A 72,089-nucleotide genomic window follows, 5' to 3' on the forward strand; every position below is an offset into this window, starting at 1 on the left:
GGAATCTCTCACAGGATATACTTAAGTATGAACGTCTCTCGGAGTTTTGCTACACTTGCGGGAAGCTAGGTCATATTCAGCAAGCTTGCCCCACTTATGTTAGAAACAACAATGGTTCCTTATACGGGCCATGGATGAGAGCACCCTCAGCAAACAATCGTCGAGGGAATCATTTTGATATCCCACGGAATGAATATGAATTGCCGCCTATGTACGCAAGCAAAGCTCACCAGCAAATGGAGCGAGCTGTCAACCTAACCTCCATGCATGATAGTGGAACTTCGAAGGACATTGCTTACCAGGCAAAAGGAAAAGGAAACATGTTCTCTGCCTCAAACAGCTATTGGACTGGTGAAAGGGAAGACGATGCTCTTGGTTGCCATGCACAAGAAGGAATAGTTCCACTCATAGCAAGTCAGCAGCTGATGCAAAGTCAAACTTTAAACAGTAAGTTTCCCTATGCTGAAAGCTTGTCGTTTATAGGGGATAAACATACAGAAGCATTAAATGCAGAACAAGACATACATACTCTGGAATTAAATGCAGCCTACAGCTTATCCTCTGCTTTCGGCAGTGAAACCCAACAGTTCCACGTATTGAGTCCAGCGATGACTCCATCTCTGCCACGTTCACCATCTGTTTTAATGCAGTACACATTTGTCCCCATGAGTATATCCCGGAAATGGAAGACAATCAATCATCCAATATATCTCAGAAGGGACAAAAGCCGTCAGTCTTCAAAAGAATTCTTAAGCAGTTCGATGATCTACATGGGCCCATTTATGCATCAAGCCCAGCGATATCTTTACTTGTCAGCCCAATGGGCAAAGCATGTCTAGCCCTGAAGACATCGGAGTCTGAGACTCCCATCTATTTAGATAAGCCTTTCAAGCCTGTTCCCAAAAAGCCCACTAAGGCCTTATGGCCGATTGCTATGCTCCATCCTCTGGAGTTCCATCTCCAGCTTTCACTAGCCTCTCGACAGGAGCCAATAGACCTAACTTATGCATCTCAATCCTCAACAACAAATTTGAAGCAAGAAGGTAAGAAGAGAGCGCTGGAATTTCCTGATAGTGATGTCCCTCCAAAGAAGCGAGCAAATCTTGTAATCAATGATTCAACAAAGACAACAGTTGCTGTTAATGATGCTATTACAGTTCAACCCAGGGAAGATCTGATTTCAGAAGAAGATCTATTGCTCAATGCATATATTCAGAAGATTAAGAAGGAGAACAAGGAAAAAAAGGGGAAGAAACATACAAGCAATCTGGGAAGATTTCATCCATACTCACGGAGCAATGTCTTCAGCACAGGCGGTAACCTCTGTCAACCTTCCTCAACTTTTCTTACTCCAAATATCGAATTGGCCAAGGAGGCAGGGCCTTACCTGCCCCAAGATGATATATGAGGATATTCTCATGGAATTGCAGAGGTCTGGCCTGACCTGCTGCAAAATGAAGCTTGAGGGCCCATATTAGGTCTTACCAACCTGATGTGGTCTTTTTATCGGAGACTTTTTTGCAGGACAACAATACCACTGGTGTTGTAAATACTTTAGGCTTTTATTTATTTATTTATTTATTTATCTATAAGTGTGCCTTGTATAGGGAAAAAGGGTGGTCTTTTGTTAATGTGGCGTCCTGGTGTGGATATGGAGCCAATCTTTGTTTCTAGTAATGTTATTGTTGTAATCGTGTACTCTAATCCTATATAAATATGTCATGGCTACTGTTATTAGTCTACTGTCCTGTGCAATATTCACAGAAGTTAAACTTTTGGAATTTACTTTCTTCAGTAGTCAGTAGCTACTCGGGTCCTATATTGGGTCTAGGAGATTTTAATTCTATCTTGACCCAACAAGAGAAGTTGGGAGGAAGGCCATTTGTTTCTTCATCTTCACCCTCTGGACTTCAGAATTTTATGAATCTCAATGGGTTTGCAGATTTAGGCTATTGTGGTCCTAAATTCACATGGTCTAATAATAGGCAGGGCAAAAGTAGAATTAAGGAGAGATTGGACCGTGCCATTTCAAATTCACATTGGACTATGCTCAATCCTGATTCCAGGCTTTTCCATCTTCCCATCCATAACTCTGATAACTCGCCTATTTTACTATTTACTCAAGGAAAGACCAAAATCAAAAGACCTTTTAAGTTTGAGGAGTTCTGGTCTAGAGATGAATCTTGTGCCTTAGTGATTAAGGAAACTTGGTCTGTTGCAGTATATGGTACCCCTTTTTTCATACTAACTCAAAAGCTCAAAACAGTGAAAAAAGCTATTAAGGATTGGAATGTTAAGCACTTTGGTCACATCCAAACCAGCATAAAGAATCTCACTGACCTGCTTAGTCAAGTACAACAGCAAGATGTTCAATTGCAAGATCTTCCTAATAATTCCTTTCCTCACGAGGGATCTATCAAAGACTACCTTAATGAATATCTTAGAAGAGAGGAACTACTTTGGAAACAAAAATCAAGAATTCAATGGTAGACAACAACTGACTTGAACACTAGATTTTTTTCACATGTCGACTACTATTAAACGAAGGAAAAATGAGATCAATTGTTTGAAGAATGACTCCAACCATTCCAATCCTCTGAATATTCAGTCCATGTTTCTTAACCATTTCCATAAAATATTTCAGTCTTCTAACCCAACTTTTCCTGAAAACCTGGATAACCTCTTCCCAGCAATTATAACTGACCACAAAAATGAACTCTTTTGTCAAATTCCATCTGAAGAGGAAATTATACAAACCATCAAACAAATACCTTCTTCAAAGGCTCCTGGTCCAGATGGGTTCACTGGGTTTTTCTATAAAACATATTGGGAAATTGTCAATACTGACTTGATTCAAGCCATAAAAAGTTTCTTCATACATGGCAAGTTGCTCAAAGAGATGAATCACACACATATTGTTCTCATTCCCAAGAATAGCTCTCCTAGCACAGTTCATCAATACAGACCCATTAGCCTTTCGAATGTAAGTTATAAAATCATAGCCAAACTTCTGGCTAATAGGCTAAAGGGGGTTATGCACAAGTTCATCTCTCCAAACCAGTTAGCATTTCTCCCAGGAAAAGTAATTCAAGAAAATATCATTCTTGCTCAAGAAGTGTTCCATGTTTTGAGGAAATAACAAGGTAGACAAGGTCTTATGGCAATCAAAATAGATATGGAAAAAGCATTCGATTTTATGGAATGGAATTTCATTCTCAATATCTTCAAATGTCTTCGCTTCAATAGTACTTGGATTCATTGGATCAAGGAGTGCATCACTACAATCTCATATTCGGTAGTCATCAATGGAAGCCCCCATGATTTTTTTCATCCTTCAAGAGGCCTCAGGCAAGGGGACCCTCTCTCCCCCTTTCTCTTTATACTAGGTTCAAAAGCTCTCTCTAGGTTGATACTAAGGCAGGAACAAACTGAGTCTATTAAAGGTGTTAGTATCTGCAGGAATGGACCTTCTCTCTCACATTTGCCAACTGTAACACTGCTTCAGCCTTTGCAAGAACCCTTAATACCTATTCTCAGTGGTCGGGGCAAAAACTCAATAACTCCAAGTCCTCCATTCAGTTCAACAACAATAATAGACAAGAAATCAAAAGAGATATCAGGAATATTCTTCAGTTCAAAATCTCTTCCTCTAAGATTAAATATCTAGGAGTTCCTCTCAACTCTGGCAGCCCAATGAAATCACATCTTAGTGATATCTTGGATAAAATTCAAGAAAAACTTGCAGGATGGAAATCAAAACTCCTTTCTCAAGCTGGGAGAACCACTCTTATCAGAGCTGTAGCAAGCACAATACCTTCTTATACTATGGCTATAACTTTGATACCTGTAAACATGGAAAAAAAAATTGATCGTGTATTGATGAGGTTTTGGTGGGGATTTGAAACTCACAAGAAACACAAATATACTCTCAAGGCGTGGTCTTCTATTTGCCTGCCCAAATCTATGGGTGGCTTAGGAATCAGGCTCACATCCCACTTCAATAAAGCTCTTCTTGGCAAATTAGTCTGGTATCTTATCAACAATGAAGCTAGTGCCTCAAAAACTGCAATTTTGAAAAAATATATGACAAACAGTGACTGGGCGAGTGTTAAGCCCAAAGACTCAGATTCAAAATTTTGGAAATGCCTGATAAAGCAAAAGGATTTTATCTTGTCAAGTGTCATCATTCAGATTAATAATGGCACTGCTACTCATGTGTGGTCTGACCCTTGGCTCCCTTGTCTACATCCTCCATTCCCTACACCACAAAGTCAAGGTACACATCAATATCCAAATCTTAGAGTAGCTGAGTTAACACTTGAAAACCCTAGAAGATGGAACACAATCCTATTGAACTCTCTATTTTCACCTGCAACAATTGCAGCAATACAAAGCATTCACCTTTCTCAATATCAATTCCATAATATCATGGATTTGCCCAAATGAAAACATCACTCTTCAGGTAATTACAGTGTAAAGTCTGCTTATGCAGCTTTAGTTCTCAGCACAAGTACAAGCATACCTGATGTCCTATGGAAGAAATTGTGGGCTGTTAAATTGCAGGATCGTTTGAAACTTTTCCTATGGAAAGTTTATAATGAAATCCTTCCCACTAAACTTTCTCTCAGTCAGTATCTTCCACTAATAGAAGATCAGGTGCTTTGTCCTCTTTGTCACATGGAGAATGAAAATCTAGATCACATTTTTCTCAATTGTACTTTCTCTAGAATTTTGTGGAGAAATGCCCCATGGCCACTTAATATAACTTGTTTCAAGCAAGTTGGAATCAGGAATTGGATCAATATTGTCATAAACCCATCAGAAAAATTACAGATCCCTACTTCTGAAGCTCATAACTTTAAGCTTTTCTCTACATTAGCTATGGATAACTTATGGTTTATAAGGAATCAGATCATACACAACAGTGCAAACTATACAATTCATTACTTCATAACAAAAATGCAGGATCTATATAGAGAACATGACAAGGCCTAGGAGCTGAAGTGCATAGAATCACATCATAGTTGGAGTCCCCCTGAAGCTGCAGATACCTTTTCCATCACTTTGATGTGGCAGTTAGACATGATAGAAGCACTTCATTAGCAGTATGCAGAAATAGTCAGGGCATATTACAATTTGTTGTAGCACATTACAATTGGAGTGCTGATCCAAACATTGGAGAAGCAATGGTTGCCTTCATAGGTGTCCAAGAAGCATATAAGGAAGATTACTAAAGTTATTCTTCAAGGAGACTTTCTAAATACAATCCAGTCTATCAATAATCCACACAAGGCCATCAATTGGGAAATAGAGGGAATAGCTCGAGACACTTGGTTTCTGTTTCAAGACTTCCAAGCATGGCAAGCAAAAAAAATACAATCTCAGAATCGATGCGCGCATTCCATTGCGCAATGGGCTCATTCCAACTTAGAGTTTGGAAATAACACTCATCAAAATACCCACCTATTTGCTGGAATTTCCAAGTGGCAAAGACCCATCGATTGTAACTTATTAGTTTTCAGTTTTTGTGATTTATGCTTATGTGTTGTAATAATCTAGTTTGCTTTTGTGCTGTAAGAACATTTTAAGTTTTTGGAATGAATCCTCTACTTGCTGAGAAAAAAAAAAAAAACGTAAAACAATATAGAAATGCCCCTTTTTTTTCTCTACTAATCACATTCCATACCAAAACTCATTTCATATATATCTATTTTTTTCCTTCCAATCAGGTGCCATATGCAACAGGCATAACACCTTAACTATTATATACATATGTATACACACTTGGCATCTCGGTTTGCTTTCCACAAAAGCACCACTGCAACAACACCTAGCAACCACCTCCCTCAAGCATGACTAGGTGCAACCAAAACCAAGGGTCCAAGAATAACCATGATCACATGGAGCAACCCAATGTGCAGAAGCTCTTCCACTTCTAGCAACCCCAATCTACAAGAAAACCACCCAAAGTGAGCGATCCTGTGCATGATAGCCCCCACATTGCACATCACTCTTTCCCATCGGAAGCCACCGTAGTGCGTTGTAGTCTCCACCATGAAGCACTCCATCGTGACTCATTCCCTTCTATTGCTACCTAGAGCCACCACATCCCTCTACTGCTCCAAATTGCATGCTTATCTATGCCAACAACAACCACACGGAGGCAGTCGACGCAAGAGACAACCACCATGCACAAAGGAAGCGGGCTAGCAACCATCGTGAGTTTCAGCTCAGCCACCTAAAGACTGCCGGTCATCCAACCTCCACAAAAACTGAGGTCCGAGCACTCCCCATCAGCCTTGGTAAGCCCACGGCTGCCGAACTCACTCTCCCCCTCTGCTCCTTTGCTTTTTGGTTTGACATCACCCATCTCTCTCTCTCTCTCTCTCTCTCTCACACACACACACACACACACACGCTGCTCTTCCACCGTATTAACCTAAACCATACGGATGCATGCATGAAAAAGAATGAGCAGCAGTAATCCACATCAACAGCACTAGAAGCTTCATGAATTGTGTACATTCTATTATAACTACTTTTCATTCTTTCATTTTGTCTTTTAGTAATTACGTTTTGTACAAAGTCCCTATATAAGTTGTCAAAGATATTATGCAAGGTATTGAGGCATGATGAAATGAATACAAAGAAACCTATTTTATTTCTTTCTGATATGGTATCAAAGCTGCTAGACTAGCAGTGTCTCTGATTCTTCTTCCACCTTTTCACCATGGCCACAGAACCAGTGAATTCCATTACAACCCCCCCTCCCCAACTTCCATTTCCTCCTCCTTTTCACATATAGTAACCATTAAACTCAACTCTGAAAACTACTTGCTTTAGTGAGTTCAAATTTCAGCTTATTTAAGAGAGCAGGACCTCTTCTCTTATGTTGATGGATCATGGAACTCATGTTCCTCCACCACAAATGCTTCCCATTGAAGCTGATTCTGTCGCCAAAACCAATCTGGCATATCTCTCTTGGCAACGAATAAATCAATTTATTTTGAGTATTCTCTTCTCTTCACTTACTAAATCTATCATTGGCCATGTTATTTCAGCAGGCACCTCACGAGAATTATGGCTTGGACTTGAGTATATGTTCAACTCGCACTCTCAAGCCAAGGAGTTTCCAATTTGCTTTCAACTTACCAACCTCATGTCCCCTCGTTCACCCATTATCACTCGCTCTCAGACAGATTCATCTCGACCTTGACTTCAAACCGATAGAACAGTCCCTTATCCTCTTCGATGCTACTTTCTTTCCATGGCTACGGTACCAGATGAGCCATCTTCTTTTACCTTAGCCTCTAAGTTCCCAAAATGGCGCACTGCCATGACCCAAAAATCTGAAGCTCTTATCAAAACCAATACCTGGTGATGAGAATGCAAAGTGTCATTTTTTTCTCCCTTAATGTTTAGTCTTTTATACTTATTTGGTGTCTAAATGTACTCATTATTCTTATATTTTCATTTAGGAAGCAAACAGAGTCGTTTAGTGCAAAATGAAGTTAATTGGGCAGTTCTGGACAGTTTCGACACTTTTTCATAATCTGGGCATAACTCTCTCATCTGAGCTCCGATTGAAATTATTTAAGATGCTATGGAACCCCAAGACAAAGATCTACAACTTTCATGTTTTGAGTTTTGAAAGATACCGGCTTAATAAAGGTCTAAATAGGCTTGAAGTTGACGCACCTGCACTATTAACGTTTCAGAATGTTCGGCCTTATCGTGCAATTCAAATAGGCTATTTAATTGCAGATGTTTTGGAGATCTGGTGCATGAAAGTTATAGCTGGAAAACACCACTTTCCTAGTTATATTAGGACTTTATTTTATTTTTAATATTTCCCTTAATTAAGTCAGATTTAGATATGGTTATTTGAGGATAATGTTTAGAATATTTTAGGAGATTTGGGAGGATTCTAAAAAGGGGGCATGGACGTGTAAAAGGAAAAAATCATCATACTAGGGCATCTCTCTCCCTTCTTCTCTAACTTTTCCTTCCAGTTTTCATGATGGCTTTGTGTGGCTAAACTTTCATAATTAGTCAAAGGAAACGGAAACTTCGGAATCAATAAAACTGTGATATCTGATTTGGTTTTAGTGTTCAATTTATGCTTTGAGTATCGAATATTTTTCTATACCTATTTTCATGATTGTCTCGTTTAATTACTAGGAGGCCTACTAGTTTATTATTCGTTGCAATCTATTGCTAGATTAGATATCAAATCCGTAATTGTTTGATCCCTCTAATTTGTGAAGCAACTAAGATTTGATGATTTGCTGTGTCAGAAATTATTAGATCTTATGAAGAACGATGGACGAAATTAAATGCAACCGCTTGTGCTTGTGTTGTTTAGCTTCATCGATTTCTCTAATTCTTAAGATGGCTACTAGATTAAACCTTTAGCGCTTATCTTGGGTTGTTTAGTAGTTAGGGTTAATTAGATCCTTTGTTTTCTAATTAATTGCAACTAAAGAGAGAGAGAGGAAAATAATTCCAACGGTGAATATTCAAAATATGAATTAATATATATTTGCATCGATGATCAGTTGTAAAATTCCGATGGTGGATGTTGACTTAGACCAAGATTTGTTCTTTTGATTGATTTCGATACTTTAATTTGAATTGTTTCTTAGTTGTTCTTCTTAAAATTATTTTCCTTATACTAAAACCCCCCCAATCCTTGTTCACGTAGCATAAAACTAGGCTAAATACTCTCTGTGGGAACGATCCTTACTTGCACTACTACATGTATTTTTAGGAGTATAAGTTTTATTTTGGTTGTCTGCGACAGCACACCACCTGGACTCTTGTTTCACCTTCTTCTGTTCCTAATCTTGTTGGCTGCAGGTGGGTCTTTTGGACCAAGTTACTTCTTAATGACTCCATCGAACAGCGAAAAGCAAGGTTCGTCACCAAGGGCTTCCACCAATAGCCCGGTGTAGACTACATCGAGATGTTCAGCCCCGTCATCAAACCATCCACAATCCGATTAGTCCTATCTATCGCAATTGCTTGAGGATGGTGTCTTCAGCAGATTGACATTCAAAATGCCTTCCTTCATGGAAATCTCACAGAGATAGTTTTTATGCAACAACCACAATGATTTGTTGATCCACATAGGCCTGACTTTGTGTGCAAACTCAATAAGGCCATTTATGAACTCAAGCAAGCTCCACGTGCTTACTTCTCTAAACTCAGTTCTTGGCTTCTCAATTATGGGTTATTGGCTTCAAAAGGTGATCCATCCTTATTCATTCTCCATAGAGGTGACCTCTGCATTTTTATTCTAGTGTGCGTCGATGATATGGTAATCACCTCATCTTCCTCTGCTGCAGTTGATAGTCTCCTTATTGCTCTTGGTCAGATGTTTCCAGTTACTGATTTTGGTCCTTTATCTTACTTTTGTGGGTTGGAACTTGATTATCTTCATGATGGCCTACTCATTTCACAAAGAAAATACATTTATGATCTCTTAAGAAAAACTAATATGCTTGGTGCGAATCCAATTTCATCACCCATGTCTGTCTCTACCAAACTCTCCAAATTTGATTCACCATCCTTTGAGAATGTCACATTGTTTATAAGTGTTGTAGGTAGCATATAGTATCTTTCTTTAACTAGACTCGATGTCTCCTTTGCCATCAATAAGGTTTGTCAATTCATGCATGAACCTAAACTTAGTCATCGGACAACAGTTAAAAGAATCATTCGTTACCTTAAATCCACTATTAATCATGAATTGTTCTTTACCTACGAATTTGGTTTCACATTCCATGTTTACTCGAATATAGACTGGGCTGGTTGCCTAGATGATAGACGCTCTACATGTAGTTTTTGTATTTTTCTGGGTCATCATCTGATCTCTTGGAACTCACGAAAACAACACATTGTAGATTAGTCCAACACTGAGGTTGAATACAAGGCTTTAGCCAATACCACAGCTGAGCTTATATAGCTGCAAACCTTGATAAGGGAACTTGGTTTCTCACTTTCACAGCCATGTGATAATTTAGGTACAATATATTTGACTGCAAATCCTGTGTATCACTCATGCACCAAACATATGGATGTTGACTTCTACTTTGTCAGGGACAAAGTTGTTGCTAAGATTCTTCAAGTTTCTTTTTGCAGTAGTAAAAACCAATTAGCTGATGTCTTTACCAAACTGTTAGTGGCAGATAGATTTTTTACTCTTAGATCGAGTCTCACTGTGCTTGACACCCCGTTAGACTCGAGGGGGCGTATTAACCTAAACCATATGGATGCACACATGAAAAAGAATGAGCAGTAGTAATCCACATCAGCAGCACTAGAAGCTTAGGAATTTTTTACATTCTGTTATAACTACTTTTTATTCCTTCCTTTTGTCTTTTGGTCATTACGTCTTGTACAAAGATCCTATATAAGTTTTCAAAGATATCATATAATGTATTGAGGCATAATGAAATGAATACAGAGAAAAACACTTTTATTTCTTCCTGATACACCGCACTCGCCACCGTTGATCTCAATTCAGCTACCCACGTTGCCCCTGTCTTCTCCCGCACGGTGAGCCCCAAAATCCCCTTTGTCATATGACTCTTGATTTCTCCAAAAAATCTTTTGCTCCTTTAAATTGAAGATGGGCCTTCGGGCCTTATGCTATTTCACGTGGGCCTTCTTTTTTGGTGGGGCTTATTCCTAAGTCAGCTTACTCTCTTTAAGTGGGCTGAGATGGATGTAAATTTGGACTTGCGTTTGAGTTGGCTTTTATGTTTAAGGATTATTAAGTTAAGACATGTATTTAACATTGGGTTGGGTTATATTTTCAGAAAGCTATTATATTATGCTTTGTAAGGCCTTGATTTTAATTGAATACATATTTTAGCCCATAGATTTATTTTATATAAAATATTTAAGAGATTTAAAATATATTACTAAGTATTAAATTATGATTATCTTATGGTAATCGTTTGTAAGGATTTTAATGTCGAGTATTATTAAATCTTTTTTATTAAGTTAATATTCCACTATTATTTTATAGATTAGATAAATATATTCCTTACTAAAATATATTTGAAAGATTAGATATGATATTTGCATTGAAATAATTATATGATATTAGAAGTTATTAATTTTAGTATATAACTGAATATTTTATTAGATTAAATTTCATAGTATTGTATTTAGTTGAGTAGAATATTACGATACTTTTTTCTAGAAATGTTAGTAATGTACCTCACATGTCATGACATATGCAAACATGTAATTCATTATAGCACACGATCACATTACTCTTTCGCATCATGTTCAAATTTAACATTTTACAATTATTTTTATTATTATGTATGTCATGCATCTCACGTCGTATAAGATACCTAAGTTTTCTTAAGTCCAAGTGCAAGATAAGATTAGATCAGTTTAATCAGATGTCCATGTAGAAGCATGACACCAATGCATATTCAGGGCGTATGTGCAAGCCACAGATTCAAGTGTGGTCTACCGTAGTATGCCAGAATACTACTTAGAAGTTTCCCTTGTAGGCACAGGATGTGGGACCAGTGCACAACCTTGCATACATGGTTAAGTGTGTTGGCCAGTTAGATGAATTAGATCAGTAAGATAAATCAAAATAAGTCATGCATAACATAAGCATGGACAATCATATCTCACACATGAAAATTTTTATGAAAATCTTTACATTTATTTTGTTTAAATTGTGATGTGTTTCTTACTGAGTTTTGGATCATTTTAGTTTTATTTATGTTTTTAACCACCTAGGTGAGGATGACGATGATTACAAGCAGACGAGACAGGCTTAGAAGGAGTAGACTAGTGAACTTCAATGAATTCTATTTTATGACTGTCTTTTTCATTTTAGTTGGTTTGGAAAACTATGATTATATTTTTGTTTTATTATTTAAGCCTCTTGCCTGGCTATATTTACATGAGCATGTGACATCCCTAATCTACAGGAAGGAGGTGTTACATGGAGACTTCTAGTTTTATAGATCCTCAATATTCTCATCATGTTTGCATACTTCACAAGGTAGTTTATAACCTCAAACAGGTCCCACGAGCATGGTCTCACAGATTGAGGCAAGCTCATATTGCCCTTGGTTTTGGGGAATCTCGAGTTTATTATTTTCTGGTTTCTTTTCACCACTCCAATATCCATCTTTTGGTCTTGGTGCATACCTATGATATAATAGTCACAAAGTCTCATCTCTCTTTGGTCCCCATATTCTCATTGCTCAGTTGAGAAAGGACTTTGCTTTAAGGGATCTTGGACCCCCTAACACTTCTTAGGAATCAAAGTGCATCGAGACAACAATGACTTACATCTTTCTTAGTCTAAGTACTTTGCAATGTTCTTCACAAGGCCAAAATGGCAGGAGCCAAACCTTGTCCTACACATCTATCTTCTAGTACTAAGTTATCTCGCTTGAGTGGTAACCTTTTAGACGACCACCACGTATAGACAAATTGTAGGCTCCTTATAGTATTGTGTTCTTGCTTGACCAGAAAAAGCCTTTACAATGAATCAATTGTGCCAATTTATTCACTTCCCAAAACAAGGCTCATTGGTTAGCTGTAAAGAGAGTGCTTTGCTATCTCAAAGGTACTCTTCATCATGACCTACACTTTGGCAAGAGTTTTATGAACTTAAATGCATTTTGTCACTTAGGTTGGGCTTGTTTTATTGATGAAGATAGATCTACGACATGTTACGGTATCTTTCTTAGTCCATGTTTTTTTTCATGGTGTGCCAAAAAACAGTCCATTATGTCCAAGTCTTAACACAAAATTTGAGTATAGAGCAATGACCTTTGCCACATCTGAGTTGTTTTGGACTCGAATGCTCCTTAAGGAACTTCACATTCAGGTTACTGAATGTCAGGTTACTGAATGTCCCATTATTTGTTGTGACAACTTAGGAGCCTTGGCTCTAGCAGCTAATTCTATCTTCCATACTAGAACCAAGCATGGGGAGGTTGATTGCGAATATAATTAACAAAGATACTCAATTCAAATTGATCTCCACTCATGCATAGCTGGCTGACATATTTACAAAGCTCAGATCTAAGTTTCATGTCACTGAATTGTCCTTCAGCTTGATGGGGATGCTAGCATAACATCATAGCTACAGTCCTCATTAGTGATTCAATGTCATATCAGCAATCAACTACCTCAATTACTGATAGTGTTGATAAGCACAAAGGACAAAACAATGGTTACATACTCAGTGGAAGGCCATATTAATAAGACTGCAATATGGGATAAAAACTCAGGTTGGATATAATTATCTTGAGCTATCAAATGATTTAATTTACTATAACTTATCTATTAGTTAGTCAACATCATCACAGATTTAACGATGTAACAATTTTTTTTTTTTAAAAAGAACTAAATATTTGGGTTTGAGTCTCCTAAGTAACTTGGAAGCTTGTCACTAGATTGCAAGATTTTGATTTCTTTGTTTTTAGCATTTTTAATTACTTTAAAAAGAGATTTAATGATATAATAAGGAATAGTATGTGTGAGGGGATTTTTTCTGACCCATGGAATTTCCTAAGCCCTACTAATGGGGATGAAACTCACTAGAAGACACAATATGAGAGATAGAGTGAGGGATAAGAAGAGACTAAGGTATCTAAGTGTTAGGAGGTATGAGAAAGTAATGTCAGGAGAGGAAAATAGGAGAAGTGACATAAAGCATTTTCCAACATTAAGAAGTCCATCCCATGTGCCCATAATACTAAAAAAGAATTCCATCCCATGATATCACTTCCAAGTAGTGTTTTAAGAAAGTGGCACCTAACTAATTGAGAGATGAGAGTAGGAAATTTTGATTAGCATCCCACTCACATATTGCATAGCAAGAGCTCGAAATCTCAATTGCATAGTAATTCCTTAGAATCCCAAAATTTGACTTGATCAAATAATTATCTGATACATAAAAGATGAAATGATTGTATGTATTAAAGGAATTAGTTATGAAAATAAATAAGAAATTAGAGTACAAAGCATGTTAGGTGAGTGAACATTTTTGTAGATTTTGAGAATTCTTGTGAAAAAAAAGTTAAAAATGCCTTGTAAAAGTAGATAAGTAGAATGAGGATTTGCTTGGATAAAAAATCTTTGTATTAAATCTTGGCCTTGGTTATCTTTCGGGGCAGAGTGAAAGAAAATAAGAGATTCTCTCACATGAAAAATGATCTAAGTACGATTTTAAAAAAAATTAAACAAGAAGTAGTATAAGGTGAGAGTTCTATATACAATTTTATAGAGTTGCAATAAAGGTAACTTAGTTGCCTAACTTTTTAAGGCTTCATTAGTTTTCGCAGATGAGATGAAATGAGATAAATTGAGATTAAAATTGAAAGTTGAATAAAATATTGTTAGAATATATTTTTTAATATTATTTTTATTTTTAAATTTAAAAAAGTTAAATTATTTATTTAATTTTGTGTGAGAATTTGAAAAAGTAATAATGAGATGCGATGAGATAAAAAATTTTATGAAAGTGAGCGAGATGTTTTTTTTATAGCAAATGGACAAATATAAGTTTTTTTTAATGTTTATAAGATGTTTGAACTGAATTAATTTTTGTTTTTGTTTTTTGAAAAATTTTGGAATCCAAAGCCTGCAAATGAGTTTGGTTGGTGAGAAGGACAAAAAAAAAAAAAACAAAAAATAAAAAAAAAATAGCAATAATTGATAAATAATTGTTGACAAAATCCAACCACTTTAAATTTTGTTAACTTTTAATAATTATTGCCATCAACAAAAAGGCGCGCATCGCCGATTCGAACCTCCTTAATTAGCCTTTGTTTGTCCCCTCTCGTCAACGCTCAACGATGCCAAAGGCTCTCAGAAGAGTCCGAGTGCATTTCTCTTTGGCATCACGTCACTCATCTCCCAATGCTATCTTCTTTGCTTTTATTTTTCTTCTGTGTGGTTTAGATTAGAGAGTATTTTATCTCATTTTATTTTATTATTATAATTTTATTAAATTTTTATAAAAAATATAATAAATAATTTATCTTTTTTTAAATTTTAAAACAATAATAATATTAAAAAATAATATTTTAATAATATTTTATTTAACTTTCATCTAAAACCATCTCATTTTATCTTACTATCCAGCCTGTACCTTAGAGTAATACAACCTATCATATATTTTTTATCATCTCATAATATAATATTGAATAATTAAAAACTATTTATTATATTTTATTTATGAACTAATAATTTAATACTATGTCAAAAAAATAAAAAGGAAGTCCATATAAAAGATAATAAATAAAATTTTATTCATCAAAAAATAGGCAAGGATCTAAATACATGAAATATAGTGCTAATTTAGCAATATAAGAAATTTATGAAAATATATACTATTTAAAATCAATTACAATTGATAAATGGAATAAAGTATTGAAAAAGAAAATTTTAGATTTATCCAAAGAAAAACTTCTAATTTATCTCCAATTTAAAAATGTATAATTTTTTATGTACAACAGAAAAATAAATAAAGCTATCAATAATATTGAAAAGATATTTGTCCAAAAAGAAAATTCTAAAGACAAGTGTTTTGATTATAGATGTTTTTTCATCTTTGAATGATTTTATTTTGATAAAAATAAATATAACATGTATATCTTAAAATATTTAGTGTCGGTTGGATTCAGAGATGATATGAGATGATTTTAAATAAAAAATAAAAGTTAAAAAATATTGTTAAAATATTATTTTTTAATATTATTATTATTTTAAAATTTAAAAAAATTAAATTAAAATTTAAAAAAATTAAATTATTTATTATATTTTATATAAAAATTTAAAAAAATTATAATAATAAAATAAAATACTTTTCGAATCTTATCCGAGCAGCTCTACGCCTAAAATTTTTGAATGACAGGAACAAGACATTAATATTTTATATTTTTTTTCTTTGAATTAAACCCAACGCCTCAGTCCATCTCAATTTTATTTATTTATTTAAATATAGTAAATTTTCTAAATTATTTTTATTATTTTTTGTTTTCAGGTCAGTAAAAGGAAGAAGTGGCTTCCCTCCACATCTATATCCGAACCGAATTCCCTCCTTTGTTTCCCTCGTTTTCTGCTCTCTTTTTCTCTCCCGCTTTTTCATTTTCCTTCTTCCCAAACACCCCCAACCCAGATCCCACCTCTCTCCCTGCCCCCTCTTCCCCCACTTCTCATTTTACCTCCTATTCCTCCGTCCATTTCCCCCTCAATTTCCTCGCAACTTAATTACTTTGTATCTCTCTCCTCTTTCTTTCCCTCTCTAAACCCCCCAAACCCCGAAGCCCACTCGTCTCGATCTCTGTCTTTGGCTCCATGTCTGGCTCGCGAACTCCCACCCCGTTGCGGCCTTCGCCGCCCGAGCAGATCATTCAGCAACAGCAGCCGCTTAGGCGGCAGCTCCCTTTCTCGTCCTTCAAACCGCCGTTCGGTATTCCAGCAGACTATCACCGCTTCGCTGATCCTCCCCGTGGAGCCACTGATCACGAGGCAGAGGCCATCGTTGTAAAGTCTCCCGTGAGTTTTTCAACATTTCGTTTTTCTTTTATTAGTGATAAAGCTTATGCATTTTATTTTTAGTGTATGTGATTGGAGAGTCGTCTTCGGATCTGCTTAGAAAGTGAGTGGAATAAATTCTAGGGGTTTGGATTTGTTAGAATATGTGATCGGAGTGAGTTCTTCGGGTTGGTATTTATAACAAAATTATTTGTACCGTTTACTGGACCTGGATTAAATCAAAAGTTTTTGTTGGGGAATTGAGTTAATTCTGTGGTTGACCATGTGCATTTGGTGATTTCTGTGTCTCTTGTTGGTTTTGCACGTGAAACTATTATTCTGATTGTGATTAACAACTGTCAGTCATCCAATGCTCTGTATCTTGAAGATATTAGGATGTTGGCAATGGAGAATAGATTTTTTTGCTAGTTGATTAACAAGTTTATCATTTTATGCTCCACACTCTTCTTTGGTTTTTGATTTGAACTATGAGTTCAAATTGGTTATAGAACTTCAGCCATGCGTAGGTCTTCTTGAAAGAAATAAAGTGACATATTGGATGCTCATCTGAGAGTAAATTAATTCTTCAGACTCAAAGGTCTTAAGTATGTTCAGATAAATATGTTTATATCATCACATGAGGACCTATTATATTTGAAAATGTTTCTGGGAAGTTGGGGGAGGGAGTCATCAACATTGTCAGTGGTACTGGTGCTGGTACTGATAAAGGCTGTCAGAGTCATTGATCATCAACTTGATAGCTGGAATTTTGTACATGCTCATACATGGTTAAAACATGATTGTATTCAAAAACAGCATTGATCAAAGTATTATTCTACATTATTTTTGTCATCAAATTGGGAAACAATAATGGAATAGGACAATGATGTGTATTGGCATTGGTGCTCCATACCATATGGTATCATGAAGGATTGATAAACAGCCTTTTTCCAAACGGTTGCCAACTATAGAACTTTCTCAACATGGTTGCTTTAGATTATTGCATCTATTAATACCTTTATGTTCCAAGTAGTTATTTTCCATTAATAAGTATTTCAAATTGAGAGAGCTATCTCTGCCATCTCAAGCAGTCATATAATCTAGATCCCAATGTTGGTGTAAGCGCGGTTGAGCACAAAGTGCCAAGGCCGAAGTGCTTCACACACCAAAAGTGAAGTGCATTTACAAAAGCGTTTTTGTTTTGCACTTTTTGTGTGAGCTTAAAGCACAGAAAAGTGCGCTTTTGTGTCCTTTTTTTAGGAAAAAAATATAAAATCAGTTCAAAACCCAGAAAATGATGTAATCAAATATTTTTTAAGTATTTAGTTGAGATTGACTCTGTTCCTGGACATCTGGTGCCAATAAAGAAAAAGTATTTAGTTGAGATTGAAGATCCTTTATGTACCATGGTACTACATCTTGTCACAAGGGATGGATGTGTGTTGAACCCGATGTAATTGTCCAAGTTGGCCTTGTAGATGGATTGATATATGATTGCTTATGTTGGCATAGAAGTCAATAGCTATATTAATTGAACTTTTTTAGTCATGGCCTTGGCATATTTTTATCGAGTCATCTACTTTAATTTGATTATGCCTGTCAAATATCATATATGTGTATATTTTGTAAAGTACAAGATAATTATACAAAATATGTTTAAATTTTATGTGACTTTTTTTTATAGGTAAATAAATTTTATTGTTTTTGATCAGTAAACAAAATTTATTGATCATAAGAATAGGCAAGAGCCCAAGTATATGAGGCATATACAAGAGCAAGTTGAGCAATGCCTTAGCGTGATAGGTAAATAAATTTTATTGAAACATGTAAATAGGTGTTGCCCAAGTACACATGGAGTAATAGTATACAAAAGTAAACACAATTATAGTCTAGGAACTAGAAAATGATACAACAAAGTCATGAATGCTAGTTCCATTGAGTACAACAGCAGAAAACCAAGACAAAACGTGTGCAAAAAGAAATTTCTAAGTTCATCCAAAGAGCGCTCCCTATCTTCAAAACTCCTACCATTGCTTTCAAGCTAAATACACCACATAAGACATAAAGGAATCATTCTCCAAACAGCAGTCACATGAGAACTTCCATGAAGACCTTTCCAACAGGCTAAAAGATCCACCACCTTCCTAGGCATCACCATGCAAGTCCGGTCCTCCTAAATATCTCATCCCATAATACCCTTGCCACCTCACAATGTAACAATAGATGATCCAAGGATTCACCATTCTTCTTACACGTAGCAGCAATCCGTAACAATAAGTCCACGCTTTCTCAAATTGTCCATGGTCAAGGTTTTCCCAAGAGAGGCAGTCCAAACAGAAAAAAAATAATTTTGGAAGGCATCTTACTCCTCCAAATGCATTTCCAAGGAAAAGAAAGATGACTATGAGATAACTAAACCTTGCACAATGATCGAGCAATGAACTTCATAGTTATCCTTGTACAATGATCGAACAATGAACTTCATACTCCCAATATGCCAAACAATCCTATCCATGTCAAAACTAACAATGCATGCAGTGTATAATAAGCTGAAAAATTAGAAGTAGCTCCAATTTTCCAATCTTGGGCAACTCTATTAAAATGAACATTCCATTGATAAGGGCCATTATGGTCGCCCATATTCCAACACTGAAGTCCCCTTATTAGAAGCAATACAATAAAAGGAAGGAAACATCGCCTTGACAGCAAAATTACCACACCAAGTATCATGGACACCCCTCACTTGAAGATCAAATCGAAGGCTTACATAAAACTTTATGTTACTTGTTTATTACTTGATTTTTATGTCGCATTATACTCTAATAAATTGAGTTAATAGGCTAAACATGCTACTATTTCTTTTAAAGATTTTGTTCTATTTATTGTTTTTGATGTTGGGGTACCTCTCCAAGGCAGGGCTATTCGGACCCATCCTTGCAGAGTAAACCTCGGTCCTGTGCACGATGGTTCTTTTGTTATTATACATAATGTTTATTAGTGTGTCCTTTACTTCAGTCAGGCACTTGCGCTTTTCGCCTAGGCTCCAGATAGTGTTTGTGCTTAAGTGCGCCTAGTGCTCACACCAACACTGCTACATTTTCATCAGTTTTGGTTGAATTAGCTAGGGTGTTCATCCATTAAACCATTATTTACTAGTAGAAGCATAAAAACAATTTGGTTGTGCAGATTTTGAGATGTCTGCATGCTGCAGATATGTCTGGATACCTGCCTATTGACAAGTTTTTAATTTACATCCTATTGTAGCTGTAAAACCTTTATCCTCCTATCATGATTGCTATAGTCACGTCTTTTTCAACATGTGTATGGATGATATGGATATTTGCGAATTCATGACCATGTCCATATCTACAATGTCGAGTCAATTTCATGTAGTGGACAATTTTGTTCTATATTGGAAGTTCTAGGTCTTGTTTGGTTACCAAATATTTAAAAGAAGAACTCAATAAATTTTGAAAATTTCAAACCAAACATCTTCAAATCTAAAAAAATACACCATTTCTACTTCTCATCCAGTTATTGCTCAAATGCGTAAATCAAAACTAGTTTTGCAATTACCAAAACAAAATATACTTTAAGAAATTATATTCAAATAGTTTTTCAATACCTATCCACTTTCACAAACCCAATCCAAAGCTTATTTTTTTAAAAACTTTTTATTTAGAATTTTTTCTCGCCTTTCCTTGTGTACTTGGGCTATGCCTATCAGTATTTAATAAAGTCGTTTACTTATAAAACAAGAAAGATTTTTCTCGCCTTTCCCAAAACCTAATAAAACAACATAGAAAAAAAATCTCAAATATTCTCAAAATTTTCCATAACCAAACATTCAATTAATTACTCCTTAAAGGGGAGGACTGAAAGATCTTCTAAACTGGATCATTTTGCATTGAAAGTATTAAATTTGAAGTATGTATGCTAGTTAGACATGCTTGTTCGCCAGATCAATGCTCTAGTCGTTTTAAGTGTAGATGGATATTCATTGCTTGTGGTGGAAATGGATATAATTTCAGGTACTTCCAAGACTTCTTTGGTTGACAAATACCAATCAAGTTCTAAGAGATAGCAACAAGGCTGCTCAGTAGTGATGCCAACAGTTGGGCCATCAAAGAATTTTACATTCAAGAATGCTGTCCTTGAGATGGGTCAGTTAGTTAGTAGGAAGCATTGATAAGATGAAATGAGTATTGCACAATCTGATGGTTTTTTTAATAAGTAATGAAGGATTTTTTTGGAGAAAGTAATAGGCATAACCAATGTACAGTGGACGTATACAAGAGAGACACCTATGCTTGGTTGACAGCTGCTACAAGAAACTCATGGACACTTGGACTGTTAAAATCTATTACAATGGACCATTGAAGTAAAAGTTTGAAAAAGAAAGCTCTAATTTCGTCCATTGTCCACTTGGAGTCTTCAAAACTTCAAACATTTCTTTCCCTCCAAAGGCAATGCAATAAACATATGAGAGGCATCTTCCAAATTGCTACATTATGTGGATTGCCATGCAAGCCTCTCCAGCTTGCTCAGAAATCAACCAGTCTTCTAGGCATCACCCAACCAATCTCACCTAATCAAAAAAATCATTCTATAGTGTCCTAGCTATTTTGCAGTGTAGGTCCGTAGGAGTAGGTGGTGAGTCTCCCCATTGCTTTTGCACATACAACACCAATTCGTTACAATGATCCGATGCTTTTGTAGGTTGCCGGTTGTAAGAATCTTCCCTAGGGTAGCTTACCATACAAAGAAAGCTGCCTTTAAAATGCATCTTAGTCTTCCAGATACTCCTTCAAGGAAAAAGGATTTGTATTTTGAGTAGTAAGGGCCTTATGAATGGACTGTGAACAATCTGATGGTTTTAATTTGATGATTTGAACCTTACTTTTTTCTTTCTATCGGTTAACAAATTGTAATTGATGATTTGAACCTTACTAGTTTTGGGAGGAATGGTATCTCACATTGTCGTAATGATTACAAATGAAAACTTGAATTCTTTGTATATATGATGCACTACTGTGACATCAAGTATCTTTGCTGATGATGAACTACTGTGATATCAGAATCTTTGCTCGGAAGCTAATGTGCTTTTATGGTTGAAGCCTTAATTTTTGTGTTTCATCATAAGATACTGCCCTTTACATACATGAATATAAGTAAAGGCATGGCAATGACATAATTATATCTGTTTGCATTATGAGTTTTTTTTTTAATTGAACAATAATCAAATTTGAAAAGAAGTATCTAATCATACGGGTCAGACTGATGTCTTAAATTTACAAGGCAGGGCCTTTTGTTTCTGTGTTTCGTCTATCACTGGTTGAAATGGGAGGGCAAGGACCTATAAATCATGAAGAAATGATCCTGCTATCTATAAGACACATCTTGTACTTGTATTGCTGATATGGGCTTATGGTATGAAAGTAGCCAGAGCTCTCTTATATCTGCAATACAAGTACAAGATGTTTCTTATATGACAATGGTACAGATCTAGTTAATAGTTTATGAGTATATGCTATAATTGGAACATGGTTGTGGAACTATTAATTAATTATAGTATAAGTAATTAAGTATCATGATAATTACTATTAGAGTAATTAATTAATAATTACTCTAAGAAACTAGTACATATATTGGTATGCATTATATTGAAGTATTTCATGATAGAACCATTAACAATTACTCCCATGATATACACTAGTGCATATGCTAGTATTGACTATGTAAAAGTTATCAATAATTTATCATGATATAACCATTAACAATTACTCTAAGATCTACTTATAAAAAAAAAAAACAATTACTCTAAGATCTATACAAGTAAATATGCTACTATTGAATATATGTATAAGCTAAGATTTATGATATAAAGTATACCCTGTATCGATTATTATAATTTCAAGTTCGTAGTTATAATATATGTATGCAGTATGTTTTTAATATAAATTATATAGCATACATATGATATTTATCTAGTTAGTGCACATACTAGATTACTATATACAATATAAATTAGTAATAGTACATGACTCATATTTAACAATTACTACCCCAAGATATGTATTAGTACATATACTAACTAGTTTTAATAGTGAATATCTACATACATGTGTGAACCTATATAGGCCTTGGTCTTGGGGTATCACTCCCTTCAAGGTCCAAGGTTCAACATCTCATGGGTGCAAACAATCCTTTGGGACCACACCTCCTGGTGAAAAGTCAGGGATTTAACCAGTATGTAGGAAAACTTTCGTGGGTGCAGTGCACGAGATCGGGGTTTACTATGTAGGGGTGGGTCTTAAGGGCCTTGCCTTGGAGAGGTTCCCTGACATAAAAAAATATATACATATATGTATGTATATACATACATGTGATACTATAAAAATATTATGACAAAATTATTTCCCGTGTATTTGGGCTATGCCTTTTTCTATCAATAAAGTTTAACTTTTACTTATATAAAAAAATGATATTACGACATAAAGATTAACACTTGTAGTATAGTATTGAACATAAGTTATAGACTTTCAATATAAGTATGTGCTATATATATATATATGATTACACCTATAAAAAAAAATATATATATATATATATATGTATGATTACTATATAAAATAAATACAGAGTTAATATATATTTTATAAAATATGGTTAATGATGTTGGACTTTGGAGTCAGAGGCGGAGTTGGAGTTGGTCAGAAAAATCCTCTACATCTGACTCCGACTCCGATTGGGTTTTGCATGAAAAATCCAACTCTGACTCTGCGGAGTGGGGCGGAGTCAGACCCAGAGTTGGTGGGTTGGATTTTGCACACCCCTAAATGAGCTTATAGTTAATAATAAAAAAATAATAAATAAATGAGGTTATAGTTCGGGTTACATACTCAAGTATGTGAACTGCACATCTCAACATTTATTGCAATCCATGTTCACTTGTATAGATGGTCTCAAACAAACAACTAACAGAAAATACCTTCTGAAGGAAATGGATGTGATCTATTATTATCCTATTGCTACATTATTGTTTAGTGCTAAGAAACTGCTGTAATGTTGCTAGACATAGGAAGGAAAAAGGTGAACTTTTTTGTCCTCTCTTCCAGTGTTGGTAAAAGCATGCTTAAGCGCAAAGTGGCAATTCCAAAAGCGCTCTGCTTACCAAAAGTGAAGCGCATTTAAAAAAAACACTCTTTTTTGTGAGCCTAAAGCGCAGAAAAATGTGCTTTGGTATTTTTTTAAATTATAAATGATCAGTTCGAGACCCATAAAGTGATGTAAACAAATACTCTTTAGTATTTAGTTGATATTGAAGATCAATTACATACCATATTGCCCTGCATGTGTCATATGTGGGCATGTGCTTTGAACCCTATATGATATTCCAAGTTAACTTTCTAGATGTATTGATAATTGATTTGCTTATGTTAGCATAGAAGTCAATACCTACAATTTTTTGAGCTTTTTTGGTCATTGCATTTTGTTATATTTTGATTCAACCATGTACTTTGATTATGGCTATCACATATCATAGATGTGTATATTTAGTAGAGTGTAAGAGAATTATATAAAATGTTATGTTTAATTTTTTGTAATCAGTTGATTACTTCATTCTCATGTTGCATATTACTCTAATAAATTGAGTTAATTGGCGAAATCTATTATCATCTTGCTTTTTAAACCATTTTTTGTTGTATTTTTTGGATTTGTTTTGTTATTATGTCATTTTTTTTTAAGTAGTGCGCTTTACTTCGGTCAGGCCTACACTTGCATTTTGTGCTTTGCACCTAGGCTCTAGATGGTATTTGCGCTCAAGTGTGCCTAGTGCCTCCACCAACATTGCTATCTTCTTCCTTATGGTGTAAGGCACATAGATGGTAATATTCAAAACTGTCTTAAGTAATGACATACGATTAAAATAGTGTAAGTAAAATATTGATTAAGAATTCGACATCAATTAGCAGCCTTATTTTTGGTGCATTGGATTTTTCTGACATTTTGTCAATCACTTCTAAGTTTGATAGATATTTTTGAGTTCAAGTTCTGGGAAAGATGGTCTGTAGGGCCAGAAAAAAGAAACTTATACCAATCGTCAATTCGTACTAATGTTTTGGGCATTTAATTCCATGTGCGAGACTAATGAGAAAAATATCATGACTCCCATGATTGCACAAGCCATTAAATGTTGCATCATGGCCTAAGGCACAAAAAGCTTTAAATTTTCCTATTTACATGCCATGCTATGATTATCATAGTTGTGACCTCAATTTTAAAACCTTAAGAGTTGCTACTGTAAATGATCTGGAACCTTCTGGTGGCTAGAGAAGAGCATAGACTAATGTTTGAAGTGAATCCAGTTGGAAAAACTGTATATTCTAGAACTAATACTTGGGAGAGAATTAAGGAAAAAGTGTCTGCCGTTGTGCTGCATCTGTAATGTAACTTCTTTATGAAAGGTTGTAATTTCAAAGATTCTTTTATTGAAATTATCAACTATTCCACGTTATTAATTTCAAGTTGATACCTTAAGTAACATGGACTACTCAATTACCCCACTATACACCATTATTTGGACACCTTACACTGTTTATTGCATTGCCATTTTAGGTTAGATAGTTAAAGAAAGTATATAACTCTATATTTAATGTTTTGATTAATTCTTTGTGCCTCAGGACCCAAGTGATACTGATAGACCTTTAATTTAATGTTTCTCTTACTTATAAAAAAAAAAAAATGTGTTAACTTGAGCATCCAAGCTTGACCTTTATAATTAAGGCGATAGATTCTTGCTGATGAACTTCAGTTTAAATGACACACTTTCTCCCTATAAGAGTAGGGTGCAGGGTGAAGTCAAGGGGTTGTGTTAGGATTAAGGAGAAAAAACCGAGAGATTCCTATTTCTATACAAAAAAGGAGTGAAAGATACTGTAATTTAGGTGAGATGTTTTGATTCTTCAAAAATTTCTTTGTAAACAACCATTCCATTTTGCTATAATACGGAAGTTTGATTTCTTCCACAAGCTTGCTAAATAGGGAGACTGAGACTATCTTTCAAAGGTGACAAATTCAGGTATTTTAGACATTCATAAGCTCTAATGACTTCGATCAGTCTTCCCCCTCTGTTCTCGTTCTTCCAGATCAACAACTTATATTATTTTGGGGAGTCAATTGTGCATTTGGATTTATAAGCCATGTTATCCTTAAGTCGGGTTTGGGCTATAGCTTAGACCCCAAGCCCACTAGGGAATTCAATGGATTCTTAAGGTCTGTTTGGCAACATAATTGTTCTCAAGTATTCTCAAATATTTTTTTCCCAAACATCACTCAAATATAAAACACTTTCAATTTCAAATCTTCAACTTTCTCATCTAATCATTAGCTAATCATTACAACTTTTCCAAACTCCCAAACTCCCAAACAAAACACAAAAAACAATAATACTTTTTCAAATTTCAAACAAAATTATATAAAAAATTATATTTAAATAATTTTTTAACTTTATACTATTTTTATTCAACTTTTTTTCTTTCATTTTCCAAAACCCAATAAAACATCTTAAATCAAACTATTTCACTATTATTCACAGAGATATTGAGATATTCTAAGTATCCAAACGGGCCCTTAGGCAGCTAATTCCAATAGTCTAAGGTGAATTCATATTGATTCGAACCTAAGACCTAGTATATACCAAATCACTTGGGAGTAACTCAAGGACCATTGAACCACCGCCTTCGTGGTACCTACTAAATATATGTGATTCTTGCTTTTGATGCTTGAATAACTTGTTGAGGATGAATCTTATGTCCATAATTACAATTTTTTCTTTTGAAACAAAATTTATGTTAATAGTGATACCCTTAATTTTGTGGGTCGTGAATGCATTGTTGGATGTGCTGAGTTCCATGTGTTTTGAGCCCAATAGGGACTGGTATTTTTTGGCATGGTAGATGTGGCTACTGGCTAGTGCATCCTTGGGTCATTGCAATTATTGGAGTCAATCTAGGCATTGTGAGGCATAGGTATATTGCAACACCATGTGAGCTCTAAAGAGGACATTGAAGATAAGAGTCGAGGAAATTGAGCCACTCAAGATTTTGTAGATTATAAAAGTGTTGAAGAGAATGTGTTGAGTTTGACATTGAGCCTATATTAGGTGGATTTGGACCATAGAAGCACTCAGGGAGTCTCAATAGTGGCTGGTTCTCTTAAGGTCGCATACATGTGTTGGTGAGTGGTGCTCCTGTTGTCCTATATTGTATAAGGTTAAACACATGCGTTGGTGAACGATGCTACAAGAAGGGGTGACCCTTTGTCCCCTTTATTATTTGTCATTGTTTTGGAAGCTCTTAGTTTAATGTTGTTTGTAGACTTGTAGTTGTTGGGGGTGGTTTTCTCTTAGGATGTTCTACGGGGGATACTAACCTTGGCACAATTAATATATCTCATTTACTATTTGCAAAAGATATGTTGATATTTTGAGGTGGATCGGGACTTTATCTAATCCTTATGTGCTCGCCTATATTGTGAGGCTGTTTTAGGTTTAAAAGTGAACCTTGCAAAGTGAGAAATGGTCTTGGTTGGAATGCCTGAGACAGACAGAGTCTAGCTTCATATTAGGATGCAAGGTTTCCTCATTGTGTATGAAGTATCTTGGCCTTCCCTTGGGAGCTTCCTTCAAGGCAAAGTCTATTTGGGATGTTGTGATTGAGAAGATCGAGCATAGTGGGTGATTGAGAAGATCGTCTCAATATCGAGCATAGGTTATGTGGCACAAGGTTCATACGGAGTGGGTTTGTGGAAATACATTAGAAGAGGATGGGGGCCATTTTCTAGATACACTAGATTCGTGGTGGGTAATGGCGTGGGGATCAATTTTTTTGTATGACATGATGTGGAGACAGGGCACTCAAGGACGCCTGTCTTACAGTCTATCAAATTGCGTGTGAATAGGAGGTATTAGTGGCTGAGATAATGGAAGTTTCTAATGGTGCACCATATTGGAACGTCAGTTTCCTTAGTGTGGCACATGATTGGGAAATTGGTGCTTTCACAGAATTATTCAATTTGCTATACTCAACAGGAGCAAGTAATGAAGAGGTAGATAAGATTCTGTGGATTCCATCTAGGAAAGGGAAATTATCACTACGGGTGGAGGAGTACGAGAGGGGGTGCATGTAAGATAAAGCCTCAAGATGCTAGGGAAATTGTTGCATATAAGAAAGGTGGTGATAGGGCTCAAGACCATTTTGAAGGGGTGTTGGATCATAGAGAAGAGTTTCTTCCTTTGTTTGAAGAAGAATAATCATACCGGAGATATTTGAGATAAGAATGGCTAAACTTAATGTCCTAGGAAGAAAGCTACTGAAAGCAAAGGTCAGGAATATCTTGGTTTAACAGAAGTTAGTCAAATTATCCTACGAGGCCATCACTAGTTAGGAGAACACTTATTTTCCTAGGAGAGCATCCAAGAGGAAGGTGCCTCTTTTGTTTGGATAGCGTCTCTGGGGACGATCATGACTGTGGACAACATAAAAGAATGCCGGATCGTTGTTGCTGATTGGTGCTGCATATGCAAATAAAGTGGAGAAACAGTGGATCACTTGTTTTTTCAATGTGAGGTAGCCAAAAACCTATGGAATGATTTTTTTAGAAGAATCGGGATATCATAGGCTATGCCCGGGAGAGTGTTGGTCTTCTTGCAAGCTGGAGAGGTATCCATGGTAATCCCCAAATTTCAGAAATCTGGAAAATGACTCCCATTTTCCTTTTGTGGTGCTTATGGTTGGAAAGGAATGATCGAAGCTTTGAGAATTGGGAAAACACTTTCGATGATCTTAAAAGTTTCTTTTTAAATACACTATTTGTATGGGCCAATGCTTTAGACTTCTATGGTATAGTTTTTCTGAGTTTCTTGTATTTAACTCTAGCTCCTAGCTAGGTGTTCTCTTGCATATATCTTGTGTACTTGGGCTATGCTTGCTTCTAGTATTTAATAAAAATCTATTTTTACTTCACATGGCCAATATATTTTGGGTTGTTGCAATTATGCCTTGTGATTGTTTTTAATTTGATGCTGCTCTTCTCAAATTGGCTTGAAAGCCTTGGCAGGTTTGGGGCCTTAGATGGGACACAAAATTCTCATTTGATTTCATCCCATCCTATTCCCAAACATAATTTAAATACAAAATTTTCAAACTAATCATTATAACTTTTTCAAACTTTCAAATAAAAAAAAAAAAAAACAATTCCAACCTTTTCAAATCTCCAAACAAAAATAATATTATAAAACTATATTATTGCAATATTTTAACTTTATAATATTTTTTATTCAACTTTTTCTCTCTCATTTTCTAAAACTCAAAAAATACTCAACTCAAACTATCTTAATACTATTTACAAACTATCTTACTACTATTCACAGAATACTCATCTCTGACTCCCCAAACAAGCCTAAACCTCTTTGTGTTCTTGGCTTATAAGCTCATTACATGAGGTTCATGTCATGTTATTGCCCTTAAGCCTCTTGCATATAACATGCAAAATATTAAGGAAAATGCGAATCTTAGTGCTTGCCTCTAATGAAAACTGATACCCTTTTGGTTTTCATCATTGATTACACACACTCAACATACAAAATACTTTCTTTTTAATACTTTCTTTCAGTCACACCAAATGACACATGATGTGGATAAAAATAGTGGATATATCTGGTTTAGACTCTAGTGAGGGGATTGGGTGTGGGGGTAATAGGACATTGGGGTGGGAGATGCAGGTTTACAATCAAATTACTACTGTCCTCTATAAAATTGTATGATTTTGCTCTTCAAGGTTAAAGGACTTTTTCAAAACAGTTTATGCATATATGCAGATTGGAAATAGTAGATATGGGGGGCTCATAATGTGGCATGATATTTTGCCTTTTGAAACTTTTCCTTAATATTAATGCCCTAGGTGTATGTATAATGCAATTTGAGGTACAGAAGCTGATGCTTGTGGAGTTTGATGCCTTTACAATTTTGGTTGTGGTTGGTTTGAATCCAATTGTGATGATTCTCATTCTCGCTGTAGTTGAATTTGAAAACAGCAAGTAAAAGATTCCATACTAATGCTAGTGTATTGCCTTGTAAGCATGGCTTTACTGCTGAATAGACATGTATTTTTGTGGAGTTTAGACGTCTGGTTGGTTGGGAGAATCATTTTTCAAAGTTTACATGATGTATCCAAGTCATTTGATGTAGAAAAACGATAATGGTGTCTGTCAAGTAATTGTTCATATCTATCACATTAGAGGTTCTGTTGTTTCAATTATTTTGTAATATAAGTGTGGTAGTTGGAAAATTAAGAGTTTTCATGAGTTACCTTTGAGAAACCTCAGCTATAGAAAAAATTAGATGTTTAATGAATTTGCTTTTGAGAGTGATGAGATACTTACAATTCAATGATCTTTCTGGTGGCCCAGAAAAAAATGATCTTTCTGGAGACAAATCTTTGCTATTCTGGCTATTTTTTGTTTCAGGTTGTTTCCAAGACATCTTACAAGTTTTAATTGATATTTGTTCTGTGAATTTTAGCAGTTGATGAGTTGCTAACAGCCATTCTGTAAAATTGCATTGTCCAGCCTCCTGAAAATTAGATTGGTTGTCAATTTGGTGATGGTTTTTCCACATGTATATTTGTACGTTCAGTTAGCATTCTATTGTCTTGAATGGGGGCTTGAATTCTTGCATTTAATTTAAGTGTATTTGCACATATTGATAATTTTATTTTGAAAAAAAAAATCAAATGGTGTTTATCAGCAATTAAAGCGGAAGAGTGACACAACAGATTATGAAGCTGATTCTGTTGATAGAATGGCTGGTCCTGGGTTCACTGAAGTAGTTAACAGTCCCCTTCAGACACCTGTGTCAGTAAAAGGGGGAAAGGCAAACAAAACATCACGGCTTTCGAAGTGTAGTAAATCTGGACCTCATACTCCAGTCTCAAATGTTGGTGAGTACAAAACTTGTTGAGTATTTTCCAATATCTGTGTTCCTTCTAACCCTTCTAACCTATAAAAAAAAAAGAAATATCTGTATTTCTACTATGTATCAATGTCAGTATTGGTCAATGTAAACCCCAGGATACGTAGATTCTGTTAAAATTCTCACTTGCATAGATACTTGTCTGTCTCTGGTGGCCCCAGCGGAAATCATGAGATACACTTACTGTAAAAATTTCTGCAAAATTTGGCAGGTTCTCCTTCCGGCAATAACCTTACTTCAGCTGGTCCTTGTCGATATGACAGCTCCCTGGGTAACAAATTACTGTTTGTGCATTTATTGGTTATGTTATATCTCATTATTTTAAAAATAAGCATGGTTCATTTCGTTAGAGGCTATTTGTGGAATTTAGCAACTTCTTGTTTAAGAGTGACTGTCATATGATTCTTATACAGGTCTCTTGACAAAGAAGTTTATCAATCTAATCAAACATGCTGAAGATGGTATTCTTGATCTAAATAAAGCTGCTGAAACTTTGGAGGTGACCGTTATTCTTTCTTGTTCAACATATCAATTATTTTTAATGTGCTGTTAGTTGAAGATTTCTGCTGCAGGTGCAAAAGAGGAGGATATATGATATAACAAATGTGCTTGAAGGAATTGGTCTCATAGAAAAGAAGCTCAAAAACAGAATTCAGTGGAAGTAAGGGAATGTTTTCTTCTCTTTTCAAAGTTCTATGTTATATTTGTTATCTAAACTGTGAGGACTGATTATCGGCTGCATGTGAGAATTTACTTTGTTTGATGGATTATTTGATTAGAGGACTTGATGTCTCAAGGCCAGGGGACGTTGATGAGAACTATTCCAGTTTACAGGTATGCAGAATAGAGAAATTGTTTCTTGGCATGTATGCATGGATGCATGGATGCTGAGGTTCTGCATAACTCTTTGAAGAGTGTTTGTATGTCTGTGTTCTTGCTTTTTAGTATGATTTTATCGTTTCCTCCGAGGTGAATTTTCAACCTGATAGGTTGATTACAAAGGCAGCATTATGCCTAGAGTGAGCAGAATGGAGAAGTTGGACTTTATTGTTGAATAATTAGATAAGGCTTTCTGTTGAGCTTATTATATCTGAATCACCATGTACATCATTCAGAGGGTGATGGATCAAATATGGCATCTTTTCTCTCATGTGTATATTTTGAATGTATGAGAAAAGCTTGTATGCCGCCCATACTTGACCACTATAGTGTACCGCTCTGACATTTTTTTTTTACTTAATGATTAAGGAAGTGATTTTAAGTGTATTGGTGTATTTTTTTTTTTATTTTATGAAAAAAAACACAAAAAGTAACTAGCGGTACAAATGAGCGGTGCTACTCAGGCGGCAGAGTAGCACCGCTCTTGAACATATATAGTGTTTGCATATTTCTGAAGGTGAAGGATTTGGCCTCAATTTTTTTCATCTTTTAATCTGTAGGCAGAAGTTGAAAACCTTTCCCTTCAAGAGCGCAAATTAGATGAACAAATAAGGTTAATAGTTATGCCTTTCTTAGTGCTGCTCTATTACACTGTTTTGTTTTTCAACCATTAATTTGCTGAGGCTCTAATCTATTGCAGAGAAATGCAAGACCGATTGAGGGACCTCAGTGAAGATGAGAACAACCAAAAGTATGTTCTTCTCCTTTTAACTCTAGAAAGATTGATTCACTTTTGTAATGTCATAATTGGTATCAACCTTTGTGCCGTGTTAGGTGGCTTTTTGTCACTGAGGAAGATATCAAGGGCTTACCCTGTTTCCAGGTTTACCCCCCCTAAATATTATCATATATGCTTGGTTGTTTTGGCCACCTTGCATTTCTAGAATGAATTTATTGTATTTACTGTCAACTAAATACATATACTAACTGGTTCTTCCAGAATGAAACATTGATAGCAATTAAAGCTCCTCATGGTACAACTCTGGAAGTTCCTGATCCTGATGAGGTAAATTTAAGATGGACAAGATTGATGAAACAAGTTCATATTGAGAATTTACCTGCATAATTCTCAGTGCGTCATTTCTGATGTGTACCAGGCTGTTGACTATCCCCAGAGGAGGTACAGGATAGTCCTAAGAAGCACAATGGGTCCCATAGATGTTTATCTTGTCAGGTAATGTTGACTTTAGTTGAATATAAGATCATTTCTGGAGTCATTACTCTCCTCCCTGCACTAGGAAGATAAAGTCACAACTTTCTAGCAAGATAAAATCACAACTCTATAGGAGATAATGACGATGAAATATCCAAGTATTCTTGTAATCTGACTTGCTTTCTCTCACTGTCCATCATTTTAGTCAATTTGAAGAAAAGTTCGAAGAGATTAATGATGTTGAGGTACCTCCAAACTTACCATCAAGCTCAGGGTTTGATGAGAACCTGGCAAACACAATGGTCACTGAGGAGTGCAGAGGAAAGGAGATTGAAATGCATGGACAAGATGCTCATAGAATGTGCTCGGATCTTAATGCCTCTAATGACTTTGTGAGTGGAATCATGAAGATTGTGCCGTCTGAAGTCGATGTAAGTGTGGTTCTTGATTTGTATGGATATATTAACTTTTTGAAAGATACAATTTATTGCAAACATTTTCTTTTGTTCACTGGAGATCCAATTTTTTTTTTTTTAGAGCTGAAGCAACATGTTCTGAATTGCAAATATTCTGAAATGATATAAAATCAAGTGACCGAATGGATTGGTTTCAGAGTGGCCTAATAATTCTACTTGTAATTCTTTCATTTTTGTTCTTTTGCAAGCTTATTATCACAAAAAAATTTAATAGTTAACGACAAGTTAGACTCCATCAACAAGTAATTGTTCCAATCATCCTGAAATTTGTTTCTGTTCTTCTGATGGAAGGGCTAATGACTAATGAGCAACATTTTTTTTCTTTCTGTTTTACTATTCAGAGTGATGCAGATTACTGGCTTTTATCAGATGCTGATGTCAGCATCACAGACATTTGGAGAACAGAACGTATCCTGACAACAAAGATACCGCCTTTTTTTTCAATTTATTTTTCATTTTCCATGTGCTCTCTTTTTTATTCAGAAATTGCCATGTGTTAATAACTTGGCAGTGAGTACTGAATTCCTTGATTCTTGACTATATTTGGGGCAGAATGGAACGACTTCAGTACATTTCAGGACGATTATACCATGGCTAACATAAGCACACCACAACCCCAAACTCCACCGTCCGGTGCTACCGAAGGGCCTCCTGCTGCTAACCCTACCAAGAGTTGAGACCCTGGAAAGTGTATGTGGATGCAAGACTTAATCTTGTTCAGGACTTATGATGTTCAACCATTCGCTGTTGTGTAAATCCCTGGAGGTGGGATTGAAGAGTTTCCCCAGCTGATGCTGCAGGATGTTCCCAGAAAAGAAAAAATTACAAGAAACTACTGGATGGAAGATGGAAGTAGCAGGTTCGTTGTATAGGTAAGTATGTCATATTGTAGAGCAGAAAACGACCAAAAAAGAAAAAGAAAGAAAACCAATGTTGCTTGTACAACCATGTATATTATTTACATTCTTGGCTCTAGTACTGTACTAACTAGCTTGACCTCTAGGTTAACTTGACAAGTAGTAACGACAGGAGAGGTATTCATATGTTCAGAAATTGAAAGAATAAAGGGAGCGAAAAGAGGATCTATCAAATATCATATCATCCTGTTTGTTTTTTCATTTTTAACCCAATAATTTTTTATAGATGTAGTGCCGTAACCCATGCTGCCTCTGGTTAGTGATTTGCATGAAGCCCTTCTCTCAGTTGTGGGAAGTGGTGAGACGGTTACCTCTCTCTCTCTCTCCATTCATTATCACATTAACTACTGGTTGACATCTTTATGGGACTTAATAATGAGTGCTCAAATGCTTAAATATCTGAGGCATTTGATCACGAGTCATTACCCTCAACATAAAAGCAAGTCATTTTTTTTAGCCTTTAATATTTGTAAGCTTGTTCATGTGATCCATGAGATGCAGCCATAAATTGAAGGTCAGTCGTTTCACATTCTCACCATCCCAAGTTAATAGTATTCTTGGTTTGCTCTGTTTTGGAATGACCGGTAAAAAATTCACCGCTAATTGAAAGGACCCCCCCTTTAATTATAGATTTTGAAGGGACTTGGGAAAAGGGCAATAGCTATGTGTTGTTTTTGTTTGAGGGAAAAAGAAAGCTCCAAACAACCATTTTCTAACTCCAATTGGCTTAAATTAAGGTTTCCTTTGTTTTCACAACTACTCTTAATTCATCCTCTAATCATTATAACTTTTTCAAATTTTTACGCGATAAAATAAATAATTTGACTTTTTCAAATTTTTAAATAAAAATAATATTATAATAATATATTATAATAATATTTTTTTTAATTTTTAATTTTAATCTCAATTCATCTCATGTTATTCGTAAAAACTAGCTAGGCCTAAGAGAATTTGGATCGCTGGCATTATAATCCAGAGTTGGTTACAGGAAGGAAAAAATGTAGTATGACAAGAAGTAAAACATGGGGTTTTTGACCTGAAGAAACTATACATATAAAAAAGAAAAAGAAAAAGGTTATTTTTCTTTCTCAACTTTCTTTCCAATCCAGCCGGCAACGATTGGAGTCAGGGCTACCGTGGGAGGAAATCTGATTGGAGATGCGGCCTTGTGTGCAGCATATGCCAAAGCAAATGTGCCAACCTTCTCCCCGGTCTCATTGGTTGAGATCCCCACCTGCCAAAATATAGTATGTTTGATACAATGAAAACTTGAGACGAATTGCAGTTCATCATACAAACAAAGGCTTTTTTTTTTTTTTTTTTTACCTTTTGCAGCAAAGCTTGGACATCAACCCCAGCGCTAATTAGTGCATAGCAGATTAAGAAAGAGATCAAAGACAGAGTAATGGAGGTTGCCAAGTATGCTCCTCCATACTGTGCTAGCAGCTCCTTTGCTTGATTCCCTTTTGATTTCTTCTCCTCCCCATCACCTTCCTTTCCTTCCTCTTTTGAGCTAAATATCTGCAGCCATCCATCCATAATATTCTTTTAAGGAAATCAGACCAAACACTCTCATCAAGGATGTAATGTATTAGCATCAACAGTCACGCCATGCCTTTTCAACTAACTAGCCAAAAACAGAGTACCGTGTAAATTAATGGGATTTGAGTTTGGAATGAAATAACCATTGAAAAGTTCTTTTTCTCAAACATTTCTTTGGCTTCTAATATCCCCAGATTAATGAACTATTTGTTGAGTGAAGTAGCATGTATTGTATCAGTAATATCAGTTAATTCCTATCTATGAAACTCGCATTGCATGAGACGAAAATCGCCTTCAGGTTGTCGGTGAAAGGTATCCATCGAACAAATTAGAAACTCCTTCCCATCGATTTGCAGGTGTCAAAACCCAGAGTTTTGTGACAGTTGTCTCTTTCATTCTGTTATTCCTTAAATTACTCTGCAACCTGGGGTACCCATGTTTATATATATTGAAATTTCATGTCTATTTAGCTCCACATCCCACTCCCCATACCCATCTCTCAATTTGAAGACACCTTTTCTATCTAATTAGCTAAAAAAAAAAAAAAAAAAGAACAGAACTGGGAAACAAACCGCATTAGGAGCACCACCAGTGGATGATGATGATGATGATGATAACCCATCACTTTAGAGGCCCACAAGCAAGCAAAACAGAAATAAAATGGAGAGAAAGAAGGAATGAACACCTTCCAGAGACCAGCCTCTAGGCCATACTTCTTTGTGATTTCCTCAGCTGATGAAGCAGAAGAAGGTGATGAAGATGAAGATGGGCTTTTAGTTTCCTCTGTTTTCTCTTTGAGAGCTCTGACCGTGAACCGCTTCAACTTGGCTTCGGAGAGTGGAATTGAAGCGTGATAGCAGATTCTTGAGTGCCCTTTGCTGAAGAAAGAAGCCTGGGAGAGAGATGCTACTGCTGGCAGAGCCGTTGCCATTTTTAGCCAACCAAAGATTTTCTTTTCTATCTATTCAAACATGACCATTTGTTCCGATGAAAGACGGAGAAAAAATATCTCATAGAAGTGATAAAACCAAAGACGTAGAGAAGAAGAGATTTGTGTGAACCAAGCAAAAAGGGCGAACAGAGCAGAGCTGCAGAGGGTCAGTCATTTGCAATCGGTGGGTGCTAGTTATGGGCTTGGCTGCATTGCCGGCCCAACTCATTTATTTATTAATATTTACTTAGTATTTTAGGATAATTAATTGATTTTAAAGTGATGAATTTTGATGCTGTAAAATCTTGAGACTCAATAAAGAAGTGTTATATCTATAAAGAGATTTTATAAAAGTGAATTCTTAGTCTTGTTTGGATTTGAAGATAGTTTTATTTCATCTCATTTCATCACATCATTACAATTTTTTTAAATTTTTACATAAAATATAATAAATAATTCAACTTTTTTAAATCTTAAAATAATATATAATAATATTAAAAAATAATATTTTAAAAATAATATATTAAAAATATTTTATTTAATTCATCTAAAATCATTTTATTTCATCTGACTATCCAAACAAGCCCTAATGCTTTTTCTCTAATAAATTTTAGCTAGAAACTTGAGAGATTTTAATTTGACAAAGATTTATTGATATTAAGTAATACTTATGTGAGGAAGATAAAAGAAATATTAATTTTAAGTAAGGTTTGTGTCCAATTTTTTTTACATACAGACTAAATTCATATCTAATATCCATAAACTCCATACCTTAGGATCTAACACCACCTTTTATCTTACTTATCTTCAAACAAGATATATAAGTTAGAGAATCTGATTTGTGATAGTGAGAGAGTATGCATACGTGCATCGCATGTATGAATGGTGTAGTTGTGAGACACGTACTTGATGAACTTATAATGATAATAATAGAAATAAAAATATGATAATAATTATAATAACCACAAGCCTGGTTATAGATCCCCCTTTCTTTAGGTGTGTGTATATATATATATATATATCGATGTCCTTCTGGGAGAACATCACCCCTGCCGCCATGGCTTCTTTGATTTTACGGTCAATATATATATATATATATATATGAGAAATTACTTACATCAACCATTATAGCTGCAGCACACCGTGTTGAGGAGAGGAAAAAAAAATAAAACATTATATATGGTGTGCGGAGGGTGCGGCTGATGTATAGCCGTGCTCATATATATATATATATATATATATATATATATATATCTCTTTATACTTAAAAGAGGCTATAACGTGAACAGTAATGAATAGTAATTGCTGTTCATAAATAGTAATCGTGAATAGTAATAAACAGTGGTGAACACAACAAAACCACAAAACCATGGCAAAACCACTATATCTCCGCGTCCCTCTCTACATCCTCAAGGTAAAATCACGGCAAAATCACTACAAAATACAACAAAATATCACAAAAATACCACAAACTAAAAAATCACTACACAAATCACGGTGGTGGAGGGGAAACTGGCCATGTGTGAGAGGGAGAGATGCCATGAGAGAGTGAGGGAGCATAGGTGGCAGATTGGGGCCATGGGTGGTTGGGATGGGTCGGTGGTGGCCTGAGGATGTCGGAGAGGGTGGTCACATGCCGTGGGTGGCGGTGTACGGTGGTGGAGGTGGCCTAAGGGGAAGTGGGCGTCCGTGAGGGAAGGTGAGCATGCATGGTAGCTCGGCTAGACGTGGGGATGGCTACGAGAGGTGGTCGGTGGCCAAAGGAGGTCTTGGTGGTGGTGCGGTGGCCAGAGGAGGTGGAGCTCCGCTGTGGGTGTGGAGAACCTGTGCAAGAGAGAGGTGGACTTCGTGGGGGCAAACGGCAGGGAGATGGAGGCCGAGCTCGCTAGAGGATGATGGCTGGTGGGAGGGGAGGCTACCGGGGAGGTGGTGGCACCGGAGGATGGCGCACAGCGGCGCAACAACATCAAGCCCATTCGGGCTGTGCACTGCCGAGAGAGAGGAAGAGAGATCGTGAGAGAGGGAGACCGGTGTGGGGGTACTCGCCGAGTGAGGTGGTGCCGGTGGAAGGGGCGGTGAGGCTCACAGGCGCACGGCGGAGCCGGGCTGGGTAGTGGAGGAATTGGGCATGGGGAGAGCTGCGTACAACGTACGTTGAAGGAGAGGGAGGAGAGAGAGAGAGCCGGGGGGAGAAAAGTAAGGGAGAAAGATAGAGGGGCTGGGGTTTTATTGTAAAATCTAACGTCTGGGATCTAAAATTTGTTTAAAGATATTATGCAGATTTTACACACTTTAAAATTATATAAATAATTTCTATTAAAATTTAGAGATATAATTATAAGACTGTAATATTTATCACTATAATAAATAATTTCTCTTGTTAAAATTTATATATAAATAATTTCTCTTATTAAAACACTGATTTAAACTAATTTAAAATTTAAATAATTAAAATATAAATAACATATCATACATAAACTATCAAATTTAATTTATAAAATACTAATCTTTCATCATTAAATAAATGATGAAATTTTATTAAATATTTTTAAGAAATTAAAACCATATAAATAATTAGAGTTTTAACATAATTTAAGTATGATAATATCTTTAATTAACTAAATAAATAGCATATGATACATAAACTATCAAATTTAATTTATAAAATACTAATCTTCCATCATTAAATAAGTGATGAAATTTTACTAAATATTTTTAAGAAATTAAAACCATATAAATAATTAGAGTTTTAACATAATTTAAATATGATAATATTCTTAATTAATTAAATTAGGCAAATGTGCGTGGGGAAGGAGAAAGAGGGAAAAATGAAAAGTGAGAGAAAATATTAGTTTTTGGGTTTTAAATCCCAACAATTCATCTTGAATCTTCAGATTTAATCTAACGGTAGAAGTTTAAATATTGATTTAAACGAACATAAAATAAATAATTAAAATATAAATATTATATCATACACTTAAAATTAACTTTAATTTATGAAATACTAATTTTTCATCATTAAATAAAAGATAAAGTTTTACTGAATTAGGCAAATGTCCCTTGGACGTCACTCTACTGCTAGTATAATATATATATATATATATATATGAATAAATATAGATAGCAGCCACTGTTTAGGAGCAACCATTTTGCACACATGATGTGGCATCATTTAGACCGCACATCTCCCCAAGTCTAATTTACCATCCAACTGAGAGAGAGACAATGAGAGAGAAGCAGAGATGAGAGAGAGAGACCGAGAATGAGAGAGAGAGAGAGCCGATGAGAGAGAGAGAGAGCTGCTGATGAGAGAGAGAGTCAGTCCGAGATGAGAGAGATAGTCGGAGATGAGAGAGAGAACCGAGATGAGAGAGAGACGATGAGAGAGAAAGGCTGAGATGAGAGAGAGCATGAGGGATGAGAGAGAGTCGAGGAGAGAGAGAGACGATGAGGGATGAGAGAGAGAGTTGAGGAGAGAGAGAGCCGGCGAGAGATTTGATGAGAGAGATGAGAGAGAGATGATGAGAGATGCTGGAGAGATGATGAGAGAGAGAGGTAGTGTCTCATCTGCGCATTTTGCAGAAGAAAAAAAAAAAACAAATGGACCACATGCATCCATATAGTGTGTGCATTGTGTGCACTACTACAGTAAATATTATATAGAAGGACTCTAAATATATATATATTATATGTGTATTGACAACATTGTTATTGCACCTCGATGATTAGCTAAATAAATGGACATGTGTTACTTGTTTTTAAAATAAAAAATGATCATCATTATAGGATAGGAATGAGATATAATGGTGTAGTATATTATTTTTTTAGATAAGGTTATTACCTTATTACTATCCATCTACTACTCAAGTGCATTTCAATTTTATTTATTTATTTATTTTCTTTTAAGTATTTTTTTAACATCCTTAATCACTAAGAAAAAATTAAAAAAAATATAAATTTACTAATATTCAATTCCTTAATCATTAAGTAAAATAAAAAAAATTAAAAAAAAATTAAATATAAAAAGAGTAGTAGATGGGTAGTAGTAAAGTAGTAACCCTATCATTATTTTTTTTTTTTTACATTTCATCTCATCTCATTTTAATCTTACCGTGTTATGTGAAATTATTCATCAGCTATTAGATTAGCTCGTTTCTTTAAAAATAACTAATAATATAATTGATGGATAACGTCACATCATTGATCAATATTATAGGATAAGAATAAGATATATATAGTGTAGTACATTTTATTTTTCTACATTAAACTACCATTCTAATTGTAGTTTTAAGACAAATTGTACCAATATTAAAGTTGGATGAACTTGGAAGGAAATATGAACAGCTCAGGATGTCCAGATCATCATTTCTATACTCACCTTTTAGGGGAAATCAAGATTAATTTGGTCATGATCTCTTCTCAAACTCTCTTGAAAAGTCATATTATGATATTCAAAATTAATTTAATTACATATATGCAACATAATAAATCAAATTAAAAGTTTTGAATTTACATAATGAATCAGTGAGCATATATATGATTTATGGAGAATAAAACATATTTAGTATTAAAAAAAATCACATCTAATACTCTTTTATTTTTATTTTTACATAACTTTAGATTAAATTAATAAAAAATATTAATTCATCCCTCTACACAAGTGTAAAGGAAGGGGCTTCTTTCCATTGTGGAAACAAGGAGAGAATAGAAGGGGCAAAGTTGAGAATGCTTCCGATACGAGAAGAGAAGGTAGCTTTTCTGGCATTTAGAGCATTGGTAATGGCCTAGCTATCGCCAAATTTAAATTTTGACTAAAACTTAAGGTTTTGACTAAAACCAAAACTTTTGAAGAGGTTAATTCATATTGGACTAACTATTCTAAAGTAAAAAATAATAATATAATATTATTTATTTTAATAATTTTTTTTATATTTTACAAATACACGCCATATATTAATTAATAATTTAATTTTTACTGTGCAAACAAACTATTTAACATGAAGAAGAAATGAAGAGAAAGGAAGAAGAAAGGAAGATAAAGAGAATACTTTGCAATAAAATATTCTTTTGGTTGGTGAATAGTCACTCACCAAATATGGCTATTGTTTTTCATTTACTATAACTCATAAGTTGACTTGAAATGATTTGGTTAGTCCAATACAATTGATTTTAAAAATTTTTAATCAAAATGTAGATTTAACTGACATTTGACTAATCCAATATCTGTGCTCACATCAAAATTTATAAGGGATTTGAGAAGTGTTTTAAACGAGGTTTGTTTCAGGGCCGGCACAGTTAAATTTGGGGCCAAAGGTGGAGAGTCTAAATAATACTAATTACAAGCTTAGCATTAAACCATGCGGGTAGTTTTGAGCTAGCCTCTATTTGCGATGAGTTTTGAGCTAGTCCCAATTCATGGTTTATATGTTGTAGTTCCACTCGCTTAAACCATGTGTCGATTATCAATCTCACAGCTTAGAGCAAAAACTCACCCATTAATCCTTAGAAGGTCACTACACACAACAATAAGACATCTTGTCTTGTTTTAATTTCCAGTAATGTTAAGTAGAGGTGGCAACATATAGCATGACTCGTGAACCTGATATGAACACAATATAAAATAAGCGAATTTGAATTTGATAAAAATGAGTTTGGACTAAAACGAGTTGACTTGATAAGACAATTAATAGTTAGGTCAATTGCAAGTCAACTCGCAAAACCCACAATCAACATGTATAATTAGAATAAATTCCATTTTCAGATTCTATAAATGTCTAGTTTTATAGGGCTTTTTTTTGTTGGGATGTAACATTAATATTAGTATTTCACTGCTTGATATTTCAAACTATTAAACATTTTTTTGTTAATATGTAATTTTATTTTATGAAAATATTAATTTTCTTATATGTTATTGATTTGGATATTGATAATAAACTATTTTATCATGAATCCAGTTGTAATTGTAAATGATTTAAATAGTTATCATTGTATTGTAATTAAATTTTATTAATTGGGTTAAAAAATAAATATTTGGGTTAGGTCAATCCATTTATATGAAACAAGTTGAAGCGGGTTAAACGGGTTGAAACAAGTTAAATCAGTCATGTCCATGTTAACTCAATAAAAGTTAATTATTAAACGAGTTAATCGAGTCATATCATATCATTTGTTATTTATATGGGTCGTATTAGGATTTTAGGGTCGGACTCATTTAATTAAATGGGTTGATCACCCATATAGTTTGATACTCACGGCTTGACAAAAAATGAATACGATCCACAAACACGAAATGCCGCTCCTAATGTTAGGTACAGTCCTAGGGTGTGCACTACCTTTGAAAAATGTGGGGTTAATCGTGAAAAAATTATTTTTTCATATAGTTCCCTGATTTCTCTATTATTTTCAAAGGGAGTCTGCGAGGCGTACAAACTAATAGACTATTTCTTTTTAGGAAAATGCTAGTGGACCTCTCAAACTTACCACTTGATTATTTTAATTTTTTTTACTTAATGGTTAATGAAGTGACTATTAGTGAAGTTGTGTATTTTTTTTCTTTTTTTTCTTAATAATTAAAAATGTTAAAAAAATATTGAAAAGAAAATAAAAAAAAAGAAAAGTTTTAAATACACTAGCGGGCATGCTAGCGGTAACCGCTGCGTGGCCCGCTAGCTGTATCCTTCTTTTTAATATTTATCAGTAACTTCTATCTACTTTAGGTTAGAAATCTAAATTTCAAGAAAATAGTTCTATTTAGTAATCTTGTAATTTATGATTTATCTAATATATATTAACTACATTCTATATATAAAAGAGAAAGTATGTATTGACCATGTAACAAATGTATATATATATATATATATATATATATATATATATATATATATATATATATGAATAATGCTAAAGCCATCGACAGATTCTCCAAATAGAGTTTACCGATTGATTTATTCTATTTTTATTTAGTGATTAAGCAAGTATTTTAAATTTTATTTATGTTTTTTAAAATTTTCAAAGACATTAAAAAAATACATAAAAAAAGAAGATGAGAAATTGCCTTATCAGTGGGCAGTGTCGGGATCCACTCTCGGTGGCCCTATCACTGCCCATATATATATATATATATATATATATATATATATATATATCAGAAATATACGGAATTCAACCGAAAAACTGATACCAAGAGAAAAAGCAGAGAGATTCTTGTGCTTTTTATACGCAGAATATACAATAAAATCGGAATTTGAGAGTCATCGGTAACTTCTAATCAGTCATCTACTTGTGCTACAATTCTAAGCACAAAACAGAATACAAAACGTTGACTTGCTTTCTCAAATTAGAAGAGATATACTCAAGAGGATTCAGAATCTGAAAACCCTTCAAATTTCCCAACTCCCCAACAATTAAAAAATAAACACCTCAATCCCATAACAATACCTGATCACTCAGTTGGAAATACTCCTGAAGAAGACATGCTCTATGGCTCTCATCATTAGAAAGCTGTTCCAATGCCGAAGCTTTCCAAGAACGGTGTTGGAGGACACAGCCTTTGTAGCTGCCAATTCGGAGCGGATAGAGTCGCCACCATTGGCATATACTTCACTGAAAGATCTGCTGCCGCGGCAGCCGCCACCACGGGGTTTGAGCATGCAATCTGTTCATGAGATTCCTATTAGCAATTTTCTTGTTCAGAGGGCTGCCTGGGCATATTTGCAGCCAACACCAGTATCGGGAACATCATCGAGCTGCGGCTATCGATGCATTTTTTCCCGTGTTTGGGAGGAGTTAAGGCCTCCGGTGAATGCTTGTATTAGATTCTTCAACAGGAACGTTATGACGGCAATAACACAGGCTTTGGATAGGGTGGTCGGAGTTATTCATGATGTGGGAGGTGGAGGACATGATCATGCAGATATGTACTGATCAGAATGTTCTAACTAGCATGCATTTATGAGACATTTTCTAGCTAGCATGCATGCATGCAATACAGCTTATTTGTTCTTGATTGTGGCTATCCAATCTTTTCTTTTTCTTGAAAGCTACATTATCGAATCTTTTGCTAGGTTTAGATTCTAATTTTTTCTCCCAAAGCCTTAAAATTTTGGGTGTTGATCATCGAGTAAAAAGAAAAACACGTTTATTTCTTCTTCTTGATCTTGTTCTTGTTATTGTTCTTCTTCTAATTTGATATATATGGTTCTGATCGCCCAAAATGGGTCAGCCATGCATGAAAGTTCTTGTTGAAACTCTTTTCTTTTTTCTTTTAATTTGGAGCTTGAGATTCAGAATTTGAATATTAGATGTATCCTAATCATATTTGGATTCCTTAATATTTTTGATTGATCAACTCATGATCTAATTAAGATCTAAACCCAATTAATTTTTTTCAATATCTTTATATTACGTAAATAACACGGAGCCTGCTTCATGGATTTATTTCTCTCCCACTCTAGACCTCAATTTTTTTTTCCATTTTTTTATTGTTTAAATTTCATAATGGTCTTAATTAAATTGTCAAACAAGAGAAGAGATATATATTAGCCGTTGTTTAATATTTCTTCTAATGATCTATATATATATGGGCACTTTTAGAAGAAATGAAAAAAAAAAAAAATCATAATGATCTAATTAGTGGAAGGCCTTTTAATTTAACTTCACTCCAAGTTCTTATAATTTTTTTAAAATAAAATCCATCTGAATTAAGCAATCTTTGAATGATTGATCTACGTACTGACTTCATGATTAATTCCCTAAATTAAATAAATCTGTTGATCACGTTATAATTAATTGACTCTAATTGAAGTAATATTTGCGTGTCATTTAAACAAATAAAAATAATTTTCTCGAAGGGTAATAATAGCCTTACATTTCCTTTACCACTATTTTACTATCCAGTTATTTTTTTTTCTTTTTGCTCTTTGAATCTGGATTGAAAAAATCTCATAAAATGACATTCTTGCATAATCTAGAAGAAAATAAATTCAATCAACCAGCATAATCGTGTAATTTAATTAAAAAAAAAACTCAATTTTATAAAAATTGACATTCTTTTACTTTTTGAGTTAATTTTTATAAAATTAAATTTATTTTTAATTAAATTACATGATTATGTTGTTGATTGATTTTTTTTCTAGATTATGCAAGAAAAGTTACGTTCTTGGATTTTTAATCCAGATTAAAATGACAAAAAGAAAAAAAAATTAGATAGTAAAACAGTAATAAAGGAGGTATAAGTATATCATTACCCTTTCTTGAATAACTATTTATTCATGAAGTCCTTCTCCATTTTACTATTAATTACAAGCTAGCCTTCATCATCATTATCACTTAATACCTTCCCCAACCATCGAAACAGCTTGTTTTTTTGAAAATTCAAATTTGAGATCATAACAAACATATATATCTTGCCTTAATTTCTTTTATTGTTTTCGAAACAATTCCCATATATATATATATATATGCAATCGAATGGGATTTTATAATTAGTACGGATTAATTTAAAATAGACCTCTTTAATTAATATATTATTATTATTATTATTGTTTATTCAAGTCATGAGATAAACATAAATTCAAAATAAATAAATAAAGAATCTTAATTATCGTGAGGGTCCCATGATGTCGAGGATCGTCACATGCATACATACAGTACCCGATGATTCCAACAAAGTTAAAATATTAATATGTAACCTTTGCAAGTGCACCCGTAAATCTCTCAACAAACAACATTGAGAGAAGTGGACTCCAACCCAAAAAACACACCCTTTATTATCTTCACTTCCCTATAACCACAAGTCATTAGTACTGAAAACGACTCCTAACAACTGCACCGTTTATCTCTCTATCTCTCTCTCTAATCTCTAAGCCTTTAGGAGGGTATACTGCAAAAGGGTTCATCTCTCTCTCTCTCTCTCTCTCTCTGTGTGATGTCTTCCAACAAGAAATTAAAGCTTCTCAGAACCATATTTAGATCCAATGCAGGGTGTGGCTGTGGCAGGCCAAAAGCCTCAGATATACATGAGCCAACCCAGAAGCCAAAAACCACCATCAGCCCTGCCGAAAACCCAAAGCCTTGCATTTCCTCCTCGAGTTCCTGCGACAGAAATGGCGGCCTTTCAATGGACGAAGAAGATTTCACTTCCACCTCAATTTCTGAAGCCGAAACCGATCTGATCAGGAGTTCAAAGAATCCCAAACCGTGCCAAAAAATCATCAACAGCATCGCCGTCGAGAAGGATTCCAGTGACCCTTATCAAGATTTCCGGCATTCCATGCTGCAGATGATCCTGCAGAAAGAGATATACTCGAAAGAAGATCTCCAAGAGCTTCTTAATTGGTTTCTTAAGCTGAATTCTCCTTGCCACCATGATGTTATCTTCAAAGCTTTCAAGGAGATCTGGGATGACGTTGTCTCGGATAGGCTGATCTTGCTGAAACCAGCTTGCGTTGAAGAGAAGTCGTGTGAATCCTAGCCAGACATTGCACGTGTCAGAGCCATGGCAGCACATTAAATTCACACGTGGGAAGGGAAGATGCAAGGGAAGGTCACAACTAATTCATTGGCCATCAATTGATGAGTTAAAAGGCCCGGAGGTCATGAGAAGATGAGCCATGTGGTGGAGGCCATGAGGGGGGGTTTCTGCGTGCACAAATGTATGTAGGAGCACTTTTTGGACTTTTGTGGCCATCAATGCTAAGTTGTAGTCTAGGTGTTTTTTTATGTATCAATTTTCTTTTTCTTCAGCAATTAATCCTCATGTCATGAAATTAAGTTCCTACATGATCATCATTTATAAGGAGAGATATTTTAACCACAAAGGATTACATAAAAATAATCTTACAAATTGACGTAATGTGATGTGTTCTTTGTAACACTAATTACTATAAAAAAAATTATCTTACAAACTATCGTAACTTGAAGTGTACTTTGTAACACCAATTACTTGAACTAGACTAATTACTATTAATCAACCTAAAATTTAAACTCATGATGATTTTGAAATTATTTCTCCTCTAATCCATTTTTCCTTGTTAAAGAACAATTATCCGATAATGAAAAAGAAAAAAAACAAAGTTTGCAGAGAGACTTCGGTAGAAGTTATTATTATGATTTAGGCACTAGATGCGCTATAACATATAGTGGCTTTTGTAATCACAAATGGATAATTGTCACGAAATCTCTCTCTCTCTCTCTCTCTCTCTCTCTCTCTCTCTCTTTTTGTGGCAAAAAAGTCCCCAAAATGTTATAGTAGCCCATCACAGAATGTGACAGTTTGTTACCTAAAAAGTGCTAATTCTACCATTTCTATTACTAAGTAGTGCCTTCATATTTGGTTACATCCAAAAAAATAAAAAGGGAGAAAAGATATTTGCAACCGTGAATTATGCAACCGTCGCATAATCCCTTTGAAAAAAGTGAATAAAACATGAGACTTACATGTAAAAATTTATTTTTTTAATAGTGAACCATACTATTTTTTAAAGCAATTACACAACATTTACGCATTTCATGATTGTATATAGAATTACTCACAATTGCAACAACTATGTCATTGGGTTTTTAAAAAAAGAAAACTAAATAAAAAAAACCTTCATGAAGGCTAAAACTGTAGTATCCTGTTTTTTTTTTTTTTTTTTCAATAGTGTTAGATTTATGAAGAAATCTCACAAACTGATGTGTCTTAATGATATGATACGTTAGATTTACTTTACAGCAAAAGAAATTTACAATTTGACACATCATATGAAACCTTATTAATTTGTGAGATGTATTTGTGGATATATTATTTTTTTATCTTTTTAATAACTAATTATTAAGAGGGAGGGGCACCTTACCAACCAAGTGATACCATTGGTAAGCTAAATAGAATATATATATTTATATATATTTTAAATCAATACAAGCTAATCTTATTATCAAAAAGATTCAAACAGTACATCTTTTGTCCCTCATTACAAAACTGGAAATAACGATAGGTCCTTCCTCATTCTAGACATTTTCACCCTCTAAAGATAGAGCATACTTAGTAGGCAAGTGTGTCACTGTATTTCCATCTCTAGGAACATATTTTATCTTCCATGAAGAGTCTTCCTTAGCTTTGTTCACAACATTGATGATGGCTTGGGCATCACCCTCCAAAGTCACATTCCTAAAAGCTAGATTATTACAGACTTCTGGCCCTCCAAAGTGCATAAATTTCAGCCAAATTTGGTTGGGTTATATCTCTTCCGTGTGCATAGACAAAAGCCAAGATTTCCCCATCTGCATCCTTTATAATGACCCCCAACCTCATTTTCCTGCTTTTTGGATCAAAGACAAAATCCCAATTTGTCTTTATAGAATCAAATTCTGGTTTTCTCCAGTGGTTGATTATTCTCCCTGTGCCAACTCTTGTATGCCTCCATTTCAGAAAAACCTTAGCAGACTGGTAGTCTTCCATACCTTCATTGGCCATATGGATCACCTTTCTTGAAATCATTTCTTTTTAGCCATATCCTGCGCATGGTTGTTGCAATCCATCCCATCTTTGCATTTTTTAGCTTCCTCATCAGTTTCTCCCAATTTCAAGGAAATCCTCTTCAATTATAGCCCATTTCTAAATTGGACTTGAGTCTTCTGCCTACACATCACTAGCAGCTGGGCAACTCCATAATGCATGCATCACATGCTCCTAATTTCTTTGACATATTGGGCATAAAGGGCTATCAACAATTTTCTTGCTGAAGATATTTTTCCTTGTAGGCAAAATGTTATTCCCTGCTTTGTAGAAGAAACATTTTCACCACTCCACGAAAATTTAGCTCCCTCATGTTCTTCCACCTTCTCTCTCTTGAATTCTACTCAAAACTTTCTCCTTTAATCTTCTTTTTCTATTTATGTCCACATAGTAATTACTCCTAACTGTGAAAAGGCTATCTTTAGTGTACCCCCACATTAATTGATCCTCAAATCCCAACCTGCTAATAGGGATACTGCAGATATGATCAGCTTCTTCTTCCAAAAATATGGCTTGGACAAGTCCTTCATACCATTCTCTGGTTTGGGTACTAATAAGCTTGTTAACTTTGGCATCCTCATTGAAAATCTTTATAGGAGATGGAATACAGAAAGATGAGGGGGATAATAATCATTTGTGGCCAAAGTTTTGATGTTGTTTCTATTGCCAATCCTCAACTTTAAGCCTTTTTTGAGCAGTCCAATAGCAAACCATACATTTCTCCAAATCAGGGATGGATAACTCCCAAGTGTGGCCTCTAGAAAATTAGGGTTATTGAAATATTGGTCTCTAAAACCTATGCAGGTGTCAAGGAAGGGTCTTGGAGCATCCTCCAACCTTGCTTTGTTAGCATGCCTAAGTTGAAACTCTCTTAAATCTCTAAATCCCAAACAACCTTTTGCTTTCTTCAATCCCATCTTTTCCTAGCTTATCCATTGGATTTTCTTATCCATCTCTCTATTGCCTTACCAAAATCTTGATAGCATAGAACTCAGCTCCTTACACGGAGTCCTTGGAAGTTTGAAGACACTCATAATGTAAGTAGAGATTGTTTGGAGAGCTGATTTAATAAGGATCTCCTTCACTGTCTGAGACAGGAAACTGTTCTTCCAGTTGCCTATCTTTTGCAACACTTGCTACTTTACACATCTAAAGGTATTGTATTTTGACTTCCTCAACATGGTTGGAAGCCCCAAGTACTTTTCATAGCTACCACATATTACTCTTAAGATATTCCTCGCATCAATTGTACCAATATTTGAATTGAAGAAAATAGATTTTTTATCCTTGTTGATAACCTGACTAGAAGCTATTTTATACTTATAAAGGATATCCTGTAACTTGGTCCATTCTTCCTTCTTTGCTCTGGCAAATAATACAAAATCATCAGCAGACAACAAGTGATTAATTCTAATGCCTCCCCTTGCCATTGAGATTCTTCTGCTATCTCTTATCTGGTTAGCACGGTTAAGCATAGAACTTAACTCTTTAGCACAAAGGATGAACAATTAAGGAGATAGAGGATCTCGCTGCCTCAAGCCTTTCAAGGGAAAGATCTTTTCTCGTAGCTTACCATTGACCAACATTGAGTATGAGACAAAAGTCACACAACTCATTAACAAGTGAGTCCAGTTTTCATTGAATCCTAACTTCCTCAAAACTACCTCCAGGTAATTCCGCTCTATTCTATCATAGGATTTTGATGTATCTAATTTTAAGACCATGCAACCAGTCTTTTCTTTTTGTCTTGTCCTCATTGTGTGGAGAACTTCATATGCCACCATAATATTATCTGTTATAAGTCTCTCAAGAATAAAAATACTTTGGCTAAAAGAAATGATAATAGATAAAACATTCTTTAGCCTATTTGCAAGCAGTTTAGATATTATCTTATACAATATATTACACAAACTAACTAACAAACTTAGGATCTTTGACTTTTGGGATTAAGGGCCCATTTGGATACTTAGAATATCTCAGTATATACACTTATTCTCCAAATTTTAGAAATTTATTTGGAGGAAACTCTCATTTCCTCCTCTCATCCAATTCCCTATTTTGCTGTTTCACTTTACGCTATGTATAGTGCTTCCCCATTTATGGGGAACCACTGTACATCCTTTTCTCATTTTTAATTATTTTCGAGTGCCCCTCTTTCTCTTCCCCTCCCGCGGCTTCGATGTCCCTCGCGTGAAAAAACAATGATCATCTCTCTCACACTCTCCCCTTCCATGGCAGCCCCTTTGTCATTTTTCACGAAGTAGGTAAAATTTTCTCTCATGAAGGTTGAAAAACCTCACGATTTTGGTTTAATCTCTTACAAACTCACACACAATCCTTGTCTCTTCTTCATGTCGTCAGCTTTGAGAGAAATTTGTGCTTACAGTTCTTTTCTCCTCTACCATTTTGGGTCTCTGTAATTGTTGAATGTTGAGGTTGATCTCGAAAACCCTAGCCCACTATTACAGATTGGTTTTTGTGTATGCTTATTTAGGGTTTCTATAATGGCATTGTTCTCACTGGTTTTGGAAAAAAAATTGTATAATCAGTGACTAAATTTTGGTTAATTGATTTGTGTTTTGTGAAATTGATGTGTTCTACTATTGAAAACGTTTTTCCATTTCAGTGTGCTATGAATTTTACATGCCCCTTTGTTTCATTGTCAATGATGAATTGATTCAAATTTTGGTTCTTTGTTGTCCATTTCATTCCTGATCTATCATTTTGGGTCTTTATAACTCCATTGTTGAATGTTGAGGTTGATCTTGATAACCCTAGCCCACTGTTACAGATTGGTTTCTGTATATGCTTCTCTACGGTTTCTATAATGGCATTTTTCTCGTAGGTTTTGGAAAATTTTTTGTATAATCAATGACTAAATTTTGGTTGTTTGATTTGTGTTTCGTAAAATTGATGTGTTCTACTATTGAAAAGGGTTTTCCATTTCAGTGTGCTATGGATTTTACATGCCCCTTTGTTTCAATGTCAGTGATGAATCCATACAGATTTTGGTTCTTTTTATTTCTATTTTGTGAAATTGATTGCTATTCAATCTACCTTTGCCATTTAAGTGTGTTATGAAGTTGACATTTTGCTTTGTTTCACTGGGGCTGAGCATTTGTGCTTGTTTGATTTGTGTTTTCTGAAATTTATGCCTTATGCTATTCAATCTAGCTTTGCCATTTCATTGTGCCTTTCTGTTGATATGCTTATGCTTTATTTCGCTGTCAGTGAGCAACCCATACACATTCACTGCTTCTTTGATATATCTTTAGTGAACTTTGAGTTGATACATCTGCTTATCAATCTGGCAAAGCCATTTCAGTATGCCTAAAATTTGACATAGCAGCTGCTTTGTTTCACTATCTGTGACCAACCCATGCCATTTCACTACTTCATTTTGGGTTCTATTTCGTGAATTTTATGTCATTAATGAAGAATTTCACATGCAACTCTAATGTGCTTTGTTTACTGCTAGTTACCTTCCCTTAGACATTAAGCATATCAACATCTTCTAAATCTATTGAGACTTGACTACTTGCACAAGAGGTAGCTGCTCTAGATGGGGTCTATAGCTCGAAGGACTTATCGGTGACGCCAACGGTTGTTCGTCATCCTCTTGTGGAGAATCGCGACGAGATCATCCATAATTTTTTATGTAAATAATCTGAAATAATTAACAAACAACCGTTATTTAACATGTTATGAAGATTATCTGGAAATTAGAAATACATTGAAAAGGAAAAACATATGTGTTTAGTCTTGTTTGTGATTTTAAAAATAAATAAAGCATAAGAAAATGGAACGTCCACTCGAGCGAAGGCTCGATCGAACAGTCTGTGTGACGTTTGCTCGAGCCACACTCGAGTGAAGGCTTGATGGAACAATCTGTGTGACGTTCGCTTGAGCGAATGTTGTCTGGAACAAAAAGACCTGATTTTTTCAAAACCTAAATCCCCCAATTCTTAAATTTAACATCCTAAAAACCGAAATTATTGAAATCCAAACAACAAATCATTGAAATGAACAACTCATTATACACATTTTACAAATTTCAAACCATGGTGTGACAATTAAATGATTTTGGGACCTAGAATTCTATAAAAAAACTGAGTTAGTGCCGTGTGGCTTACAATTTGTGATGAACTCCAAAAGTTGGCTTGCTGGGGGGCCTCAGGTGACAGCAGACAGTAGGGGTGGTGAAACACAGTGTGGAGACAAAGGGAGTTGCAAGTGGGTGTTGTGTGAAAGCGAGGGGGGAAGAAGGGGGTCCTGCGCGTTGGATCCCCTTCTTCACGAAACAATCAACGTCGTTTAGTTACTTTAGTAGGGGTCCTACATTTTTGAGCCCCTTCTGAGCGAAATGACGTTGTTCCTCTTGAAGTGGAACGACGTCGTTTTAATTATGTGATTTAAAAAAATATATATATATTGGAAGAAAAGCCTTGTTGGAATTCGGCTGGAGCCAAAATTTTGGAGTTTTTGTCCACCCCCATATAGAGGTGCAGCATGGTGGCCAAAAGAGTCCCAAAATAGCAAATCTTGTGGCCAAAATTCGGTGGGAGAATAGAAAACTACGATAAAGATGGAGAAGAAGTAGATGAGAGGGAAGGTGGATAGAGATGTCATGAGATAAACGTGACAAGAAAAACACTACAACAGAACGGTCTCTTTGTGGGAAGAAACCGAAAATGTTTTATCTGACAAAATTTTACCGACCAGTTCAATATGATAGAACAAATTATAAGGAAAGAAGTTCGTTTTAGTTTAAATAAGGGATGAATTTTTTTTTTAGTCAAATAAAACTCACTGAATGTAATTTTTTTGTTTGAACGTTACATGAACTCACTTACACTTACAAAAAATAAAAAGAGTAAAAAAATAATGGTCCAGCTGGGTCATATCTACCGGATCTTTATTGGGTTCGAAAGGCACTGGCCCGTTTGTCCTTCCATCGAGCGGGGCGGGGTGGTCGCTGTTATGAGAAAGCAGTCGGCCTCTGCCCCATAGGCCCATCACACTCTAGGAGCCACGTGATCTATGGGCCTTCGCCATATCACACATGGCTCAGTCTCCGCGACCTGGATGGAACATACCCAGCTTCCCAAGATTTTGTTGCCCCCACAAGGGTTGCAAGCTCGCGTGGCCAAGCCCGGCAATAAGCCGACCCTCATTGTGGTATTATAAAGTACCGAATTTTCCTTCTTCTCATCAATGCGGGATTCCTGGGATCAGCACAACTGAACTGCTTACAAAATAGCACCATTGTTTCATTAAAAAAACATAATCCTTTCTCTTCATCTGGTCGAACTTCTTCGATTTTGCAATACAACGAAATCTGGGGATCTTTTTTTTTTCCCCATCCTTTCGGAGCAAATAAGACCCGAACTTCGAACCCCATCGGCCTCAAGCAAATTCTCAAAGAGTTATTGTGTGTAATGGGAGACAGTTAATTGCATGTCCAAGGTCAGTTATTCTGTAGAACATATATCAGTTATTATATCAACTTCTATAGATACGTGGCAAGAAATTAATAGAGCAGAGCTCCTTTACGTCTGCAGAAACGGGATCCGATGATAAAACTCTTTTAAAAGTTTTATTTTTTATTTTTAATAAATGTTTTCTTTTTCGGAAAAAAATAATTTTTGTTTACCTAGAGCTCTATGAAATTTGATCGCACTTTGGAAGGTCAACAACTTTTCTTAAAATTATGAATTTCCTAATAATAATTTTCTTTAAGATAAGTTTTTCGGCTAACTGTTTGATATTGTACATCGAGAGATTTTTTATTTATTTTTATTTATTTGTAAAAAACCCATTTATAGATGTTAGGAACTAAATTGACTAGTCTAGCCCTTTAAAAACCTATCGCTAATAATACGGAATAGATAAAATCAAGAAATAAGACAGATAAGAGCTAAAGAAAAAAAGAGATAAGTCAGAAGAGTTGACTCAGATTCTTAAAAGTAAAAAGTTTCACAAGGCAAGTTGGATTCAATTACTCTAACGAAATAGACCTCTATATAAGGAGGGGACTCTCCACAAGCTGGGTACGACTTCTCTATGCCTAGACTAAATCCCTCTATTATATTGAGTGATATGTAAGGCCATGAGAGATTGTAAAATCACCAATCATAATGGATTTTGCCCGCTAATAACCCGTGGACATAGGTTTTTATGTCGAACCATGTAAATCTATGTATATCTATTTATTTATTTCTATTTACTTATTTATTATTATTTTATGGATGAACGTGAAAAACATTGTATCGAAGCCTGAATCAACATTGTGGGCCGGGGATAATTCTTTTCTCCGTTTAGGTCTGTTATGTGAATTTATGCATTACCAATTGACACCGTCTGTGGGATCAACATATTATTTGCACTGAAAATGAGAGAAAAAATGATTCGTCAGCCCGTAGGATTGTCTCCAAATTATCAGATAAGATGTTTCAATTTTAATATGTTATTTTCATTTTTTTTATTTCATTAACCCTGCATAAAGAAAATTAAAAAAAAAAAAAGCTGGTGGAGTGCATGGCATGCATTGTGCATGTGACTACATGCACTTTGCATGCCAAGCACAACCGAGGTAAGGGGTGCACATTGACGTGCACCCTGTCGTTTTACAGGGCTTGCAGCCCGCCCTCGCCGTGCATGCGGGCTAGGTCCCGCCACTCTCACAAAGATCCAGATGGAGCCGACCGGAGCTGACAGATGGTTTGTCGCCATAGGGAGCCTAGAAGCTGGCCGGAGACTGATCGACCAGCAACCAAGACCCCATGAGGCCACCAGGGGCCATAACTGGACTTGCCGACATTCTCTGCTGCAGGTGTGGTTGTCCACGGTAATGGAGGCTTTGCTTGTAGTCAGCTCTCACTACCATCATTGAAGCTCGCTATAGGAGCTGCCTAACGCTAGCACCACAATGTGCTCGCCAGCCTAGCCCAACCGTGAGCTCGTGGAGCCACCCATGACCACACCAAGCACCTCTGGCTTTTTCTGTAGCCATTATAGTGTTTCTTGTTGTTCCCTCGTCGCCAAGCACAATTCTGTATGAGCTCTTGTGGTGACTGTGAGACAATGAGGTCAATGGGAATGATCATCTAGCTCGCCTGCTAAATCATTCATCAACGTGATGGTTCCCGAAGACAACGTCATTCCTCATGACCATCGCCGTTCGTGAGCCATGCAAGTTGCAACAATTCGTGACGATGTGCAACCACGTCATCTCCTTCCAAGCACCTCCACAACCACGGTCAGCCGCCATGATCGTGCTGCTGTGAAACTGCCACAACCCTCTGCCTAGCTCCACCATGAGAAGTCCTCAAGTCCCCAGCGCTGCGGTCCAGTTCCATTCGTTGGCACTACCAGTTGCTATCGGTGCGCCTCCTCACTGTAATGACTTCAGTCCATGGTTTGCTTGCCATACTTGAGTTCCACTGGTTGTTCGCCCAGAAGGTGTTGCTGGCCAGTTGCTCGCCCACAGAGTGTTCCTCGCCAGTTGCTCACCACACAAAATGTTCATTGCCAATTGCTCACTACGTGGAGTGTCCTTCGCCATACAGAGTATGTTCCATGCCATGTATGTGAGTCTTGCTCAGCGATACAGTTCGATATATATATAAAAAATAAAAAATAAAAAATAAAAATTGAGCTATTTGAGTCGAAGTTGAACTTGCCTCGTCTCCAAGAAAATGAACGAATAAAAATAATCAACACTTTTTATTGCTACAAAAATGCTCAAGATCGACAAACAATTTTCCTGTGCAAAAATAATTCAGTAGTGAACAATCTTAGTCAAAGAGGGATCAAGAGCAATGACTAAATGTTTCTGGTTCATCTTTTTCCCTTAAAACTACTTGTGGTTCCATGAAAAAGCTAGTGGCAGTATGCCCCAAGAATATACTTCGCTGGAGATCACTTGAGTGGTGCAAAATACTGGTTGCAAAGCCTTTCTCAAGCACCACTCGAGCATATTAATTCGTTGTCATCAGAACAGACCATTTGGTCGCTTGTCCTCTTTGTTGCCAAAGCATGGTTGCAAACGTGCATCGCCCATGTGTCATCGACCTTTACCACACTCAAGCGAGGGCCCAGGTTTGCAAAACTCAAACTTGTGATTTGGATTATTTAATCTAACCTGTTTGTTTTTGTTGGTATGATCAAGCTCTAGCTCCTACCACTGAGTGCAATTTCACTTTGTCTCCCACCACAAAAAATTATGCGGTTGAGACATCCTCCCGCTACACTCACATCGCCAGAGTTATGCGATCGAGGCATCCTCCCGCTACCCTTGCATCGCCAGAGTTACATGGTGAGACATCCTCGCGCTACACTCGCATCGCTAGAGTTACGCAGTCGGGGCATCCTCCCACTAAACTCTCATCGCTAGAGTTACGCAGTCGAGACATACTCCTGTTTACACTATCATCGCCAGAGTTACGTGGTCGATGCATTCCCGCTATACTCTGTCATCACCAGAGTTATGCGGTGTAGGCATCCTTTTGCTGCACTCGCATTGCCAGAGTTATGCGGTGGATGCATCCTCCCACTGCACTCGCATCCCTAGAGTTACGCGATGGAGGCATCCTCTCGCAACACTCGCATCACCAGAGTTACGTGGTGGAGGCATCCTCCTGCTACACTTGCATCGCTAGAGTTACGCAGTCGAGGCATCCTCCAGTTACACTCGCATTGCCAGAGTTACTCGGTGGAGGCATCCTCCCTCAACACTCGCATCACCAGAGTTAAGCGGTGGAGGCATCCTCTTGCTACACTCGCATCACCAGAGTTACACGGTTAAGGCATCCTCCTGCTACACTCTCATCGCCAAAGTTATGCGGTTGAGGCATCTTTCCGCTACACTTGCATTGTCAGAGTTACGTGGTTCAAGACATCCTTCCACTACACTCACATCGCTAGAGTTACACGGTCTAGACATCCTCCCGCAACACTCACATCGCCAGTTACGTGGTCGAGGTATCCTCCCGCTACACTCGCATCGCCAGAGTTATGCAGTCGTGGCATCCTCTCGCTACACTCGCATTGCCAAAGTTACGCGATTGTGGCATCCCTTCGTTACACTTTCACATCGCCAGAGTTATATGGTTGAGGCATCCTCCCGCTACACTCTTGCATCACCAGAGTTAGAGTTACTTGGTTGAGGCATCCTCCCGCTAGACTCTTGCATCACCAGAGTTACGCAGTCGAGGCATCCTCCTGCTACACTCTCGCATCACCAGAGTTACGTTGTCGAGGCATCCTCTTGCTACACTCTCATCACCAGGGTTACGCGGTTGAGACATTCTCCCAATATACTCGCATTGCCATAGTTATGTGGTCGAGACATCCTTCCGCCAAGTACAAGCCGAGTTTCTTCACTCTCTACAACTACTGCCAGCGAGGTTACCTTTGGGAACGAGCCTCTGAGCTCTACGACCACCTTGTGTGTGTGTCTTTCGGGAACGAGTCAATAGGCTCAGCAACCATCTAGGATGGATCTAGGGAGTCGACGGGTATCCTGACCACTTAAGTGAGGGTTACTACAAATAAATTTTTACATCTACATCAAAACGAAAAAACACTAGCAGAAAATCGCAGCATGGGGCAAAATCCACTAATGCCACTAAAAACAAAAAAGGATCACCGAGCACGGAAATATGCATACTTTGCTAACAATAAACAATCGCATGCAAGCACCAATACACTCAATTAATACACAAATGTTTTTACAAACAAACTATACAGAAGCCCATCCTCGAAGGCCCTTACTACAAATTTCGCATGTTCTTCTTGAGGACCGCTCATGGAGATCGCCATTGAATTGCATAACAGTGAAAACTATGGACCAGTTCACATAAGATAAGGAAGAGATAAGTCAAAAGAAGTTGACTTATACTCCTAAAAGGAAAAGGCTTCCCAAGACAAGTTGGACTCAATTACTCCAAAAAAATAGACCTCTATATAAGAAGGGGACTCTTCACAGGCTGGGGATGACTTCTCTATGCCTAGACTGAATCCTCCATTGTATTGAGTGATATGTGAGGTTATGAAAGATTGTAAAATCACTAATCATAGTAGATTTTGCCCCCAAACAATCCATGTACGTAGGGTTTTATGTCGAACCACGTAAATCTCTATGTCTTTTTTTAATTATTTCTATTTGCTTATTTATTATTATTTTATGGATGAACGTGAATACCATCGTATCGAAGCCCGAATCACCATCATGGGCCGAGGATAATTCTTTCCTTCATTCCGATCTATCATGCAAATTTAGACATTAACGATAGATAACTTTTAAAATCTATAAAACATAGAGCTCTATCTTGAAACTTGATATTGGATTGAGTATGAATTAATAGATATTAAGAAACAATTTTATTTGGGTCATTGTTTTATGTTAAGAACAAATAATGGATACAAGTATAATTTGAATATAGATCTTAATTAAATTTTTATATAATTTCACGTTCATTCTATTGCCCCTACCAATAAATTATCTTGGTTCCATCCCTATATACTATTAAATTATTTGAACAATATTTTCCCCTTTGGTTGAAATCTACTCAAATATCTCATTTTTCTTTATTTGTAACAGATGGATCTTAACCGATTGTGTAAATGGTTAAGAATTGATAGTTCAAGCTGGAATCACTATAAGAAAATAGGCCTTTTACGACAGTTTTCATTTAGCTGCAAACTAAATCGCTGCGAATGGACCTCAATTGGGACGTTTGTCATTTCGCCATTGAATTCCAGAGCAAAGTTGGAAAATGCTGATGGGGAATTCACTATGTAATCTTTTACAGCGACTTTATACCTATTTTGACAGTTTTGTCGTTGCAATTAGCATCACTACAACAAAATATAGTTTATGCAGCTAAAAGCCTTTTGCAGAGGCTCATATTTAGCTGCAAAAGTCTTTTTGCGGTGACTTTTTGTTGCCACAAATAATATCAACAAAAAATCAACTAGTTGGCCACGCTATATTTCTTTTACGGCGACACATTGATCACTGCAAAAAGCCCTGAGATGCCTTATTGATGGAGAAAATCACCAAAATCAATTTACTATGCACCCGATACACTCTTTCTCCTATAGTGAAATCTGAAACTCACCTCTCCTCACACCGACTGCTTATTGCCGCGCAGTGGTCTCCTCGCCTCCAAGGTGAGTCTCTCTCTACGCTGTGTTGTTCTTTCTGATTCTCAGTTTGCCTCTGTCTCTCACTCTCTCTATTGTCACACTCTCGTACATGAACAATGGTGGAGTGAAATTATTGTTGGCTTTGGTTGTTTCTGTTCGTTGTATTGGCCTGTGGTCATATCTTTTATTTTCAAGATAGTTGTGAGTCGAGCCATGGTCCATTTAATGTTGTTAGCCTTGATTGAGCTGTCTTTATTTTTAGAGTCTTGTTAAGTTGGCCTAGGGTCCACTAGTTAGTAAAGGTCAGTATTTGTAGTGGTTTAGGATGCAATTGTAAGGTATGTAGAAGCTGAATACTACATAATTTCCAGTATCTCCCTTCTTCTTTCAGAGGCAACGTCAACCTTGAATCTGACCTATTTTATTGCATTTTTTCACATTTTCTATTTACCCAAACACCTACCATCGGGATTGTTACAAATTGGTATCAGAGAGACACTGATCTCTATGCTATCATGGAAGGAATCTCTGTATCTTTTAGCAAAATCAATGAGTCAATGGAACGAATTCATGAAAATCGCAAAATTCTCCATCAACATGTAATTGATGGTAGGAAGGATTTTGATGAAAATTTAACCATCTGGGGCAACTACTTCGTGAGTTGCAGGAAGAGGAAGAACGGGCTAAGTGTTATCCAAAGATGACTCTTTTCTTCTTTTCTCAGAAATTCTTTTAAAATCGGAAATCGATTTCTCAATTCTTAGCACTACCTTTCTGACTCTCGTTTCTTTTCCTTCCTCGTAGAGATCATTTCCTCTTTCCTTCATATCCGTCGGTCATTCTTATCAACAACTACACACTAACCGTAAAAGGAGAAGGTCTAGCCATCAGATGGAAGTTTGCCCATGTGGGATCAAATTTTAGTTTCTTGACTCCTCACCCTTACCACAAAAAATTAGCCATAATAAATTCCAAACCATAGATCACTCAAAAAATTTAACCTTAGGGGTAGTTACACATCCATCGCCACCTCAATTCCATCCACACCGGTTCTATTCATCCATGGCAGACAAGGTAGTCTCATCGACTCCTCAGTCACTTTCGTCGATGTTGGCCACTCAAGAATTTCGATAGTCAACAAGTTGCAGGACACATTTGTGCAGCTTGGTAGCCAGACGACCATCGAGCTCTCACAGGTTGTGTTGGTCGGGAGATGGAGCAGCGGTCAGCATAGAGTGCTCGAGGTGCTAGTCAACGACGACTTCCTACTCAAGGGAATTCAAAATTGCACTGGAAGGTTGCATGTGCTGCAGTGGAGGCTAACAAAGAGAAAGGTAGACGGGATCTATGGTTGTGGCATCCCGATTTCGGCCACTAGAGATTCATTATTATTAAGGAAAACACTACTATGCTCACTCCTCTTGACACCTCCATTTGACTGTTGGTCAATTTTTTTTTTACTTAGTGATTAAGGAAGTGATTTTAAATGTATTGGTGTATTTTTTTTTTTAGTTTTTAAATGTATTTAAATATGTTAAAAAAATGTGAAAAGAAAAAAGAGAAAAAAAACTTTTTTACGCTGGGCGGTATGCCCAGCGGTCAAGATGGGGCGGCATAGTAGCCGCACCCTATTACTAAAGCCCTATTCTCCAACTCCTCTAGTAGAAAATGAGTATGTCCGATTAGCTTCACTTGTTCTTGTAGAACTTGGAGTCTATGTGGATAACGATGATTTTAATGAGCTATTTGAGGCCTAGAGCGTTAAGGTGGTTCAACTTTTGAAGCTTGGCGTCTTAGATAATGTTGAAGTTTTGCATTCTGAGACTGAGGCCATAATAGGTGGGGTTGAGTTTGTTGAGAATTGGAGGGGTAAAAAACTTTTTTGCTCCTCATTTGCTTGATTTATTGCCGCTAAGGGGTGTTTTTGAGCCCTTTGATAGAGGAAAGGAGCATATTCCTTTTTTTTCCTATATCAATAATAGAGGTCTGTTTTATGTTGATGATGGTATTATGGTTGGAATTATGGCCCCTTAGCTGTTTGATGAAATGCCTGAAAAAGGCTTTTGCTAATTGGAACTGAATTATTTATGGGTACATCAAGAATTTGGGTGAAGCAATGGATAATTCTGGGCTTTAAGATCTGTTTCAGAAACTTGGTAATGTTTTGTAGTGTAAAATTTCCATGTCAGAGGATGGGAAGAAGCTCCCCAAGTATGGAGAAATCGCTAGTTTGGTTATAGCAAGGGAAACAATGGGACTTCCAGATGTTTTGACTTAGTAAACTTTGATAACCCAGATGATGCAAGACAAGCAAGGGAAGAGATGAATGAGATTCATGAAGGTAGGAACAGAGGCACTCAGAAGAGATTTTTTGTTGGTGCTTTATATATAAAAAACATCAATGGTAGGACTCAAAGGATTCCAAATGTAGGTGACCATGGTCAAAGTGGATTGGTTGGGAAAAATTCAAAAGGCCCATCGAAGTTTCTTATTGTGTGCCTGAGTTCAATAAAAAATACATTGTTGCATGATAGTACCTTCATTAGTAAAAAGGACCAGCCCTTGTTTTTAAATTCACGGGTAATCAAGTTCTGGAAATGTTATTTAGCCGGAAAGGATATTGTGGCGACAAGTGGAGCTAGTTCTACAGTAGAGCAAAATGCTTGCATGATTGCCATTCCTGTTGATACCCTTGCAAGAAAGAAGAAAGAAGGTCTATCAATTATGGGCCCATTTCTTTTATTCTTTGTACCATCCTAGGAGAAAGTAGCTAAGGCTACCTATCTATCCAAGAATCCTCTACTTGAGATTGTTGGATTTTTTGTATATGTATTGGAGGACTTCAAATGGTTCGTTTTGGTAATAGCCATACTTGCTGCAGTGGTGGGAAGCCAAGCCTTAATCATTGGAATATCGGGCTACAAATATGTCATTGTTCATGTTTTTTCACTTGCTGTTGAGTGGCTTATTGCATGGGGACTCTGGAAATAATTTGGTACACACTAAACAATAGCACAACTGATCAGAATTTCATAAAGCACTTGAACAGGGAATAGGAGGCAAATCAGAGCAACGATGAATATATTGTGGTCAACTCAATCGCACCTTGAGGGCAAGGTGCTTTGAAGAGGGAGGGTTTATCACACTCCTGTACATGGACAGTGGTGGAGTGAAGTTATTGTGGGCTTTGGCTGTTCCTATTCATTGTATTGGCCTGTGGCCATTTCTTTTATTTTCAAGATAGTCATGAGTCGGGCCATGGCCAATTTTATGTTGTTAGCCTTGATTGAGCTGTCTTTATTTTTAGAGTCTTGTTAAGTTGGCCTAGGGCCCACTAGTTAGTAGAGGTCAATATTTGTAGTGGTTTAGGACGCAATTGTAAGGTATCTAGAAGTAGAATACAACATAATTTCAAGTATCTTCCTTCTTCTCTTAGAGGCAAGGTCAACCTCGAATTTGACATATTTTCTTTCATTTTCCCACATTTTCTATTTACCCAAACACCTACCATCGGGCTTGTTACCTCCTCCACTTGGTCTCCATCTCTGTAGGTTCTCTCCTCTCTCTTTTCTCTCTGTCTTTCTGTTTCTCTCATAAATTTCTCTATTTTGCAAGAACACCATCGCGCCACAGATCAAGGATTTGTAGAAAGATCCTCCTACCTCTTGTAGTTTGTGTGATTAACTTAAAGCATGGTTTTTAGATTTTAATTTTTTATGTAGATGGTTGGATACTTAGTTTTTTTCTTAGGCTTTCGATTTTGTTGGATTTTGGGGTTAGTCCTTTAACCCTAGCTTCAATCCCTCGCTTGGGTTCATTGATCTTGTTTGGATAGGTTAATTAATTGTTAGGATCGCTCAAATATCTTATGTTGCCTCTATTTTGGTTTGTAGTTTGCCCTGTTTTGTACTGCCATGTACATATACTCAAGTAGTTTTGAAGTATTCACCCCTAATTTAACCAACACCTTGAGGCTTGAAGTCCTTCTCATGCCGTTTGATATTAATAAGCTGTGATTTGTTGTCTTTAGGCTAAGTTATGATGATGAACGTGTTGTTATATAGCCTTTGGGTTCAGTTATTATTGATTTTGGGTTCTTTTATTTAAGTTGCAACCATAAAATGCATACATGAAGTACCTGACTTGAGTTAAAATATTGTGAAAGATGCTACTTTTATCACTGAAATGCATTGATCGAATAGAAGCAATCTTTTAAAAGTGTTGGATTGGGCAATTTTTCCTAGGTAAGTTATATTTGTAATCTTCTTGTATTTAATATTAAAATATCTTTCTTTCCATATTTTAGAAACATTAATTCTTGGGTAAGGGGAAAGTCTAATACAACACTTCTGAGTTAGACAGTGTAAGGTTTTCGATTTAGGCTTAAAAAGTTTGTGCTCTGTACTTTTTAGTAATGTATTTTGGCTCGAACACTTCTGTAACCCTAGCTTTAGTCCCTAGTAATGGATTTTAGTTTTAGTTATGTATTTGGTATGATTGAGATTTGATAACTAGAAACCTAGTAATTGGCGTTGTGATGTAAATGCATTTCTCGTATGATATTCTGCCTAAAGACTGACCATTGAAGAAAAGACCACTTTTCTCAACGTGTAGTAAACTTGTATTTATTTCATCATGTGTTTGCAGATAGTATGCCGTATCATAATTGACTATATGGATTAAATGAAGAGGATGAGCCATTTAGAAAAAAGGTAGCATTTCATTACTGTCTCCCATCATAGATTCACTTCACAAGGTAACATTTATTCTCTTCTTTTTCTTCCTCTTGAAAATTATTTTCTACTTTCGTTACTCTTCTTTTGTTCATTGTGAATTTGCTTAATTTTTTCTGAACTTTTGCTGTGAGATGTCAAATTTTGGTTGTGTAGGATAGGTCGTTTGCTTGTTCGTTTGCGACCACTGTTTAATAATTGAGTAGAGATACTTGTTAGCTTTTTGTATGCTAGACTTTATTTTTTGTATTTGTATGCTCAATAAGGTAGACTTCATTCGTTCAAACATGACCAGAAAATAGTTCCTTGCCCTACTAAACCTCTGCAGCAACTGAAGTTGAAAAATGAGACATTGCTTGAACACTCATCTCTTCGAAAAACCAAGACTACTTCCTTCCTCTATTAGGTTTCTGCAGGTGGTAATTAATACTTCCATAGGACTTCCTTTTATTGCTTTTCTGCAACTAAAGTATGAAAGAAAATAGTTATTGTTGTTTATTTCCTTTGCGTCATTGTCATTTGCTTCTCTTTTCTTTTTTCTCAGTAAATATAAATGTTTATGATGCATCTGAATTTTTTTATTGACATTGTTATATTGGTTTTGTTTGCTAGATAAAATTAGTATAATAGATTTGTGAACTTATTTGTGATCAACTGGACAAGATATATCTGATGTGCTTGCATTAAGTTTTCCTAATATGATGTGCTTGCACTTGCATTCTTCACCTGCATTTGCCTGCTCTAAGTAAACCATCAAAATAATAGTTGAAAAGTTTTTCTATCTCCCTGCCTTCGCTTGCTCTCTGTAAATCATCAAAACGATGTGCTTGAATTACGATTCTTTGCTTTGCTCATCTTTGACAATTTATTTTGCAGGATTTTCTTGGACTGGTTGAGAAGTCTCTCTCTCTCTCTCTCTCTCTCTCTCTCCCTTTAGCATATATGACATCTAGTTAACTGTTGGTGATGTTATCATGGTGAGCATTGCTTTTCATCTCAAGTTTGTTCTCTCTTAGCACATCACTGAGAGTCCAAGCAAATTTGTTGAACTATTAGAGAACTCTGTTTTTTGTTAACATGGTTGTTACTTGTTTGTTATGAGTTGAAACCTAGAGTCATATATACTTCAATTTTCAAGTATATATTTAATGTTTTCTTGTGTCACATATATTCCAATTATTGCACTATTTTTTGTCTTTCCTTTTTAATCTCCTTTACTTAGTGTATTTATAATGTATTATTCACATCCTTTGTGTGTTTTAGGTTATGAAAGCCATATAGTTTCATTGGTATTCTTTTTTATTTTGTAATAGACTATTTTTGACGAATTTTAATCGCTGAAAATGAATAGTTTCGTTGAATTTGCATTGCCGGTATAAGTTTTTTGCAACGACATATGCGATTTTGTGTACTATTTTTCTGGCGCTTGTATATCTATTTGCGGTAGTACATTAGCGCCCCAAATAACCACGTTTTTGAAAGCGTTGGTAAAAAGTTTTTGTAAAGCAACTTTCGCGTCCAACGTGTGTTGAAGAAGAAACGTACAGGAAAAACTAATTTAAGAGATTCTCGCCACTTTTAGAGACGAAATATAGCGTTAAAAAAGACCATTTTTCTTGTAGTGTAACAATTGCCAATTGGGTGATAAATACATGGTACTATCCGATAGACAAGTTCAGTTTGCTGAAACTCGAATTTGATTCAACTCGATTATTAAAATATAAGTTGTTTGGAAACTAAAAATTTAGTTTTCAATTATTAAATTATACAAATTCATATAAAATTTACCCAACTTGATTAATGTTCGTGAGTATACTCGGATAAAGCTCGACTCAATTCTCATATATTACTATACACTGACACACATATATGAATATATAAAAGTAGCTCGAGCCTTATTTTTTAATAAAGGGTCAAACTGGCCTCAAATGTAGTCCTAACTGCCGGCTTTAATTGCTAATGCATGGTGCAAAATTTATTAAAAAAACAAAGAAGAAAATGGTGATACCTCATGATATAAATTCAATATTTATAAGAATATTGAACACAAATGTGTGTATTGTAAAACTTGTCCCACGTTGTATTGCATACGTGATGAATATATATACACAACTAATGCTAACATAAAATGAAAGAACATATTAATGTCGCTTTGCTGTACAGAATATTACAAGAAAGAAAATAGGTAAGTAAAAACAGCGTTAAAGCTAGGAATGGTGCTCAACCTTGATCACAGTGGAATTGTTGTGCATGATTTCCATTATCATATGTTAGACCCCTCAAGATGGTGCTCCCCTCAGTGACACCAATCTTGGATCGTAAAAGTTGAAAACGTGGCCGTGATTAGGCCTTGGTCATTAAATCAGCAAGCTGGTCATGAGTAGACACATGGGCAACTTGCAAAAGTCCTTTGCTAATGTAGTCCTGTACAATGTGTAAATCAATTGCAATGCACTTCATCTTCGAGTGGAGCACATGATTGAGACTCAACTGAATGGCACCAATATTATCACAGAGAATTTTTGGAGGTGACTTCATGGTGACCCCAAGCTCACGTAAGAGTGACTGAAGTCATGCAAGTTCAGAGGTGGTACTGGCGAGTGCTCGATATTCTGTTTCAGTGGATGAACGAGCCACAACTCAATGTTTTTGAGTGCACGAGGAGATAGGATTAGCTCCAAGAAAAATGATGTAGCCTGAGGTAGAGATTCAATCATAAATACTCCCAGCCCAGTCAGCATCTGAGTATGCGAGAAGTTGAGGTGCAGTGGAGCGATAAGCTGGATGCAATGATAAATGGTATGTTTGAGGTAGCGTAGAAGCCTCTTGACTACTGTCCAGGGAACTTAAGAAGGGGAGTGCATGAATTGAGCCAGCTTATTGACGGGAAAAGCTATGTTTGGGCAAGTTAGAGCAAGGTACTGAAGTGCACCAATGACACCTCTGTAGTTAGTGCTAACAGCTGGGCTTGAACCATCATTGAGCTGAAGTCGACTTGAGGTGGTCAGAGGTGTGGTGACATCTTTAGCACATTCCATTCCTGTTTTATACAGAAGATCATGCACATATTTGTGCTGTGTATGAAATAGGCCATTTGAGGTTGGAATAACTTCAACGCCTAAAAGGAAATGAAGGGGCCCGAGGTCTTTTAAAGAGAATTGAGCTCCAAGCTTCATCATGATAGTGGTGATGAAGCCAGAATCATTTCCTGTGAGAATCAAATTATCAACATACACAAGGAAGTAAGCTACAATGTTGTGCTGGTGATAGATAAATAAGGAAGGATCCGAAGCAGATTTTACAAAACCAATGCCACAAAGGAAGTCATGTAGAGCACGATACAGGCTCTCCATGCCTGTTTCAGTCTGCAGATGGACTTTTGAAGATGGCAAACATGATGAGGATAGGCTGAATCAATAAAACCAGCTGGTTGTGCCATGAAGACATCTTCAGTTAAATTGCCATGAAGAAATGCGTTGTTCACGTCTAGTTGATGGAGGGACCAACCATTCATTATAGCAAGTGACAAAATAATTTTGATAGTGGTTGGCTTTACAACAGGGAGAATTTTTTGGTGTAGTCGAGGCTAGGACGCTAATGAAATCCCTTCGCAACAAGGCGCGCTTTATAGCGAGCAATTGAGCCATCTGATTTACGTTTGATGCAAAAAACCCATTTTGATCCAACTAAGTTCTGGCGTGAGTTACTAGGGACCAACTTTCAGGTACCATGGCGTACAAGAGCAGTGAACTCCTCACTCATGGCTTAGCACCAATGAGGGTCCTTGAGGGCTTGCTAAACATTAGTGGGCTCCAAAGTGGATAGGATGGGATGCTTGGTAGGGAGGTAGAGCCTTTTTGGTTTATGAATATTGTTCATGGAGCGTGTGACCAAGCGAGTTGGTTGAGGAAGCTATGTGTCAACAGCTTGATCAATGGCAGAGAGAGCAGGAGCCATGCGCAAGGTAGCACTATCAGAGGAAGAACTCCCAGGGGTGACACTAGTGCAAGGCACGGACTGTTGTTGGTGTTGGCCAGCATCTTCCAAAATTTTCTGCATTGGCGAGCTGTGTGACCTAGTGTAGCACAAAACTAACATACTATTGAGAACCTGTTTGAAGGTGAATTGGAGTGTTGTTGCTGTGATGATCGCTGATGAGACCGCGAATTGGTATTGCTTCTATTGGGTTTGCCTCGATGAGATGAAGAAGAAGGGCCTTTCTTCTGGTGATAGTTGGCAATAACAATGGTGGTTTGTTGCAGGGTCTCAAGGCGATAAAGATAGGTCTCATGACTAACAAGCAAGTCATGCAGCTCTTCAAAGGTGAGAGGATTTTCATGTGTGCGAATAGATCCTGCAATATCACGGTATTCAGATCCCAAGCCATTTAGAATGTAGAGCGTGAGATCATCATTAGTGAAAGGTGAATCCACTAGTGCTAGTTCATCAGCAGTGGATTTGACTTGTTGAAGATAATCCGTGATGCTTTTGGCACCACGATTCAAGGACGTTAGCATGTCCTTGAGTTGCATGACCCTCGTTCTGGAACGATTGGCATAGAGTCGAGTTAGTTTGAGCCAAGCTTCTCTGGAAGTGCTAGAAGCAACAATAAGTGGCATGATACTTTCAAAGACTAAAATGAACATGCCATTGAGGAGAAGTTTGTCTTGGCGAAACCAGCGATTGCGAGTAGTAAGAACCTCTGCAGTGAGGGAACTCCCAAGTATGGGACAAGGGTTGGAGCTATTGATAAAGCCCTATAGATCATACCCAATGACAAGGCTATCAAGTTGAGCATGCCATGCAGGAAAGTTGGAGGAGGTCAGCTTGTAAGGAACTCGGCATTTGCATTAATGGCAATGATGTTGGTTTCGGGAGGAGAGATGGGGCAGTTGGAGTTGGTGACAGGGGGGAGGGCGGTGTTTGAGCCATAGTGGAAGTGAATAACAGAGGATCAAATCATTTGAGAGAGAAGGGCTCGAGATACCATATAAGAATATTGAACACAGTTTTGTGTATTGTAAAAACTCATGTTGTATTTCATACGTGATGAATATATATACACAGCTAATGCTAACATAAAAGGAAATAACATATTAACGTCGCTTTGCTGTACAGAATATTACAAGAAACAAAATAGATAAGTAAAAACAGAGTTAACGCCAGGAATGATGCTCAGCCTTGATCATGGAGGAATTGTTATGCATGATTTCCATTATCATCTGTTAATATTAATTTCCCCGCCCCAATATAAAAAGTAGATGCTTTATTACCTTCATTGTCAGTAATTGCTTCCAACAAGAAAACTTTATTTGATATTGAAGTTTTATTTGGCTATCTACCATATATCCAACAAGAAGAAAAATTAATGCGTAAGACACTAAACCTATAGCTGCAGTGCGATTTTCTAAGTTAAAACACACTGTACCGATAACCATATTGATATAATAAAAGGCCGTTTTGGTCGGTATGTCATTATTGCTCAGCCCATCAAGAACAACCAAGATTTATGTTTGTCAAAGTTTCAACTGCCTGGCCGGCACAGACATAATACATAGAAGTAGTTTGAGATCAACTCGTACATAATATCGCTCTAATATTATATGCATGTAGGGAGATATAGGGATTATTTACTCAATAAGATTTTGGATATTTCCGTTCTTTGCACATGAAAGAATGCTTTCAACCTCAATCTCCCACCAGTCTTTAGACTTGGAAGATGAACTCGAAGCATGATAAGAAGATGAAGTAGTAGAATTAGAAGCAAAACCAGCAAACATATCAATGAAGGCCTCGACTATAAATCCGTGGTTGTTCTTTCTATTCATCCTCAAGTACCAAGCCAACAGGTCCTCTGCATAGTCCAAATCCTTTTTTCCATAATCCTCAATCATTTCCTCCATAGAGTTTCTGAAATCAGTATATGGATTGGTGGATTCTATTGCATGCACCACACAGTCCTGGAAATGGAACCTGCTAATTATTGCCCCTGTCATCAAGCTCGTGTCCCCAGCTGGCTCAAAAGACAACCTCTTTGATGTCAATGCCTTGACTGCCATCTCCACCATTAATTCGCCACCATATTCCTCGAGCTCTGCTGAGAAAGAGTACTTCGAGTACTGTGACCGTGCATGCGGTGAATCCAGCGCTTCTGCAACCTTGACAGCGTTGGATAGAGCAGAGTTGGGTCTCTTAAACTTGGTTTCTTTGGCTCGGAACGATATGTATTTGAGGTGCTTGAAAGGAGACCATTTCCATGATGATTTTGCTTTCCTAGTGCATTTGAAAATTGAAGGGAGCTTGAACCTCCTCCCCATCGGATCAATATGGCTAATTGTCAAAAAGCTTCTGTTGTTATTTTCATGGATATTTTGAGAGTTAAATCACCTATATACATGATTTGTACGTGTATGTGTGCCGGTATGATCCTTAAATGTTGCACCGGTGGTTTGTTAGGGATACAGAGGTAGAGGAGAGTGTTTGTTAGGATCTTTAATTGTGAGCATTTACTTGCAATTTTTCCGAGTTTAATTCTTTGGTCAGGAGAAATGACGATTTTAATGCTGACGGACGTATATATATATATATATATATATATATATATATATATATATATATTATATACACACATTAACCTTATGAATATATATATGATATATATATATAAATCACTTAGATGCTTAAAATAGTGAGTTGAGATGAGATAAAAGTTAAAAATTAAATAAAACATTGTTAGAATATTATTTTTTAATATTATTATTATTTTGAGATTTGAAAAAGTTGAATTGTTTATTATATTTTATGTGAAAATTTAAAAAAATTGTAATGATGAGATGAGATGAAATACTTTTACCATTCAAACGGGACAATTTAGCTTACAATATGTGAATTATAAGTGCATGTTCATAAGAAAAAGTCCCATACTTGCCTACTTGGAGTGATCATCCATCCTTTTATAGGTTGGATTTTTAATTTTTTCTTCTCCATTTGATGGTTTATGGGATTTCATGCGTCAGATTCCCAAGCTGGCCATGTTCTGAAAGTGGACCGACTTTTCAGCTTATCTTTTGAGATACCATGCTTAATCTCCCCTCATCCCAAGAAGTTTGGTGCTGGTCCATCGTCAAGATTGTGCTAAGCACTAGGAATGAACCTACACATAAAGGGCCAATTTAGATGCCC

General features: G+C 36.1%; 5 protein-coding genes across 6 annotated transcripts; 3 read left to right on the plus strand and 2 right to left on the minus strand.

Moving 5' to 3' along the window:
• Positions 1-16,079: 16,079 nt before the first annotated feature.
• LOC121239920 (transcription factor E2FB) lies at positions 16,080-34,233 on the plus strand. 2 transcript variants are annotated; one of them, XM_041137309.1, is made up of 14 exons: positions 16,080-16,557; positions 30,345-30,537; positions 30,781-30,840; positions 30,983-31,068; positions 31,142-31,230; positions 31,349-31,403; positions 32,009-32,061; positions 32,149-32,199; positions 32,283-32,331; positions 32,449-32,514; positions 32,606-32,682; positions 32,867-33,092; positions 33,479-33,545; positions 33,690-34,233. In XM_041137309.1, the coding sequence occupies exons 1-14, from the start codon at positions 16,357-16,359 to the stop codon at positions 33,812-33,814; spliced, it is 1,398 nt and encodes a 465-aa protein (XP_040993243.1). In that variant the 5' UTR covers positions 16,080-16,356; the 3' UTR covers positions 33,815-34,233. The 2 variants fall into 2 exon arrangements, with proteins under 2 accessions (XP_040993243.1, XP_040993244.1); XM_041137310.1 differs by having other exon boundaries at positions 16,422-16,557; positions 30,373-30,537.
• A 784-nt stretch (positions 34,234-35,017) lies between these two features.
• Positions 35,018-36,665, minus strand: LOC121239987. Its single transcript, XM_041137409.1, has 3 exons — positions 36,282-36,665; positions 35,381-35,575; positions 35,018-35,288 (listed from the first exon to the last, which is right to left on the minus strand). The coding sequence occupies exons 1-3, from the start codon at positions 36,525-36,527 to the stop codon at positions 35,130-35,132; spliced, it is 600 nt and encodes a 199-aa protein (XP_040993343.1). The 5' UTR covers positions 36,528-36,665; the 3' UTR covers positions 35,018-35,129.
• Positions 36,666-43,875: 7,210 nt separating this feature from the next.
• Positions 43,876-44,581, plus strand: LOC121239960. Its single transcript, XM_041137374.1, has one exon. It carries the CDS (start codon positions 44,007-44,009, stop codon positions 44,448-44,450), a length of 444 nt encoding a protein of 147 aa, XP_040993308.1. The 5' UTR covers positions 43,876-44,006; the 3' UTR covers positions 44,451-44,581.
• Positions 44,582-46,223: 1,642 nt separating this feature from the next.
• On the plus strand, positions 46,224-47,267 carry LOC121240055 (transcription repressor OFP6-like). The gene has a single exon (XM_041137507.1). The coding sequence runs from the start codon at positions 46,453-46,455 to the stop codon at positions 46,996-46,998; it is 546 nt and encodes a 181-aa protein (XP_040993441.1). The 5' UTR covers positions 46,224-46,452; the 3' UTR covers positions 46,999-47,267.
• A 23,270-nt stretch (positions 47,268-70,537) lies between these two features.
• On the minus strand, positions 70,538-71,224 carry LOC121238178 (transcription repressor OFP13-like). The gene has a single exon (XM_041135019.1). It carries the CDS (start codon positions 71,222-71,224, stop codon positions 70,538-70,540), a length of 687 nt encoding a protein of 228 aa, XP_040990953.1.
• Positions 71,225-72,089: the final 865 nt, after the last annotated feature.

Source organism: Juglans microcarpa x Juglans regia, chromosome 7D, assembly GCF_004785595.1.
Source record: "Juglans microcarpa x Juglans regia isolate MS1-56 chromosome 7D, Jm3101_v1.0, whole genome shotgun sequence".
Classification (NCBI taxonomy): domain Eukaryota; kingdom Viridiplantae; phylum Streptophyta; class Magnoliopsida; order Fagales; family Juglandaceae; genus Juglans; species Juglans microcarpa x Juglans regia.

Excerpts from the sequence above, each read along its gene's own strand:
- LOC121239920 (XM_041137309.1), top strand. The coding sequence starts at position 16,357 with ATGTCTGGCTCGCGAACTCCCACCCCGTTGCGGCCTTCGCCGCCCGAG. Across the intron at positions 31,069-31,141 it reads AAGCTGCTGAAACTTTGGAG|GTGCAAAAGAGGAGGATATA; the intron begins GTGACCGTTATT and ends TTTCTGCTGCAG. Across the intron at positions 32,332-32,448 it reads AGGGCTTACCCTGTTTCCAG|AATGAAACATTGATAGCAAT; the intron begins GTTTACCCCCCC and ends TGGTTCTTCCAG.
- LOC121239987 (XM_041137409.1), bottom strand. The coding sequence starts at position 36,527 with ATGGCAACGGCTCTGCCAGCAGTAGCATCTCTCTCCCAGGCTTCTTTC. Across the intron at positions 35,576-36,281 it reads TAGAGGCTGGTCTCTGGAAG|ATATTTAGCTCAAAAGAGGA; the intron begins GTGTTCATTCCT and ends GGATGGCTGCAG. Across the intron at positions 35,289-35,380 it reads TCCAAGCTTTGCTGCAAAAG|GTGGGGATCTCAACCAATGA; the intron begins GTAAAAAAAAAA and ends ATATTTTGGCAG.
- LOC121239960 (XM_041137374.1), top strand. The coding sequence starts at position 44,007 with ATGGCTCTCATCATTAGAAAGCTGTTCCAATGCCGAAGCTTTCCAAGA.
- LOC121240055 (XM_041137507.1), top strand. The coding sequence starts at position 46,453 with ATGTCTTCCAACAAGAAATTAAAGCTTCTCAGAACCATATTTAGATCC.
- LOC121238178 (XM_041135019.1), bottom strand. The coding sequence starts at position 71,224 with ATGGGGAGGAGGTTCAAGCTCCCTTCAATTTTCAAATGCACTAGGAAA.